This window comes from Lepisma saccharinum, chromosome 6 (genome assembly GCF_977018435.1).
Source record: "Lepisma saccharinum chromosome 6, izLepSacc3.1, whole genome shotgun sequence".
Lineage (NCBI taxonomy): Eukaryota > Metazoa > Arthropoda > Insecta > Zygentoma > Lepismatidae > Lepisma > Lepisma saccharinum.
In genome coordinates this window covers 70,854,781-70,915,728 of record NC_139234.1, presented here as the reverse complement: position 1 = coordinate 70,915,728, position 60,948 = coordinate 70,854,781, and the positions used below count along the sequence as shown (strand labels likewise).

At 37.1% G+C, this 60,948-nt stretch overlaps 1 protein-coding gene across 1 annotated transcript; it reads right to left on the bottom strand.

Annotated features, from left to right (window-relative positions):
- Positions 1-3,111: 3,111 nt before the first annotated feature.
- Positions 3,112-30,315, bottom strand: LOC145989449 (uncharacterized). Its single transcript, XM_083124793.1, has 4 exons — positions 30,270-30,315; positions 11,507-12,161; positions 8,509-8,598; positions 3,112-4,520 (listed from the first exon to the last, which is right to left on the bottom strand). Exons 2-4 carry the CDS (start codon positions 11,980-11,982, stop codon positions 3,461-3,463), a joined length of 1,626 nt encoding a protein of 541 aa, XP_082980919.1. The 5' UTR covers positions 11,983-12,161; positions 30,270-30,315; the 3' UTR covers positions 3,112-3,460.
- Positions 30,316-60,948: the final 30,633 nt, after the last annotated feature.

Genomic DNA, 60,948 nt, shown 5'->3' with positions numbered 1-60,948 from the left:
TTTGCTACTAATGCATTTTATGTTTGAATTTTTCTTTGCTGATATGGGGAATATTCCTCCATACAGAAAGAAATTTACAGTACAGCACTTAAACAGAAAAGCAGTGAAAACAGATCTTACATTTTTTGTTAATATACTGGAATATTTGTTACATATTTCATAGGGGTCATTCCATGCCAAATCATCACAGCTACCAACCCGACCATCTCAGATTTTCATGAAAATTCGTAGGATGGTAGAGGACATGAAGTAACTTACATGTGTAAAATTTAGCCTTCAGTGATACATGGTGTTCGTACAGCAGGGTTGCCAACTTCATAAAAATGTCAAATTTATGCTTACAAGGTCAACAAAAAATATTCATAACTTTTGTTCTAATTATGGTATAGCTTTCACCTTGGGCTTTTTTTAAAGCTAAAAAATAGTTGCATATCAAAATATAGAAATTTTCACTTGAAGGTCACATGATGTGACCTTTGACCTTGAATATCTAAAAAAAAAAACTATCTTCAATTTTTGTGGGAATAAGGTGTGTTGTAGAGTTAAATTTAATCTCTGTATAGTGTAAGTTTCATTTTGGGATCAGGAATAAAAAGAATCTGACACTAGTACACGCTACATTCATGAACACCTTACAGTCTAGTAAAGTAATGTTGTATTGGGAACTAATTGAAACAGAAATGAAACCAACTGCCTCTATAGTACAGAAATGTGAATAATCCGATTTTGAAGAGTTTACCACTCTCTGACCTGTAGGATCGCCGCCAAACGGTGAATTGCACACAAAAAGTGAAGATAACCAAAATGTTAGAACAGAAAATTTGCTAAATTGCAGTTTTTGTTTGATAGAGCTATCTTGAATTTTAATTGAATTAGAAACCTCCAATTATTTACTTAATTTTTAGAATTGGTGTAAAAGTTGGTTTTTGACACAATAACAGCAAATATGAAACAAACTATGTGATTTACGTCCTAAAGTCACTGAACCAAATTCATAACTCATGATTTCCTCTAGAAAATGGTTATTGTTTCATGTCGGTAGAGTCAGGGGATGCGGATATACGTAGTTTAAAGCAGCATCATGCGTTTCCATATATTTGGCATGTTCCATTTATTGCGATGTTGGGGAGAATGTAATGCATTTTTTCTGCAGCAAGTCGTTCACTTGAGTTGAACTGCTGCTTTCGTTGTTTCGAAATGTATGTACAATATTTAACTAACATAAAAAAAAGAAAAAGTAAAGTGTTCCCCTGTGCTTAGCACCACGCCATGAAGGCATATAGGGGGTGTGGGGGTAACGCCCCACACTTTCTTGATCCGGTCGTGAGTGGGGGTGATGTGATCAGCACCACGCCCCTGACCGCCTTTACCCCCCAGGGTTTCCCCCAGGTACCCATGCTATTCGATGCTGGGTGGGCGCCGGGGCCGCTTCCAACGTTAGAAAAGTTCCCGGATTTGAAATGCGGTTCTATAACAAGCTCAGTTGCCAGGCCAGTCAAAAACCGGCAACTTCACCTAACATGAAGTCCATTGCAGATTTTTGTGATTGCACGATGGGTTTCGTCAATTCCTATACACACAGACGTGCACTTAGAAAGAGAAGTAGGCCTCCCCGATGGCACAGTGGTATCGTCGTTGCCTTGTAATCAAGGGGTCCCGGGTTCGATACCCGGTGGAGGCACATAGTGGTTCGGATCCCACTTTAAACTGTAAGTCCAGTCCCGATTAGCCTTACTGTGCATAAAGTGGACTTAAAACACCAAATCAATTCAATCCAAGAAAGGGAAGTATATCCATAACTGATCACAGATGCAAACTCTACTTCCAAATACACTCTGCTCTAGAAGGATATCGAGAACCCTATGTTTTACAACCAAAGAGCAGCAGTATCCTGTTACCTTTTAGAGTTGAAGAAAATGTAGATAGATATTCTTCAGAATTTCATTAAAGGCCCTTACTCAATCGGCACAAAACAATAACTATTTTCTAGAGGGAATCATGAGCTATGAATTTGGTCCAGTGACTTTAGGACGTAAATCACATAGTTCATTTCATATTTGCTATTATGTGTGTCAGACACAATCTTTTATGCCAATTCTAAAAAGCTTTCTAATTCAATTAGGATTCAAGGTAGTTCTATCAAACAAAAACCACAATTTATCAAATTTTCTGTTCTAACATTTTGGTTATCTTCAGTTTATGTGTGCAATTCACAGTTTTCAAGAAATTATTTTCTGTAAATTTCAAGGTGAATTTTGATGCCATTTTTTCAAGATGGAGGCAATCCTACAGGTCAGAGTGTGGTAAACTCTTCAAAATTGGATTATTCACATTTTTGTACTAGAGAGTCAGTTGGTTTCATTTTTCTTGCAATTAGTTCCCAATACCACATTACTTTACTAGACTGTAAGGTGTTCACAAATGTAGCATATACTACTGTCAGATTCTTTTTATTCCTGATCCCAAAGCCATACCACAAAAATTGAAGATAAGTTTTTTTTTTAGATATTCAAGATCAAAGGTCACATCATGTGACCTTCAAGTGAAAATTTCTACATTTTCATATGAAACCATTGTTAATAAAAACTATGCTCCCTGAGCTTTAAAATAAGCCCATGATGAAAGTTGTACCATAATTAGAAGAAAAGTTATGAATATTTTTTGTTGACCTTGAAGGCATAAATTTGACATTTTTTATGAAGTTTGCAACCATGCTGTACGAACACCCTGTATCACTGAGGGCTAAAATTTTACACACGTAAGTTACTTCATGTCTTCTACCATCCTATCAAATTTCATGAAAAACTGAGATGGTCAGGTTGAAAACTTCAATTTTTTTGTGATGATTTGGCATGGAATGTTTATGCATATATATTTTGTCTTTTGGCTACATAAAAATCTGGACATTATTCATCACATAGCTGGATAAAGGTAAAGGGAACATATTTGCTGGAAAACTTTGTTCATTACAAAGATTCGCTGAGAAAAATACATGCAATTAGGTTTACCACTTAGTTCATACATAATTTTAAAACAAAATCTGTTTAGTTCTGTATTTAACTCTTAATCATTTGCATGAAAATATGGAAAAAATCAAATTAAACAAAAATCATACTTGTTTATAAAGGATGTAAATATATACAAACACAGTAGATTCAGTTGTCTTATTTCAGAAACAGATACAAATTTTTCTTGTATGTACGCATTGCTTGCATTGTAGAATTATTTCTCACAAGAGAAATAAGTAAAGTAAACAAAAAAAGTAAAGTGCTCCCCTGCACTTTGCAGCATGCTATGAAGGCATATAGTGGGTGTGGAGTCAGGCCCCATACTTTCTTGATCACAGCTGCATGTGGGGGTGATGTGATCAGCACCATACCCCTGGCTGCCTTTACCCTTCAGATTAATAACAGATATCAATGCAACAAAACTAACTTCCACGAATATGAATAGACAAACCTCAGATGTTCACAATGTCTTTGTGGCAAGATTTAGTGTGCTTACGAAGATTCCAATTTTGAGAAAATTTCTTTTTACAAAACTTACATTCTAATTTATAAATCCCTAAATGAAGTTTCTTATGTTTTTCCAAATATTGTTTACGAGCAAACGTTTTTCCACAAATGTCACAAACGATTGATTTTTCACCACTGTGCAACTTCATGTGAAGTGCTAATGTATCTTTGCGAGTTACTTGTATACCACAGATCTTACATTCTAATTTAGAAATTCCTAAATGAACTTTCTTATGTTTTTCCAAATATTGTCTACGAGCAAACGTTTTTCCACAAATGTCACAAGTGATTGTTTTTTCTCCACTGTGCACCATCATGTGAAGTGCCAATGTACGCCTGCGTGTTACTTGTATACCACAGATCTTGCAAACATGCCTCTCTTTGTGTTGCCTTTCATGCTGTTGAAAGGAATCAAAGCTGTCTAACGTAGCACCACATGTCTTGCAATGAAACACTTCTTGGTGGCGTACCATGTGACTCTTCAAACTCAGCCTATTTTTGAATCCCTTGCCACATACACCACAGGCATAAGATAGGTCCATGTGAGTTTCAATGTGACGTTGTAAGGTATATTTGCCCACAAATACCTTACCACAGTGATCACATTTGTAAAGTTCTTCACGGATATGGACATTCTTATGTCTCTTCATGTGTTTTCGTAACAGTGTTTTTCCACACTCCTCGCACTCCATGTACTTGTCTCGCTCAGAGGGGCTTGCGTAATTTGAATGTGTATGTGCTATGTGGTACCTGAGATTGTTTCTTGTGATAAACTTTGCACCACATATTGTGCATGCAAACTGCTCCTTCCCGATATGTATTCTCACATGGTCTTTTACATGGGCAACCTCATTGAAACCTTTGCGGCAGAAGTTACAAATACACCTCCTGATGTTATGGAATGCCAAATGAGGTACTAATTGCTTTATTGTCGGCCTGATGAAGCATTTCCCGCATATTTTACACTTGTCGGTTCCTGTTTCAAGTATGGAAGATCGAACATCACTGCAAGAAGAATATTTATTTTCAGTACTGCCTATTCAATACTTAAATATCAGGTATTTGTGCACTTCTGCAATAACTTTTAAAACTTACTTGTGGGCACCACAACAGATCTAAGTACTAAAGTAAAATAAAACCTATTCTTCAACAACCCTTGAGGGCCAAGGACTACAAAGTGACAACCATTCTAATCCAACAGGGTGTCTACCAAAATATCAAATCCAAAATTCTTGACTTTTTCATGACTTTCACTTGACCTTTTTTCCCCCTTAACCAGTATTTATTATTCGATCCCTACTTAGGTAAAGTTGGAAATTAGCAATTACGAAAATAAATATTTATTTAATGAAAAACCCCTACCAAAAGGCCAGTTAAGATGAAAACTGAAGCTGCATTTAACAAGAGAGTTAGACTCTCTTTATCTATTAATGTATCCTGGACTGTATTTGGCAAGGCTCTGGTGTCTGGACTCACAGCTAGTATAATCTTATGTGGGGCTCATGTTGTCGTCCCTATAAATTTACGATTGTCCTTTCATCCATCTTATCACCATTCATCCTCATCTTCATTAGCCAAAAGGGGCATAAAAATCAAGTAAAATAAATTTCAAAAGAATTAAATTAATTACAAAAATTAGCATCATTAATAAAAAATAATAACCTGCATAATAATCACACACATTATTTAACAATTCACTAAAACTTACAAAAAAACATATATTTTTTATTAATGCTTTTTTTTATAGAGGCAGCCCCCCTCCCCCCCCCCCAGGTAAGCTAGGGTTAATGATGGCAGATGTTCAATTAGTAGTTTTTCAAGTGAGTCACAGATTAAAATTAACCGTAGACAAGCAGCCTTATTACAAGGGTTGTTCAAGGTTGACCGGGACTTTTATATCTGCAGAGGAAATAGGTAGCAGAAGAAACACCAAACTATGTCAGTTTTTCAAAGTATTCTCCATTCGCGCCGAGGCACCGTTGCCATCGTTCTGGCAGCTCCCAAATTCCTTTGGCGTAGAAAGAACTTGGTTGTTGTCGTAGCCACTGGAGGACATCGCTCCGCAGTGCTTCGTCTGTCATGAATTTCTTCCCTCCCAGATGGTCTTTAAGGGGTGCAAACAAATGATAACCACTGGGGGCTAAATCCGGACTGTAGGGGGGATGGGGCAGAACATCCCAGCGCATGTCGGCCAGAGTTGTTGTTGTCACATTGGCCGTGTGAGGGCGGGCATTGTCATGGAGAAGAATGACATTTCCAGACAACATCCCAGGTCTTTTCTTGCAAATGGACTTTCGTACAGCACCACTCAACAATGTGGAGTAATACTGGGCATTAATCGTGCTCCCTTTGTCTAGAAAATCCACATGGATAACGCCCTTCATGTCCCAGAAGACACTTGCCATGATCTTTCCAGCGGACGGCTGCGTTTTGGTTTTCTTGGGGGGCGGGGAACCTTTATGCCGTCACTCCATGCTGCGTCTTTTCGTCTCTGGGGTTGAAATGTGCAACCATGTTTCATCACACGTGATGATGGATTGCAACAATTCATCAACTTCTGCTCGAAACCGATTCAGAAGCTGTTCACAGACCGTCCTGTGTGTCCAATTCTGATCGAATGTCAGCTGGCGGGGAACCCACCTTGCACAGATTTTGCGGAAGCGTACGTGGTCGTGAATGATTGTCTCAACACTCCCGACACTGATATTCACCTCGGCAGCAATATCCCACACTGTTACTCGCCGGTTCTCAAGAATAATTTGCTCAACACGTGCGATATTCACTGGTGTGACTGCAGTCGGGCGAATGTGTCCATGTGCTTCATTTGTCACCAGCTCCCGTCCTTCGCGAAACTGCTCACACCATTCGTACACTCTTAGTCCGCGACATCGTTTGTTCACCATACTGTGCTTGCAATCGTCTGAAAATCTCAGCTGGTTTCACTTTCTCCTTCACGAGAAATTTGATTACACACCGCTGCTCCACAGCCACAGACACACTGCTTGCCGCCATGTTCGCTGCAACTGCTGCGCATGCGCGAAATACGTCATGCTGAGCGCTAGATACTCGCGAAGGAATACATTACGTCACCCGTACGTTTCATCATGATCCGGCTATTCATCGATTTTTTACGTACGAAAATCCCGGTCAACCTTGAATGACCCTTGTATAATGCTGATTCTTGCACATTTTGAATAATAATCACGGCATTTTTCAAAAAATAATATTCTCAAGTACTTGATTATTTGTTACTTATCTCATAATTTTGTAAAAGACAAAAGCCCTAACAACTATGAGGGATGATCGGAAAAAAAGAATACAAAGCCTGTAATTGATTGATTGAGTTGGTGTTTTAAGTCTTAATCGGGACTGGATCTACAGCTTAAAGTGGGATCCGAACCAGTATGCCTCCACCGGATATTGAACCCGTGACACCTTGATTACAAGGCAATGACGCTGCCACCTACATCAGGGAGGCCCTACAAAGCCTGTAAATTCCAGTATGTATTTAATAGACAAACGGACGCTCGTGAAAGGATACTTCATCAACTATTTCTCAACATAGTCTCCTCCCCGGGTTTAGGCATTTATCACAGTGCTTCACAAGATTCTTGATGCCTGTCTCATAGAACTCAGGGTCCTGTTATCCGAGTCAAACCCTTACTTCGTGCTTGACAACATCATCATCCGAGTGAAACTGAAGTCCTGTGAGATGCTTCTTTAAAGGAGCAAAGAGATGGTAATCACTCTGAGCAAGTATGCTGGATGGTGAAGCACCCACAAGCCACCAGGCCAGAACGTAAGAGTTGGGCTCCAACAGGACCCAGAGTTCTATGAGACAGGCATCATGAACCTTGTAAAGTGCTGGGATAAATGTCTGAACTGGGGAGGAAATAGTGTATGAAACCATTTCATGTGAGTCCATTTGTATTCGTCTATTAAATACCTACTGGAATTTACAGGCTTTGTATTCTTTTTTTCCGATCATCGCTCGTACTTAGGTATCTGATGTTAATTAATATTTGAAATGCACTTATTACAAGAAAGAAGAAACAAAATGTCTTTCTATCTTCGAAATTTGAACCAGGCAAATGTTCTTTTGTTCATTTGTCACAGGGAAGAAGTACAGAGACAGCTTGATAATTGGAATGAGGAAATCAGAAGAGCAGGAATGAAATTCAGTGCAGAAAATGGTGAAGTGCTAATAACAACAAGAAACAGAGCCAGAAATGAACCAAGAATAAAGATTGACACAGAAGAGTTGAGGGTAGTGGAGATGAGGAGGTAATATGTCAAAGCGTTGGAAGATTAACATGGAACATGGACGTACCTATGAAATGCAAGAAGGTAATGTATAACACATACTATGTGACAATAATTATGTATGGAGCAGACTTGAACAATGACAGAGAGAGACAAAAGGAAGATGCAGACAGTGGAGATGAAATTTTTAAGGAGTATATTGGGGAAGACTAGAAGGGATAGAATAAGGAATGGGGAGATCCAACACAGTGGGGGTGGTGAAGCTTCAGGACAGGATAGATCAGGCACAGATGAGATGGTTCGGATACATGAAGAGGATGGATGCAGAAAGACTACCAGTAAGAGCTTACCATGCACAAGGAGTGGGAATAAGGCCAAGGGAGGAGAGGGCAAGATTGGAACACCATGGAAAGAGAGGAGTGGAAGACCAGGAACAAATGGAGAGGCTTGACTTCTATGCCGACCCAGCCAGAGGCAGGAAACGGCAAACAATGATGATTATGATGATGGTCACAAAAATGAAATGCATGTTTCTTGTTATTCAAGTTACTGAACATGTGCTTCAGTTATAATGTTTTCATGAGTAGCACATGCACTTTGTTTTTTAGCCACAGCCGTAACTAAAACAAAAACATACACAAAACTACAATGAGATATTTTTTTCAATTTAATTTCATGGACGTTACACTAATTTCTACAACTTGAAAAGAAAAAATGATGCAACACTTACATTTCTGTCCAAAGTTTATCAGGAAACTCTGAGGAGTCATGTGTTTGTTCAGTGTCATTTGAAGAAACAGGAGAAATTGATTCTTTTGGCCTGAAACAAAGCAAACAAAATATGTTTAACTAGCTTAATTGCAGAAAAAGACTGAGGCACACAAAGCCTTTGAATTTTTAATCATTTTTTTTAAGTCCACAATTAGGATATATATTACCGTATAATGAATTTTAAATTGTCCTCATCAGATAAATGAAGCTATTGTTCTTATGTAATGCTCCGATTCTTTTCTCTCATGAAATAATTTTAAAAAAGGGTAATCACTGTGTGCTAGCTGAAATATGGACAATAAAAATATTAAATTATACTGGTTTTATTTACATAGAGTGTCTAATGCTTGGTCAACACTAAGAAGCTTTCCTTTTTAACATAGGAACCCCTACTTCAAAGATATGCCTAAGTTTGATATCCCCCCCCCTCGTAGCTATCCAACATTAGTTGGATACAGGGAAACAATCACATTTTCCAATCCGATATTATCCAGCAGTGAATGTTTTGAAATGCAGGCTCAAACAAGAAATGCTTGTGTTTGAAGTATTCTATACCACTGCTTGCCCAACAGAATTACAGAACAAGACTTGTTTTGCCTGATTTTCACTTATCCCATTCAAGTCACCAGTATCACATGCAAAACAGTATAGTAAACGAAGCCAGCTCTAGTTCAGTTTGTAGAGAAATGATTAACTGATTGATTTGCTTTATTTTATTTTACTTTTTGTGCCACTTTTGGCTAATTTGCGAAGATGGGGATGAGTGATAACATGATGAAATTGACGAATGGACACTTACAAACATCCATGCCTAGACCAGGATTCAAATCCGGGACTCCTGGCATCAGAGCACAATGTGCTAACCACTCTGCCATGGGGGCCGGCTTGTACAGCAATGGTTCATGCCTACATTTCTACCCTACCGTAGGTCTTGTGTTGCTATCATAACAGAAGAACATTTAGTATTCTCTATAAATGTGTGTGGGTGTGTGGTTATGTGTATATCACTTTAAAAAGTTTGAAGTTATTCTCAGTAAAAATTATATTGTAAAAATACCATAACACTGTACTGAAGTTTTCAATATGATCACGCTGTTAAAATAGCAGACATGTTATCACAAATCCATTTTTCTTACACAATATTGCTGCACAACCAATTAAAACTGTGCATTTTCATAATCATAATTTTTGTACCTGTTAGAGTAATGCAACTCTGAAAAATATCCTGGTGTTGGTGACTAAATTTGACTGCCCTCCCTCCATTTTTCTTATACTATTAGTTGATATCAATATGTAGGCATATCAGCTGATTTCTAACCTTACTGTGAATGATCAAAAACAATTCCAAATGTTTCTTCTTAAGAACATTATATTATACCAGGTGTCTTATCAAATGGAAAGTTTCTTCAACTGATGGGAAATATGTCTATATTTTTTATTACTACTACTACTCTGAGGGAGTCTCTAAATTTTAAGACTATAAAAAAGGGGGATTATCACTATTTTCTTATCCAACAATGAGCAAATTATTATTATTTGTATGTATCGGTGGTAATATTTGTTGATTCTAGATCAGCTTTTTAAACTTTAAAGCAGCTGTGGTCATCATTAACACTTAAATTATCATTAGACCTAAGGAAAGAGAGCCATAACCGTCATTTACTCTTATGTTTATTACTAGTTTTGGGTCATAAGAGTAGTTACCCTTACTTAATTTTTTTTTAGTACTAGTTTAGTTGTGACTGTTTTTTTTTTTCAATGTACAATTAAGGTTCAAGTTAACACATAACTGGAAGTGTGATGACAATTATCTCAACAACTACTTCGTCTTGCAGTTACAAATATAACTGGAAGTTGCAAAGCAACATGGCTGCCTCTTGCAGCTTTCGAAGTTCCACAATCGACAACTTCACTGTCAGATTAAACAGGATATGATTAATAAAAAAGTTAAATTGGTATGGAAAACTTGTTTTGTTTGGCAGAGCTTATCAATGTCCATGCAAACATGGAAATATGCACCACGGTTGCTAGAATTTGCTTATCGAGGTCATGTTGGAGAATTTGTGACGAGGATATCTGGTCTACCAGGCGAACTAATCCCTGAGCAGTAATTTGGTGCAGTGGTTAGCAGCACCAGCTGGCGGAGCACGTTGCATTTTATATAAGAGTTCGAGTCCTGGTCACAGATATTTTTTTTCTTTTGTTAATTATTTATTACGTGTGTTGCCTTCAATTTGTGCTTTATTATTAAATGATCTTCTCAGAAAAATATTACAGTATTGTACCTTCATATTTTTAGGACATACAAAGTATGCTTACAAAATTGTTTTTTTTTTTCATTCAACAAACATGCATAGAGATGGTACAAAGATTGTAGTCAAAATGCATGCACACTATCTACACATTAATAGTGTTTATGTCAACAGACAGGAATTATTAATGTTTCGACTTTCGAGTTCTTCACGCTTCTTCTAAAAGAAAGTATCTACTCTTGTGCCCTATTGACCTACATGGGATTGACCTTTTATTAGAAGAAATCCAAATCTGTAGTGCTTGCTTCTGTTAAATGTATTTCGTACTCATACAGAATGGTTACACAGCCATTGTTCCAATAGTTTCCTATGCAAAAATGTGCTTTTGAGTGCAGCATGCTTGAAGTTCTATATTTAAGACCCCAGGCTGTGTGCCGATCGATGCAGTTTGAAACTATACTAAGAGATGGCATGCAGATTGATTCCCTATATTTCCGTGCTTCAGGATTGCCAACATACTAATTTGAAGTCCAAAGTGAGGATTATTTAACTACTGGTTAATTTCACACTGAAAAACCTGGTGCTGGTTAAGAGTGGTGATAGTTAACAGAAAGATTAACTGGACATTGAAAAACCGGCCCTTAATAAATTAGTTAATTTTAGTACCAATGTAAAATAAAATTTTCAATAAATAGGTTCAAATACCTGATGCCTACTGATGATTCTGCAGAAAAGATGTAACTTTGATCGTCATTCTCTGTTTCATAGTCCTCGTAATTTTCTTGCTTCACATATATGCTAGCTACACAAAGATCCATTGGGATAATTGCAGTATTATATTCTTCTGCATTCAACACTGTGTCCTCACTGGCTTCTTGCTTCACATGCATACTTGCTTCACACAGATACTCTGGGATAATTGCGGTATTATTTTCTTCAGCATTTAACAGCATGTCCTCATTATTTTCTTGCTTTACATGGTGAATTATTGGGATATTTCCAATATTATCTTCTGCTGCATTTAACAGTGTGTCAACTTTATTACTGGCCACGTCCATCGATTGTTCTTCTTTAATGCTAAGCAAAGAATCACCATCGCTTGCACTCACATTGTCACAGCCTTCCTTTTTATTACTTCTAAAACTTTTACTTTCTGAATCTCCAATCTTTGAACCTTCCATTTCTTTCTGTTCTAGCCTTTTTACCTTTCCACCATGGAAGCCAACTGAGCTATGATATTAGCTTTAATTGTGTCGGTAACTTTCCTTGAAAGGCATGTATTTTCCGCAATCCCTTATTTTCATCTGACAAGGCCAAAGCATTGAACAAGTCTTGTGTATCCATTGCTCATTCTTAAGAACTGTAAGTAAAAACAAACACTGCATGAATTACATGACAATACATACAATAAAATAATGCAATTGATAATAGTATGAAGAGAGAAATTTGTGTAAGTTCTTTACCTCACAATTGAAATTAATCAATCTATGGATGAGTATTTAAATTTGTTTACAAACATTCAGTTTCAAAACTCATGCCATGTACATGGTGATGTATAATCAGTTAACCTAATTTATGTGTAAATAGTGATTATGCATAGAGTTACCAGACTTCCTCTTTTACTGACATGTCCTCTTTCTTGCTTCAACTTCAAGATTCATAACAAAATTTTACATTTGTAAATAACTGCTAATATTGTTTCCGTGTTCAAAGCCCCATCTAGTTTGCTGCATTTTTTGACACTCGGTGTAGTGCAGGTGTATTCCAGTGGTGCAAGGAAATGACATTCAACCAAGCAGACGGAAAGCGGTGTTCAAGTTTAGAAGATTCAACAAATGCCTGTCTGCTGCTTTAAACGTTCATTTGATTAGTTAGCACACACAATACATACACCGACCCAGAACATAGTGCAAATGGTGCAGACACCAAATACACTACTTGACTCCAAATCAACGAACTAGATGGCTTGGTGTTGAACTGTGTAAGCAACTAGACGCTTCAGTGCAAAGAGTCAAAAAGTGCAGCAAACTGGGGCTAATATCAAAGTAAGGAAAGACAACACTCTCAGTTGGAAGCACAAAGACAAGAAACTTTTCGTCCAAAAAAAATTGAATGTTTGAGTCTCTTCTGTTGCTGCAGCCGTGCTGCGTGAGGTTTGGGTTTCAAAGCATTTGCAACATCTACCACGGCTCGCGGTGAGATGCAAGTTTCTCACTGTTCTACAAATTTTCACTTTTTTCTTTTACAGAAAGAATAGTAGCTGTTTCTTACTGAAATTGACCTCCTGAGCACAAATATGCACATCATTTTCTAAGATTGGCTCTTAACTCGAAATTACAGCATAATTCAGGTTACCCATAAGCAATACATTCTCTCTTATTTTCAAGACAAGCATAATTCATGTTACATGACAATTAATCATAAGCAATGTGGGCATAACTTGATAATTATATTAAGAGCGCCCACAAAAAGAGCCAGGGATGGGGGACATTTGCCTCCCCCCCAATATATCTGGGAAAAATGAGTACAATTGAAATTTTGAAATTATAGCGTGAAAACATAGAAGACAGTTTAATGATCTATGAAATTTACTTAGTGCTGGTGATTCTTTATGATAATTATATTAACTGGGGAAAAGCATAACTCTATTTTTCCACAAATCCCCCCTGCACACACAAATTAAATCCTGCAGGCTGTCTTGAAATAAATGGTTACTGAATCCTCGACAAGAATGAGAAAGTACCCTATCTTTACTGAAATAGATCCCTTGAACAGTAAAAACCACTAACAGCAAGGCACTAAGAAAAAAAGTAATTAAGTAATACTATGAATGTTGAATTCCCACCCAGTCTTCTCATAAGACGCCAGAAGATTTTCCACAGGTTCTTCCTAGTTCTTTGCTTTCCTGTTCCCCAGAAAACTATGACACACTTGTTGAAATGTATTCCATGGACTTCACTCAGCATCACCAAAGAATTTCTTTCATATTTTCATAAGTTTCCTTAATGTCAACTACATGGACAACAGGAATTGAAGTTAGAACATTACCTTTGTGCAGCAAAACTGCTTTAAAATGGAACTTGGAGGAATCAATAAAAAGTCTCCAGTACTTGGTCTTTTGTGATATATTCATCAATGCAAAAAGCCTTTGTCATGGCACAGAGTCAGGTTCCCCTTTGTTTCGAAAAATGGAAAAAAATTCTTTGTCTGTAGGGAGTAGTACTTTTACATCATCCACCAGGAAATTCAATTGTTGCAAAGGTAAGGTCAAAAATTCGGCATTATTTTTTGGGAAGTTCTAATTAGGTTATTTAATTCAGCCTGTGTTAACTTGTAGTTTACAAGATTCTTGTTGGGAAAGCTGATGGTAAGAGACCTGTAGGAAGGCCAAGATGAAGATGGAGGGGTAACGTTGAGATGGACCTAAAGGAAATTAGTAAGGATGGAAAATATTGGATTGATCTTGCCCAGGATAGGGAGGAAGGTTTGTGTTGCTGCAGCCATGAACCTTCGGGTTTAAGAAAGCTAGAGAGTTAGTTATCTTGTGGGGTTCGCTAGCAGCCAAAGGTGGTGAAATACTTTCCTGAATACATGACATGTTGGAATGGAGTGCTTTTGTTGGGATGCTATGTTGCCAAACCAGGGTTGGCATTTTGCCTGTTTTTTTTTTCTCTAAAAAAACCAACCTGGGCAGGTTTTTCGGGTCTTTACCAGATAAAACCTGTTTTTTTTTCAGGTTATGTTTAAAAATATATATATTTTAAAAATTAAATAAATTTTCCACTGGTAGTAATGTATCACTAACATTCAATTTGTATTGCTTTGTACCCTGTCCCATCTATATCTGGAGCAGGTAAACGAAAACAAGTCTTTGCACAAGTAGTGACGTGAAACGGCTCCACCAGTGAACATGTGAGAGGAAACTGGATTGCATGAAAAAGGGGGGGGGGGTAAGCAACTACAGTTACCAGCCTTCGTAGTAGTGTGTACTGCTTTGCTCTGCCCACTCAATCTCTTCTTCTCTAACATTATGCGCAGTCTTGCCCTAAAGATAGAATCAAAAACTATTTAACATGTTTGTTAACATATTCAGTTGAAAATATTTCTCCAACAGTTTGATTCTACTCATCCAGGAGGGTGTAATAGTTAATGCTGTTGCTTTGTGATCAGTTTTCAAGGTTGCATTCCTTGAGAAGACACATGCTTTGGTGTATCCAAACAATCAGACTATCGGGAGGGGAGTACAAACTATGTTATAACCAGTGCTATTTTTTCTGGCAGTCAACAATGCTACTCTATACTGGCACCTTATTATCGTTTGTGAACTTCAACACAATTTTGAGTTGTTGTTATGATGAACACATTAACATAACAAACAGTCACATAGCATAACACGAGTCCCTGGGCGAGATTAGAAAGCGAGGCCCCAATGCGTTCTTTCAATTTGAAATCTCAATGTGAATCGATACAAAATCTTGTACCTAATTATGCAGGTAACAATAACATGTGCAAAAACTGAAAGTATAATTACTTATCAACAGATTTGTGTAAAATTCATCTTGTATTGGCAATTTGTACATGTCCATGGTGTTTTCATGTAGATATGAACCAACATTGCTGAAAAAAATGAACTCTTCTTTCAAAACAGTGTTGTAAGTTGATTTTAGTGTACTTTACATTGTCTACATAGAGTATAAGCCAATGTAATCTTTATGCAGATTATACATAAACATTGCATGTAGAAGTAGACTTACTGTGTGATTAAAAATTACTGATACTCGAGCTTGGATTCCAATTAAAAATTAACCAGAAGATATACACTAAAAATAATGACATCAAAATTTAGCTTATTCTATTCTGCATTAATTTATGCTAACCAATTTCTATTTCGAGAGTGACTTCTATTTTATATCGTCGTGAGAACATAAAAAGTCCCGTTTTTTAGTTTTGCAAAGGACCACTTTCTTTGAAATTCTATAAATAAAAATTGGGGGGTCCAATCATGATGCAAGTTTAGTATGGTACAGGCAGAATGGTTTTTAACAATTCTTAATTTTCAGATTTTTAAAACTTGTCAAAAAACAGTTCTTATCAATTTTGTGAAACAACATTTTCTTAGTATTGGGTAGTCCTACAAATATGAAGTTGGTCTTGTTTTGAACCTCTCTACATCTGTTTTCAAAAAACCATTATCATTGTGAATTCACAGTCTGACACCGATTTTATACAACTTTATATTCAACGGAGTAAAGATGTACGTGGAATGTGGTAACACCGCACACATTGGCACTCGGTGACAACCTGCAGTTTCCATGGTTCAACAGACATCGCTGTGTGTGTGTGAGAGAGAGACAGAAAGAGAGAGCGAGTTAGTGTGTGTGTACACACGTACCTAGACCTCTGCTCTAAATTATCCAGAATAATATTCTTACTTAACCCTTCGTTGGTCACGCACAAAAAGTTACGACGATGGTTGCGCATGGTCTCAGAGACTGGGTTTTTGAAATATGCCAAATTAATGGTCTAAAACAGGGGTTTCCAACTGGCGGCCCGCGGGCCGCATGCGGCCCGCGATGTCTTTTTTTGCGGCCCGCGAAGCCAGTTTGAAAAATACATTAATTTTATGTATTTTTATTAAAATACGTTCTATTTTTACTGAAGAAACAGTTTCAGAGTATGGACTTCCTTAAACAACTGGCGTTTATAACAGATATCACAGGTCATCTGAACGAACTGAACTTGAAACTGCAGGAAAGAAACCAGCTGGTGTCAGATTTAATGGGAAACATAGATGGGTTTCGTAATAAACTGAAGATTTTCAACGTTGCTTTGGAGAGGAATAAACTGGTCCATTTTCCAAGCTGTCGGTGGCTAGCAGATGATGAAGAAACACTGGACATTTTTTAATTCATATATAATATAATTAAAGATTTTGAAGAACTTAAAGCAGCATCCAGCTATTTAGCAATTCTCTTGGCGTTAACATCGAAGAACAAGAAGCTTCTCTCCAACTTGAATTGTGTGATTTGCAAGGCGATGTGTTCCTTCAAACTAGCCAAGAAAAGGGGCCAGAGTTTTTACTTTCAAACGAATGCTTTCCAAACCTTCGTAGTTTTGGACAAAGAATGACATGGATGTTCGGCAGCACATACACTTGTGAAAGGGTTTTTTCTTCAATGAAGTTCATCAATAACAGCTACAGAAGTCGATTGGTAGATTCTTCACTGCTTCACCTTCTGAGACTTTCAAATACAGAAATTCAAGTGGACATTCCAACTTTAATAAAAGAAGCAGACCGGCCTCAATTTTCACATTGAACACTTACTATGAAGGATTCTTATTTGTATGGTGTGTTTTTCATTTCTTTCAATTCATCCATAAGTATTGGGTTTTTGTGAAATAAATTGTAATTATACAATTTTGATTTGTGATTCCATTGTTTTTAATGCCTCATTTTAGAACTTTAGGTCATGCGAAAGTAAGTACTACATTCTCAGTTCAGTACTTACAATTTTTGTAATTTTTAATCCCCTGCCCCCCACCCCCACCCCCCCCAAAAAAAATGCGGCCCGCCAATCAACTGCTGGATATAATTTTGGCCCTCGGACCTTTTGAAGTTGGAAACCACTGGTCTAAAACATCAAATCCTCAATTATTAAGATTAGATCTTTTCTTTCAACAATAAAGATTCTAAAACTATAAAAATTGAAATTCTATAAAATTATAAAAAGGTACTCCTCGTTAATCGGGCATGGAATGGCATATCGGATTTTCAGTGAAAACTAGTTACGCCTATAGCCGCGCATGAACTCAGACAGCAAGGGGCTTCAACGAACTCTCCCTAGTGGCTCGAATATCTTACTAACACTCAAAACAAAATTGTGATTAAAAGAGGAAGACCGTACGCGACCAACGCAGGGTTAACCCTAGAAAACTACCATACATAAAATTTACGTGTAGTGTGCCCTTAAGGCACCTTCATACATTTCACGAAAGTCGAATCTGAGGAAGAAGGAAAAAAAAGGAGGGTCATGTGGGTTGGTTTTTGTGTGGCTTACTCTGTAACGTATCTCTGACGTAACAGAGTACGTCACGAGATTGGCAGTCTTCACAGTTTCCTTGGGTCTCAGCTTCTACTGCCTCGTAGAGCTCCGACACAGTAAATAGTTCCTAACGAACCTACACAAGTTATGTTAAAGGAACAGCGAAATGATTTTAAAAAAGTATAAAAGATTACCTACACATGGAAACAGATCTTCATATGAGATCGTTGAAGGTAGGCATTCGCTGTTTACTGTTCACGGCTGACGGGAGAGCAGTTGGGGTGGGGTAGGGTGGGTACCTGAGGGGAAACTTACACAATCGCTTGCAAGGGTGGAAGGACAAAAATTTGTTTGTTGTGAAGCAGTTGACCATCTGGCGCGCAGGCGAGCGAAGAAAGCAAACATGAATTATCGTTCTTTTAACACGTAACAAATTTTTCATGGATAGTAAAACCGTAATTTGATGACAAAAGATTCTCGAACATTTATCAAATGTTTTAATCTTCCATAAAGAGCTAACTAACTAACTAACTAACTCCCTAGCCTTCTTAAACCCGAAGGTTCATGGCTGCAGCAACACAGGCCTTCCATCTGTCCCTATTTTGAGCAAGTTCTACATACTCTTTTCCATCCCTACCGATTTCCTTTAGGTCCATCTCAACCTTGTCCCTCCATCTTCATCTTGGTCTTCCTACAGGTCTCTTACCATCAGGTTTCCCAACAAGAATCCTGTAAACTCCTCTTTCCTCTCCCATTCGTGCCACATGGCCTGCCCACCTAAGTCTTCTTGATTTAATCATTCTAATAATATCTGGACATGAATACAAATTATGTAGTTCTAAATTATGTAACCTTCTCCATTCACCTGTCTCCTCATCCCTTTTAGGTCCAAAGATTTTCCTAAGGATCTTATTTTCAAATACTCTCAATTTATGTTCCTCTTTCAATGTAAGGGACCAAGTTTCACATCCATATAATACTACAGGCAAAATTACTGTTTTGTATATTTTAACTTTTAGTTTCTTAGATATTAAACGAGAAGACAAAAGTTTATAAAGAGAGAAGTAACATGCATTTGCTGAATTACGGCTACTTTTTATTTCCTCTTTAATATAATTTTCATTTGTTAATATTACTCCTAAGTATTTGAATTTGGAAACTGGTTCAAACGAATTGTTATCAATAATTAGATTTTGATTATTCCCTAAAACTTGGTTTCGGCCTGTAAGCATATATTTAGTTTTCTCTTTGTTAACTTCCAAACCTATCTCTTTAGCAGTTTTGAAATTTTTTTTAGCATTATTCTTAATTGTATTCACATCATCCCCCAGTAAGTCTACATCATCTGCATATGCTAACAACTGAGTCACACCATTTAATTTTAGTCCTTCTTTAGTTTCTTTTGCCTTCCTAACAGCATATTCTAAGGCAAAATTAAAGAGCAATGGAGATAATGCATCTCCTTGTTTTAACCCATCATGAATTGTAAATTTGTCAGACATATTAATACCCACACAAATTTTACTTCCTGTTTCACTGGTGCACATTTTTATCATACTAACAAGCTACTTAGGTATTCCAAACTCTACTAATATATTATATAATTTATCTCTTTTGACCGAATCATATGCTTTTTTGAAATCAATGAATAGCTGATGGACATTTTGATTATATTCCCACTTTTTTTCAAGTGTCTGTCTGATATGAAAAATTTGATCTGTAGTTGATCTGTTACGTTTAAATCCACATTGATAATCACCTATAATTTCATTAGCATATGGGGTTAGTCTTGTTAAAAGAATGTTAGATAATATTTTATATGTTTTTGAGAGTAAAGAAATTCCATGGTAATTATTGCAGTTCATTTTATCACCTTTTTTAAACACAGGAACAATTATGGATTCTTTCCACTGTTGAGGGATTTCTTCTTTATTCCATATTAAACAAATTAATTTATGAATTTCCACCATATCTAATTAACTCAGCTGGTATTAAATCAATGCCAGGTGCTTTGTTATTCTTTAGCCTTTTAATAGCATATTTAACTTCAGTCAAGTTAGGTTCTGGAACTAAAGGTTCTGCTGTGTGTACTTCATTTACTTCCAATATATCTCCTACATGGACATTTAAAAGGTCATTAAAGTAGTTCTTCCATCTATTTAGAATATCCCTTGGGTCAGCTAGAAAATCACCGTCTTTATCTTTTATCAAGTTTACTTTAGGTTGCCACCCCTTTCTAAACTCATTTACACCTTTATATAAATCTCTGATATTTTAATTTTTGCTGTTTGTTTCAATTTCGTTAATTTTGCTTTTCAAGTAATCTCTTTTTTTACTTCTAAACGTGCGGTTAACTTCTCGCTTTATTCTATTATAATTGTTTAGATTTGTATCATCAGAGTTATTTAACCACCTAAGTCTAGCCTGATCTCTTATTTCTATTAGATTATGACATTCATTATCAAACCATGGCTTACTTTTTCTCGGTTTATGGTATCCTATACTTTCTTTAGCCGCTGATTCTATTGCATTACGTATGTGCTCCCAATTCTTATTTACGTCTGTCTCATTTATATTTTCATCATCATTTAAATCCTGCAAAACATCAAATCTATTTGACAGTTTAATTTGGTAATCTTTCTTAATTCTTTCATCAGTAAACTTTCCTGTATGAAATTTTAGAATTTTTAGATTTTGTTGCTTATGATTTATCACTGAGAGTCTTTCTCTTAATTTAGCAATTACTAAATGATGGTCACTGGCACAGTTAGCACCTCTATGTGTACGAACGTCAATTATACTAGTATGCCTTCTCCTATCAATGAGAATATGATCTATCTGATTATGAGTTTTACCATCTGGAGAAGACCAGGTATATTTATGGATATCTTTATGTTTAAAAGTGGTACTTTTCACAATTAAATTCTTTGAGGTTGCAAAAGTAATCAATCTTATACCATTATCATTACTTAATTCATGAAGACTTTCTTTACCAATCGTGGGTTTAAATGTCTCTTCTTTGCCAATCTGTGCATTACAGTCACCTAACAGAATTTTCATACCATACTGAGAAAATTTATCAAAGACCTGTTCTAACTCTGTATAAAAATCATCTTTAGTATTATCATCTTTATCTTCCATTGGTGCATGTATGTTTATTAAAATAATTTTACACCACCTACCCTGTAAAACTGCATATGATATCCTATCATTAAAAAATTCTACTGTTTTAAGAGCCGAGATAATTCTATTATTTATGAAAAAGCTTGTTCCAAAATTATGATTTTCAGTACCACCATAGAAAAAAGTATAATTTTTAGTTTTACAATTCCCTTCTCCTGGCCACCTAACTTCCTGGACAGCAACTACATCTAATTTATACTTAACTATCTCATTAACTGTACACTGAAATGCCCCAGGCCGGTAAAGGCTCAGAACATTCCAGGTGCCTAATTTAATATCCTTATTCCTAATGTAGATCTTATCCTTAGTCCAGGGACCTCCCAAAGTAGTCCCCACCCGGAGATCCGAACGGGGGACTATTTTACCTCCAGAATATTTTATCTTGGGAACATCCATGGCCTTATATTGCTGTTTCTTGACATTTTTTTTTACAGTGCAGAGTTGTCAGCTCTATGCCTAACCCCCAATATGAATGGAGGAACTACTACATAAGACAAACACAAACATATTAGACAGCACATTTACTACACAAGACGAACACAAGCACATTAGACAGCACAACTACTACACAAGACACACACACAAACACATTACAACTATAACACAATATAAACACAAACACACCACAACTACTACACAATATAAACATAAACAAACAACACACCACAACTACTACACAAGACAAACACAAACAAATTAGACCACAACTACTACGCAAGACAAAACAAACATACTATATAGCACAACTACTACACAAACATACTAGACAGCACAACTACAACACAAGACACATACATACACACCACCGATACTACACAAGACAAACAGAAACACATTAGACAGCATAACTACTACATATAATGCAGTTAACCCTTACGGGACAGAGCTTCGGATGTATGGAAAACGTCTGTGGACAGAGCCTTTTCAAGCAGGCACTTTTCAACTTTGCAGCAAAGTACAAAAAAAATCGTAGCTCGAGAACTAATTGTGATAAAAAGATGAAATCAGTTTTGTTTTCTTTCCTAAAGACAGGACTTTTAGCGGAGGTAAAATTTATACATTGTGCCTCACAATAATGAGTGTTGAAGGAAGATGAAAATTAAAATTTTAAAAATTGGCACATGCACGCTCCTGGGCCCCACAATACATCAAAGTGAATGAAAAATGTAGTATGTAGCAGTGGTACATTCCTACAACCATGTAAAAGTTTCATTGAAAACAGACATACTTCTTGGCTAAAAAAATAACAATGTGTAGGAGAGACAATGTTGACAGTTTATAGAACAATTTGCAGATTTTTGCTTCTAGCATCAGCCCCATGGATGCTGGATGATCAAATTTGGAGGGAAGCATAACAAAAGACCATACTTTGAGGATATGCAATGCATGTGCCCCAAATTGGAAAAGAAAAAAAATATATGGCATTTGGAAATTTTGCATATTTTCTTAAAATTTCAATTTTGGGCCTTTGACCATGCATCCTCCCGGACCCTTAATTGTCGCACGTTGCTTTTTACTCTTTATTACTCTATGTGATGAAAAGTATCTTATTTCATAAAGAGCAATGAAAGGAAAACCGATAACTGTTCCTATTTTGTACCTACAGTTCCTAAATAGAAATTACGATTTTTGTAACTATAATTGGCTTACACAGAATTTTGTCGCGAGGTGTTCCAAGTTTGTTTAGATTTTAGTATTTATAGTAATAATAACAATACATTGTTTTTTGATTGATTTGCTTTATTTTACTTCGCCTTTTGTGCCACTTTTGGCTAATTTGCGAAGATGGTGATGAGTGATGATATGATGAATGAACACTCACATACAACCATGCCCAGGCCAGGATTCGAACCCGGGACCCCTGGCATCGTAGCGCGATGTGCTAACCACTGTGCCACAGGGGCCGGCAATACATTGTTTTTATTATAACATTTATTAACAATAGTAATCTAATAATATGAACTGTTTATATTTTAACTGGATGTGACACTAGTTAGTTTAAAACAGAGCATGAATTAAACATTTCTTCAGTTTGCCCAGTCAGTGATCACAACAGGTTCATTGAATGGACAGTGTTCCATAAGATATCATTCTGATCATGTACAATTAACTACACGTATGCTAAAATTGTAGTTTTACAACTTTGCTTTTACAACGAACAACGCTCACACTGGAAGAGCAAAGTTGTGCGTTACTGAATTAGTAGTCTTTCTGTATTATTTTCTGCAGATAAAGTTTATTTCGTGGTGAAGAGTAATGAATGGGATGATGAGAACAGACATTGCCATCTATACCTCAGGGAACAGAGTAGACTGTTTTTTCTCAAGGTACATTTAATTTACTTGCGTAAGTAACAGTTTCTTATGTAGATATACCGGGTGGGCCAGACTCAATTAGGCAGCTTTTGATTAGATGTTGGGGTGTAAGGGGTACCTTCCATGAAGGGGTCCAAAAGTCAACCTCACTTCTGCATAGTACACTCTGGACTGTAAACTAACGAGGCTCTGGCGACTGGCACTATGGCCAGTATAATTTTGTGTGTGTTGTCCTGTGTGCTGAGTGCCCGTTTAGAGCCTCAGCTTTTAACAGAAGTCAGAAGATTTTTAGTCATGCAACGTTAGAGTTGTCATTTGTAATAATAAGGGGCTGGCCCCTGTATAATGTGACGGGTGCAAAATAGCCTAAGTGCTGACGCACCCAAAATTTTAAATTCAAATTTAAAATTCAAATTAGATGTTAATTTTATTTTTTCTTTATTTTATTTTTATTGACAAATGTTAACAATTCCAATGGCTACAAAATTGTTACAAAAATGGAATCACACACACATAAGTCATTGATTTTTAAGATAGTGGTCGACCTGGGCACCATCTAAGTCAACAAAGGCTTGTAGATGCAAAGCAACATTTTCACACACCTTACTCCTGAACAATCACCTCATGCATATGTTGCTCACTGTCAATGGGATTAGCGTACAACTTGTGTTTGAGGTAACCCCAAAGGAAAAAGTATGGTGGGTTGATGTCGGGTGATCGGGCTGGCCACTCCACAGGCCCTCGACGGCCAATCCAGTGATCAACCTCGTTCACAGCATACCGTATGATGCAGCCATCATCGACAACAAAATGTACTTTCCAATTTTTCCTTGTGCTGTTGGATTTATTGGTTACTAATGTTCCAATTGAGTCTGGTCCACACTGTATACTATTCCAATTTTTGCTTATTTGAAGTACAAATAACAAGAAATGAAAAAAATTCTGACAAACAGGTAAAAAATTACTGGGCTACAAAAATTTATACACGGACACAAACAATGAGCTTCTTAAAAATTCATGAACAGCAGTGTACGTAGATACACTATGTAATACAATAAGAACAAATACATGACAACGAAACTCTCCCAATAAATGAAAAGCGCCCTGTGTTTCTGTACATTACGTTACATAAGATAATAATACTTTGCAAACAATTTATATGACAAAATCAGTCTCAAAGGTAAACATATTCTCTGCTGCTATACAAAACGCCTCCTGTGCACTGAAATACATAAATAAGATCAAATTCATGAAGAATGTAGCCTCTAAATACTTACAAAAGTGAAATCTGTAGCTGTACGTTATGTGTAGGCCTCCCAGAAATAACTACTTCCAACTATGCCACAAACAGTGCATACGTTACATACAAAGGTTACCTCGTTTAGAAAGATTCTCCTTCTTGATCAGTTTGCCGGTGATTTTTTTCTTCCCATCTGACGTCTTCGCCTTTCTTCTGTTTTGGGCTTGGATTATTCTTGTGGGATTTCGGATCTGCATTGAGCATGTGTGCCGTGGATAGACAAGTTCTGGTAGTAGACACTCAACATAGAATTGTTGTAGCTTCATTTCCATATTCTTCTTCCAGAATTGATCATCTCTCTGGATGTATTCTATTTTAACACCTTTCTGTGTCCACAGACACAAGATACAGTACCTTCTCCATGTAATAATTACTATTACCCTACACTTGGTAATAGTAATTATGTGTGGTGTTCACGATATTGGCGTTAAGCTCTTCATCAAATTTCCAGAAAGCTACTTTCTTCGTCTTGATGGCATGCGCAGGTGTTGACAGAAAAGGGACACTTAATTTCGATAATTGCACAACGAAATAAATGTTAGATACAGTGAAGTTTCTGATTAATATTGTATACATATTGTTATGAGTTGTAGTATGCATAAACCTTCTTTGTAATATCATTCAAATCCCAATATAATCCTTGCCTTCCAATAAGTTCACTAATGCTAAACGAGTATTGTTATTATTTTATTACTTGGTAATCTTTTCGTTTGGGGGAGGGGGTCCAGATGCCCTAAATAAATCCTTTGTCTTTCAAAGCCGTATGATGTCGATCCTCATCATTGCCTTCCAATATATTCAGAGTTAAAATAGTAGTACTTGATAAGTATTTCGGGTGCTATACTTCAAAGCCGTATTACATTTATAGCTATAATCCTTCCCTCCAATATGCGTTCAGAGGAAATTATCCATCGAATATGCAAAAATTGCTAAAGGAGTATATTTACGTTATTTAATTTTAGTACTTCATAACCCTTTTGGGGGGGTCCGGACCCCCAGCAAACTTGTTCTACTTATTATAGCGTAATATTTGCCAAGGAGACAGGTTTAATTGAATTACTCACAATAACGTTACTGGTTTACGTACGTACAATGTAAACATCTACTGGAAAGCGATAAACACTTCCTTATTTGATGATGTAGTAAACAGATAGGTTTTATTTATATTTCATTCTTAACCCTTCCACAATACGTGAACGTCTGTGTAGTTATTTTGCCAGCGATTTTGTAGCGCTTGAAACTTCATTGTTGTTTCTGCAGCAGACGATTTTGTCGGAGCCCACATCCTACGCCAAACACACTTGCTGCCATCACCCATATTTTGCAATTGAACACGTCCAGTTGACGCATGCACACTTCCCTGTCTCTTGCGATCGTGTTTTGTCTTCACAAGCTATTTTGTTGTATCCCTCCGCGTTCTACTGTGGGTGGGGTTTAGAACGCTTCTAACTATCTGCACAAGATGTCGCTACAGTGCAGGGACACTTTTACGTATTGCAAGGGTTTAGTTTTCCTCGAACAGTATCAAAATAGGAAAACTGACTTCTAGAGTGATGATGTTAATGTCAAGTACAATGAACATTGCATGACCCCAACAAAACAGTTTTCCATAAGCTTGTGTGGTTAACGAGATAATTGCATGTGAAAATTACGGTTTTTCCCATTTTTATGCCCAATTTACTTATTAAGCAGTGTCTTTTTTTAAATTTCTGCTTTGTAGGAATTACGCAGCCATATTTTCTGAAGGATAGAAAACAAACCCCGAGGTCCTATCTTTGCTCGTAACTGAAAAATCTGTTCAAAACTGAACGTCTGCACTGCGCATTTTCGTCAATGTATGAAGGAGCCTTAATTCCCTTCCCTACCTTTCACCTCTCACCTACACACACCTCCACCTAGCAGTGCCTCAAGCAGTCTGTCAGACATAAGGCAGCACTGTGGTAAGGAGGGTGTGATCGTCTTAATTTGGTTTGTTATGTTGTGCACTGTACGTAAATTTTACGTAGCTGTAGTAAAAGAAGATAAATCTTTTACATTTGTAAATTCGATTTGGATAGTTAGATTTTGAAAACAGAAGTTCATAACGATGCACTATTTTCTTGTAAGACTTTAAAATTACATTTGTTCTTTATTTACAGCATTATGAATATTATTATTGTTTGAATTTTTCGCCTTCATTCTTAATCTACGTACAGGCTTCTCAATCAAGACATTCTCTTAAAATATTCTGTTCAATAAAACCATGTTTATACATTTTAAAATGAAGAATAAAACTCCAATATAAGGAAAATAAACAAAATAATGTTTACAAAGAATCGTCATTTTGTTTTCATGATGTAGAGGTTGTTTTGAAAATAGATTCCTTCATGTACGTAAAACTTACGTAGCACTCGTTACACTGTAATATTGGAACACGGCAGTGTTCTAAGGTTAAAAAGCTTTTAAAAATTTCAGTATCCACCAAACGTCTGAAATTCCTATATTTTGCATTGCTAAGGATTTCGTTTTTTTCATGAGAATAATTTCAATTTTCCACATATCGAGTAATTATTGTTCATTCGTTTTTTGGTTCCGTTATACAGAATATGGCAGGCAAATCTTGACTAGCGTTGTCTATAACCAGTGGGTGTGCAGTGTTTCCAACTTTATTCACCCAAAAATACCTATTTTGTGTTACTGATTTTGTATTTTTTTCCGGGTTCGAAAACCCCACGAACCATGCACGTAGCCCCAAAAATCATGCACGGATAGCCCCACAAACCAGTCATAAATAACCCCACGAACCATGCATGGCAAGGTTAGGTTAGGTTCGGGTTAGGTTAGGCAAACATAGTTAAAATTGTCATGTTCAGTAAAACTTTCAAAGCCGGAAAACGTCTGTAACTAGTTTATTCTGTAATTGTTGAAATTCGTACTACCTATTCTGCATTGTGAAAGATCGTTTAACAAGGGATTTCACTTTTTTTAAACAAAATTAGTATCTATTGTCGACATATAGAGTAATTATTGTTCGTTCTTTTATCGCTTCCTGAACACTCAAAATTGCAGGCAAATCTTGTCTAGCGTTGTCGATATGCTGTGTTTCAACCTTCTTAACAGAAAAATTCCCACATAGCCCCAAAAACCATTAGGGATCATATGACCATCCACGAATAGCCCCAAAAACCATTCTGGATTGTATAACCATCCACAAATAGCCCCAAAAACCATACAAATAGCTCCAAAAACCATTCACAATATCCCCACGCACCATCATGGTTAAGGTTAGGTTAGGTTGCTTTAGGTTGGGCAATATGGTGAAAATCTGTGTGTTTGGAAACACTTACTGGGGATTACGTCATTAGATGCTCATAACATCCGGTTCAAGTACATGGATGGAAATGCAAGCAACAGCTTTCGTGCATCGGACGGACATTATTATAGAAAAATACATGAATTAGCGGCCAAATACATTGAAAAATGCGAGAAAACACTTCTACGAGCTTCCAAAACTCCACAGAAACTCAATTCCTTAAGTACTTTCTCCTGTAAATTTGAAGAAATAAGTTTCCCGGCTTTGACATTTTTACCAAATTGAAGAAAACGTTTTGCAGATATCAAAATTTTACCAAAAGCTCAATCAGGATCTACTGGTCATACCACAGTCTGCTGACCAACGGAAATTTCTTATGAGCTAGAAATGTATTTATCTGGCCAAAAAAAGGAACAAGAACAATGATCAGAGTTACTGACGAGACTGTTTTGGGTTTCATAAATATATTGGGTAAATATGCAATATAGCCTGAACGGATTTCTTCAAATTTACAGGAGAAACTACTTACTGAAATCAGTTTCTGCAGCATTGTCGAAGTTCTTCGAGGTATTTTCTTTCGCGGAAACTGAAAACTTCACCATAGATGCTGCAGAACAAGAAATAATGGTACTACTTTACTATACCAGAGACACCTGTCAATGATTTATTTTGCACTTTTTTACATTGCTAACGTACTATTCTGCATTGTGGAACATTTATTTAGGTGAAATAGTGAATTTCTAACGAAAATAATGTCTATTTCTTACATTAATGAGTACTTACTGTTCTTCCTTATTTCCACACAATATGGTGATAGATTACCCGTTCATCGCACGTTGTGCCAGTGGGCTCGGGTACCCTTTTCTACACCCTCGATTTTTCGCACATTTCAAATATTCTGGTTACGAAAATTAGTTCTTCATAAGAAACGATGTTTCTAAATAGCGCGAAAAGTAATTTTTTTAGATCTACGTGCTAGGAAACTTACGTTTTTCAATATTTAGATTCCTTATGTAACGTCGAAACGGTTTTGCAGGGATTTGATCATGGCACATCTTGGATTCATGTCACAGGCGCACGTCTGAACATTTTCTTTTTCTTCTTATGAATGACTTGTGCAATGGGATAATTTGCGATTTCAATATATTATTTATATAATTTATTGGCGGATTGGATATTTGAGACATTGCAATTGTTTTGTGCGACTTTAGACATTGGAATTGATTTGTGTGACATTGAATTAAGACAAAAGGACTAAATATGAGATTGACACACGTTCAACGGATGAAGGACATAGAGGAATTTGTTCGACGAGACATACGGGACATTGTACTTGACTTACAGGGAGATGGTCTGCTGCCCCACGAACCATTGGCGCGTGGATAGGTTAGTTCAGTTAGGTTGAGATCGATAGTTAAAATTTGGTGTCGTTTTAGTATCACGATCTAGAAATTGGAAATAATTGCGAACCATTTCAAACGACAAAATTTCAACTTTAAACAGCTGTACAGTCATAAATACTTCTTTCCGCGCTCCATTTTTTTTTTATTCACAAATAGGATCAAATAATGTTCATAATGAAAAAAAAAAATTTCAAAATTCGAGGGTGTAGAATAGGGTACCCGACCCTGGCAGTGTTTCAGTGTTTTGTCGATTTGGAGTGTGCATGCAGTGTTGCAACCTTGTTCACCGAAAAATACTTAAATTAAAAAAAAAAAAATTAAAACCACGAAATTTTTTCACGAAAAAAGTTCAATTTTTGACAAAGAGTAATTTTAAACCATTGACGTTAGCCCCAAAAACCATCCACGGGTAACCCCACGAACCATCACGGGGACGAGGTATGCCTACTAGGTTAGGTTAGGTTCCATTAGCACTCCTTTAATTCAATTTAGCATATATGGAGAACGACACGCCATCTAATAGCAAAAAGACTGCGTGGGTTGAAACACTGACTACGGCGTTTACGTCATCAAACACATGAAACATTTTGCTCTCATGCAGAAAGCAAATGGCGGCGGCAGCAGTATAGCGCGTCGGAAAGAGATTTTCGTAGAAAACCACATGCATTCGCATTAAAATGGATCAAAACTACATTACCGAACATGAACAACGCTACAGAAAATGATTTGCGTAAGTACTTTCTCCTGTAAATTTGAAGAAATCCGTCTCTGGTATAGTAAAGTGTTACCCTTTTCTTTCAAGTGAAAGCCATTACCACTAGTTAGAATTCGAAAAAGTATGCTGAAGCTTCCTGAAAGCAACTAGTACTATTAGTACTTGTCAGTACTTCAAAAAGTCTTATTTTTCGGCGAAAATAAGATGTGAAACGTACCTTACACAACCTTACAAATATATATCACTTTCCGACCACAGACTACTACTGTATTTACTGGGTCTAACTTACCGCTTCTTCTTCTTCTTCGTGACCCTTATCGCCGGGTATATGGCAGTTTTGGTCAAAGGTCTGCGATGTAGTACACTTGTGAGCGGAAGTATCAATCGAAGTCATAGTAAGTTGTGGTCGTAAAGATATTGTAATATTACACTTCGCTGTATTTTAGCACTGATCAGAAGCTTGAACATACACACAAATTTCAAAATTGAATACCATTCTGTCTGGCAAAACTATATAATATCCACATCGTACGCGGTGAAGGAAACAATACTAGGGATGGTATGGATATGGGAAATGGTATCTTGGCTCTGTATAAACTGTTAAAAAGAGCGTGTCTGTATTTGCTTCTTAACAGGCAATGGAAGAAGAGATGAACTGGCGTTTGTTTGTTTTCTCCGCAATCACAAGCAGAGGAGGGATTTTGATGCAGTCTTGCTAGGTGTTCGTTTGTGCAAACGTGTCCCGTTCGTAGGCGAAGTGTGAAAGTTATCACTTCACGAGGAAGTTTCAGTTTATGAAACCAGGGTCGACTGACTACTTTTTCTGCGTACCATTTATAAGAGGTCGTATTTGCAATTTGATTAAGTGCCCGAGCTTCCCATTGGGAATTAAGTTTCATTTTAACTCGGGGTAGAAGATCAGTATAGGATAAACGAAGGGGAGTAGGAAAAGGAGTGTTCTTCGCCTTTTTTGCATATTGGTCCACTAAATCCTGATATATATTAAGATTGCTATGAGCTTTTACGTACGTAAATTGCACTCGTTGATCATTTTGGCGGAGATTTAATGTAGTTTGTAAGAGCAGAGACGGGAGAATTGCTAGTGTCGTAGTCTTGAACATTTTACTTTATGCTCAGGAAATCACTATTCTACTTCACAGCAAATTATGAAATAAAAGTAATGTAAATAGTTCAAAATCACAACACCGTTCTGTGGTGAATATACTTGTTATTTGCACTAAAATGAATACATTAGTTAATGCTCGATTTGAAGTGATTCGAACTACTCACAAACTTTTTTTGTTATCTCCTATCACTTGTTTCTTACGGTAACAGTTTCATGCATCGGAGACACATTTCTTCAATTTTACACAAGAAACTACTTACGGAAATGAGTTTCTCCAAGGTTTATAACCTCCGTCGATATATATTCTTCCTAAAACTTCATCCTACAATGCAGCAGAACAATAAATAATCACTTTTCATGTAATAATATTGCGCATTTTGTGAAAATCGACAACATTATGCCGGTTTCCAAGATGTACCTGCAGATGGCTCTAGCGTCGGAAGTCACGCGATCTCGCTAGTGGAATCAGGGTTTCCAAACGCGCGATTTTTTTCGAGAAACGCGAGTTTTTTTTTTCTTCGAGAAACGCGCGGTTTTTTGTCGAGAAAGGAAAATGGTTTTTCGATGAATTTAGGGGTGAAATGGGTGCTAATGGAACCTAACCTAACAGGCCTAACCTAACCTCGTGTGAATGGTTCGTGGGGCTACCCGTGGATGGTTTTTGGGGCTAACGTCAATGGTTTGTGGGGCTACCCGTGGATGGTTTTTGGGGCTAACGTCAATGGTTTGTGGGGCTACCCGTGGATGGTTTTTGGGTTTTTTTTACAACTTTCATGCACAATAGAGTTGGAAACATTGATATTCGAAAACAAAAGAAGCGTTACAATTCGCAAAGCAAGCGATATCGCACCGTGACGTGCTTTCCGTAGCATTAAGGAAAATGGTTTATTTTAGCAGAAAAAGTGTTTGTTTTCGTGCAAAAAGCATATTGGCACCTTCCACTATGTTCCGCAATACATAATTGGTAAGTACAAACCACGAGAAAGATAAAATATCGGATTTAAATGTGTCTCCGATGCATGAAACTGTTAATGTTTCTTACAACTGGTTGCTGCGCAACAAAACAGTGTTCTATAACATTTCTTTCTTTTTATTTTACACAAGAAATGATTATACATTTTACAATTTGAAAACAGTCACAACATTCTCCCTCCTTCGGAGAAAAATTTTAGAACATTGGTTTTAAAATTTTTAGATAACATGAAAAATTACAAAGAAAACAAACTTTCTCATGACATACATATTGTCATTAATTAACACAGAAAATACTGAAAACATATAATTATTTAAAACATATTAACATTTCTCAATAAAAGGCTGTTGAAATATTTTGAAATTACTTAAGTTTACATAATTCGTCCTTTCTTTCCTGACTACAATTGAATTTCTTTAAATTGGATACATTATTTTTTTGTACAGTTCCCTTTCCGTCCAACGATAATAGTTCACAACAGTTACCATTGGCTTCTTTAACTAAATATGGACCAAGCCACAAGTCCATAAATTTGTGTATTCGTTTACACTTAGCACTGCTTTGTCCATGGTTTTTTACTAATACTATATCATTTGCCTCTATCCTTGTGTATCTATCACTAGTTTCCTTAGGCTTAATTTTATATTTTTCCTTCAAACGAGATTTGGCAATTAAACATTTATATTTCCAAGGAATTGCTTTCAATGTCTCAGGCCAATCAATTTGGTTTAAAACAGGATTTCTTATTTCGTAATGCAAAAATAATTCATTTGGAGTGTATCCCGTTACTTCAGATACGGAGTTATTTAATAGTCCTAAAACAAAACTTAAATATTTTGACCAATGTTCATGATTTTTGCTTATGTACAGTCTTAATGATCTAATTAACTCCTTGTTGTATCGTTCAATAGGATTGGCAAACAGAGAATAAACTGAAGTTGTAATATGCCTTATTTTAAATTCTTCCACAAAAGTTTTCCATTCTTGTGACTTGAATTGCGAACCATTATCAGACAGGAGACTATTACATACAGGATAATGATTAAAATATTGCAGTTTAAATTTATTAATTACTTCTCTAGATGTTGCTTTTCTTAAAGGATATGCCATAAGAAACTTAGACATTACATCTATTACAGTCAATATAAATGTGTAACCTTGAGATTTCGGAAGTGGTCCTATCAAATCAACTGAAATCAAATAATGTGGACTGTTAGAATAAACGTGTAAATCATCCTTTTCATTTTTCAAAACAGCTTGTTTAGTTCTTGCGGAAGTTAAACAATTATTCAAATACTGTTTAATACTGAAGTTCATCTTTGGCCAATAATATAATTTCTTACATTTACTGAAAACCTTTCTATATCCAAAATGTCCTTGCAAATGATGCAGTTTATGTACGATTTTCGGTATTAATGAAACTGGCACAACTAATCTCCAATTATCTTCAGAAACACATTTTAAAAATAAAATGCTATCTTCGAAAGCATACTGAGTCTTGCAAGACTTGGAAAGATTTCCGTTCTCAATCTTCTGAATTAAAGCACTACAATATGCATCACGATGTTGAGACTCCTTCCAGAACTCCAAAGTATCTTCTTCAATAATATCCAATTTTAAGTTATTAATAAACAACTCGGATAAAGAAATATTTCCTGTAGTAGTATCGGGATATCGACTTAATGTGTCAGCGGCTTGATTGTTTACTCCCGAAACATGGTGGCTATCATAATCAAAACCTTGCAGTTTTAAACACCATCTATTTAAACGTGGATTTAAAGTTCTTGCTGACTCTAGCCACGAAAGAGATTTGTGATCTGTGAACAAATTAATTTTAGTTCTGGCTACATAAATATAAAATTTCTCAAAAGCAAAAATAATTGCTAAACATTCGATTTCATGTGTACTGTAAGATAACTCATTACCACGAAGAACTCTACTTGCATATTGAATAATCCTGGGATTATCTTCTGGTATGTCTCCATTTTGCCATAAAACACCTCCAATACCTTTCTTTGAACCATCTACATTTATGTTAAAAGGTTTAGAAAAATTAGGCTGTGCTAAAGCTTCTGGAGATATAACCAAATCACGTAACCTTTCAAAAGCTTCTACATGCACTTCCTTCCACGTCCAGAGAATATTCGACTTTAGAAGTTCATAAAGTGGATGGGCAACTTCTGCAAATTTATTCACAAATTTTCTTCTCCAGTTGACTAAACCCAAGAATTTTCGAAGTGACCTTTTGTTATTTGGTGTTGGCAAATTTATTATAGCAGAATTCTTGCTACTATCTACCTTAATTTCATTTCCAGAAACAATATGTCCAAGAAAAGCAATTTGTTTAGAAGCAAATTTGCACTTTGAAAACTTGATAGACATATTAACATCTTTCAATTTTTGCAGAACAGCTTCCAGGTGTGTTAAATGCTCCTGCCAAGTTTTACTAAAGATCAAGAGATCGTCTAAATAGCAAACAACAAAGTTGTTGAATTCTCTCGTGAAAATTTTGTTCATCCTGTCTTGAAAAATGGACACAGCAGATCGTATGCCGAAGGGAAGATATCGAAATAAATATTGTCTACCACGATATGAGAAAGCAGTATAAAGATGTGATTCTGGAGTTAATGGGATCTGAAAATAGCCACACGATAAATCAATAGAAGATAAATATTTTGATCCCAAAAATCGTTGTAACATTTCATGAATTGAGGACTGATGACATGCTTATTCAAATTTCTAAAATCCACTACTGGTCTCCATAAGCCACCTTGTTTTGGCACAATGTGTAGAGGATTTAAATATGGGGAAGATTCTTGATTTATGATACCCCAACTTTCCCATTTGGCGAGTTCTTCTAAATTCTTTCTCCTAGAAATTGGTATAGGATAAGGTGCCGTGGCAACTGTGTCTTATATGGTTCTACCTTGGCATGTCTTGGTTTGTCAGATAATTGTTTGTGATAATTCTATAAGAGTGAAAATAAATCACGTTTCTGTGAATCCCCGATATCTTGAATTGCAAATACTTTCTCGTGAATATCCCTCTGAGAAGGCATATAATTTGCTTCAATATCTAACATATGTACATATTTTAACATCCTACATGACTGGATTTCATTCTCCGTTATGTCAGTATCATGCTTCACACCAGATACAAGCTTGTCAGATTCAACACTTATCGTACTAGAATCCTTATTATTTAATGTTGTACACACTTGCTTTCCTGATGAAGTTATTAAACTTATATTCTGATTCCTAAAATCCACAATTGCTTTGTACTTTCGTAAGAAAGGAACACCTAAAATAATGTCTGCATTAAGTTCTTTTAAAATGAAAAATTCCATTGGAAAGTATTCGCTGTCAATCTGAATATTTATCGTCTTGCAACCGACAATTTTGCACTTTTTATTTCCAGCAAATCCAGATAATCTAATGTCATCCACCTTGTCCAACGTAAGATTACCAATACATGATGATATCTTACACCAAACCTCATAACTTATAACCAGAGTTAGGATTTTTAGGGGAAAATTTCATTGGGAAAAAGGAAGGGAAAAGGTGCTAAAATAAGACCCAAAAAGGGGCAAAAAAGGTGCTGATAATTATACTACTTATTAAAACTTTCCCTCCTATTTTATTAGTCTAAGCTATTCACTCGAAGCTGTGTACACATCACACACATAGGTTGTGTTACAGTTATTCACCAGAGTCGGGGAAAAACACAAAGCTGTTTTACCTTACAACATTAAGCATTTCTAAATTTTTAAAAGTGAATTTTTTTTTTTTTTTTTGGAGATAAAATATCATTATATAAGCTGAAGCTTCTCTTTGCATCCACAGAAACAAGTGGGGCAAACTTAGTATTCACTCGGAATGGCAACTCTGTGGAAGTGGCAAATTCCACAACGTCCGGATTCTTGTCAAGACTAGCCTCAAGTTTGTCTCTGGCAAAACCATCTAACTGCCCCCTCACAGTAGTAAAGCTATCCCATTGTTTTTCCTTTTCGACGCCTTGTTCTTCTAATCTTTTGATGGCTGTCGACAGGTACTTGTAGCAATGTACACAAAATAGTCCTTTTTGCAAATCATCTATCTTGTCTGGGAGGAGAAGTTGCTGTGCCTTGGAAATTGCACCTGCATTGGTTGAATCCAGGGAAAGCACAAACTCCTTAATTTTTTCAAAATTTTCACACAGAAATGCAGCATACTCAATTCATGATCCCCAGCGGGTAATGATGGGGAAATCTGGCAGGGGCAGGCAGGTAGTTTCTCTGTAGGCAAGAATGCGACTCGGGGCCTTAAGGAGTATTTTCTTCAGATCAGATATGAACTCATTTACAATGTTGTATTTGTTCCTAATAGATTCAGAAACCGTGTGAAGGGCATGAACCAAACAGGTTACATGCTTTAACTTAGGGAAGAATGGCTTCAATTGGTTAAATGCCGAAAGCATGTAAGGAGCCTGGTCAGTAACTACAAAAACAACTTTTTCGAACTGAATTCAACCGGGCCACAGTTTTTGACAGAAATCCATAAATGACTGCATCACTGTACTGGCATTGGTTTTCTGCAACTCATACATGTTTAGTAACATGGGCTTAACTTTCTCACCTGTCAGAGGAAAAACCAAAATGTTCAAAACATATCGTTGCATTGAGTCTGTCGTCTCATCCAGAATGACACCTATATCGCAATCTGACACTTTCACCTTAATTTTACGAACAGTTTCTTCATACACAGGTTCAATATAGTTTTTCCTTAACGTATTCTCATCGGGCACTGACAACCGTGTGTAGAACCCTTTCAAGGCCGGATGGTTCACCTTGTTGAGTGGAATCCCAGCCTGTGTAAAAGATGCACACAAGTCAACATTAAATTCCTTTAAATTTTGGTTCTTGGAAGAACACTGCTCAAATGCATTTCGTAAGAGAGGCTGCCGAGATTTACTTCCTTGCAGATTCTTGTTCTTTTGATGCTTAGAGCTGGAAATATGTTGCTGGATGCGATCTATCTGGTGTTTTTCATCTAATGTGATTCCCGTATCACAAACCGTGCATCGAATAACAGTTCCATCACTTTCTATAAACTCGTGCTTAAATTCTTGAGCCAGACTGAGAAATTGGGATCTGGGCACTTTCGGCATGGTAAAGTACATGCACTAACAGGATCTAACAGAATGAAAAAGCAGGTAAGGAACTTACATCCACAAACAATATCTGTCCACTGCGCACACATGAAACGTGAAACCCACCACTTCAGAAACACATTGTTGCTTCACTGCTTCCAAGACAAACTGAGTTTCCGTCTTCCTTCTATCTTAAAAAAAAAAATAACTGTTATCTGGTGCATATCAGTAGCGGTCTTTCCATTGTTGATTTCAAATAGGCAACAATCAAGCACAGTTAAATACATTCAATTTTAGTTAACAATGTGAAAACATCTTAAATAGAAAACTGTCGCGAAAAAATAAAATAAAAATTCAATGATTTGCTGAGGAAATATATTTAACAACACCAGTAAAAGGACACAAAAAAGGGAGGAAAAGCGATTAAGAACACAAAAAAGGGGGAAAATAGATAAATGTCCCAGAAAAGGGAGGGAAGGGGAAAGGTTATCAAAAAAGGGGAAAAAAGGTGCAGGAAAATTAGCTCCATTCTCACGTTGAGGCAACATTTCACACACTGAGTCCTTCCAGAGAGGTCTCACTTTCACTACGAAAAAAAGGTAGGCACCTCAAAATCCTAACTCTGCTTATAACATTTGCTTGGCTACCACAATCTATTATACAAATGATAGGCAATTGACATATAATTCCATGAACAATTGGAACTTCTGTTAAAGGTACAGGAATATCTTCATCGTTAATAACCCAGTCAGGTTCTTCCTCAAACCATTCTAACAAAAAATTAATTTGCAAGTTATTTAATGCATTTTCATTCGAAAATTGCATAGCATCACAAACATTAAATAAATCATTTGACTCTTCCATGTGCCTCTTGTAGGTAGTGCAGAGGGAAAGAGGCTCTTCCGACTTCCACTTTAATTTAAAGTAGACTGCCTTTCCAACTGCTGTTGCCTAGCATCATTAAATTGTAAAGACTGAACACCAGAAGTTGGATTTTGAGTCAAATTAGGACTTACACCAGTATTAGATGTACTCGTCATTATATTACTTTGCATATTGCTGGGCTGATTCCTCATTGTATCACTCACCACTGGCGCATCTCGATTTTGTGGTGAACAGTTTTCGTAAACAGAGGGAAACAAAGATCTGTTACAATTAAAGTAATCATTCCTAGAAAATCTGTAGTTAGGCTGCTCCTCCATAACTGTGGAAGTCCTCTGGCCTACCTAACATATTTGATGTTGTTTCAGGAAATGCGTTATTCGAGGAAACATCAATGTTATTCTCAGTTTGTACTCTGTGTTCGTTTAATATGCAACTAGTTCTATTCATACAAGAGCAATTAGAATTTATTTGCGTCTTTCTAGCATTATGTAAACTAGATTGTTTGCGATTTTGCTTCCAACTTACATGTTTAAGATGCGGTTCCCTTACATAGAACGTCTTTACTTTAGTAGCATCCGTAGAGTTAATAGAACTTACATCTGAATCACTTAAACCAGAATCATGCTTATGACCAGTTCCAGAATCACACCTTACATTTAACCTTCTCGATTGGCGATTTGCAACATTATCAATACCATGAACTTGAGTGTTTGTATTAGAATATTTGTTATGAGAAGTACCTGTAACATTACAATCAGCATCACCATAATTTACATTAACTGGTTTCTGCATATTATTCTCAATGATATCAACACGCAATGCAAGCTGTTTCAAATTATTATCGTATTGATTAACAGTTTCGAAACACTGTGAAACCTTAGAATCGAATGTTTCAACTTGCGAACAACAATCATCAAATCCACATTTGAGTTTACCTATATCGTCTTTTGCACGTTGCAAAGAACCTTCAATTTCATTTATTTGTTTCTCACGAAGATCTTGTGTACTAAGAATGTCTGATATTTTACAGTCATAATTCTGCATGCTTTCTTGCAACTTCTGGTTTAATTCTTCATTTGAACTTACACACTTTTCTGCTAAGGATTAGATTCTTATTGCTACATCAGAAGCCAACATGTCTATACAGAAGCCAACATATTCAATTTTAGACTGTAATTCGACATTGGAAGCTTCAGTTTTGGATTTCAACTCTTCGTTGGAAGCTTCAAGCTGAGATTTTAATTTCTCGCTGGAAAGTTTCGATTCTCTATTGGAAGCTTCAAGCTGAGATTTTAATTCCTCGCTGGAAGATTTCAATTCTCTATTGGAAGCCTCAAGCTGAGATTTTAATTCCTCGCTGGAAAGTTTCAATTCTCTATTGGAAGCCTCAAGCTGAGATTTTAATTCTTTGTTGGAATCTTCAAGCTGAGATTTTAATTCTTTGTTGAAAGCCTCAAGCTGAGATTTTAATTCTTTACTAGAATTAACTACAGCGAACTGAATGCTCTTGATTGTTTCTAGCAGATCGTTAAAATTAGGACTAATACTCTCTTTGTAAGCTGACAATTCATATGGATTATAACTAGGTTCACAAGGTTTACAAAAGTAATTCTCTACCGTAGTAGAATAAATAGACCAATGAACAACTAACAACTTAAGACAAGAAAAGTGAAATCATGAAAGACATTTATAGCACTGAACAAATCTGATGTCAGCTTTCGTATCACCACAACATTCCACCTTGCGAGTACTGGTATCAGTCTTATCATCAGAATTAACTTCTTGACCTTGAACGTTTGTAAACGTTGCTAGATATGTGCCCTCGAATTGCATAGCAGTCTTCTTTCTGCTACGAGATTTAGATGAATCTCTGGAAGACATTTTTCATTAACGAAAAAAACTTACACACACACTTAAATACTTGAATATCAATCAAATGCAGTTAGAATCCACTTCAATCCCAGACCTACTGAGATTATATTTCACATAATTTATCCGAAGAACTACTTAACTTCAGAGTCCTGTCACACGGTCGCCACTTTTTGCTAGTGTCGTATAGGCTTGAACATTTTACTTTATGCTCAGGAAATCACTATTCTACTTCACAGCAAATTATGAAATAAAAGTAATGTAAATAGTTCAAAATCACAACACCGTTCTCTGGTGAATATACTTGTATTTGCACTAAAATGAATACATTAGTTAATGCTCGATTTGAAGTGATTCGAACTACTCACAAACTTTTTTGTTATCTCCTTTCACTTGTTTCTTACAACTGGTTGCTACGCAACAAAACAGTGTTCTATAACATTTCTTTCTTTTTCTTTTACACAAGAAATGATTATACATTTTACAATTTGAGAACAGTCACAGAATGGGCATGCGGTATGCATCTTTTCCACAACGATCGAGTGTAGATAAAACACTCATTGCGTCAGTTAGAATTAGAGTTTTTTTAAATCCCGCTCCACGGGCATAGAGCAATGCCTGGTGTATGGCATAACATTCTGCCGAAAATATGGACATGTCTTGCGGTAAGGAGAATTGTCTGACTATGTTTTGGCAGGGTGCGTAGAATGCGCAGCCGACATGTTCGTCATCTTTTGATCCGTCAGTGTATATGAAGTCATAGTTTGGCTGAATTTCTTTATAATATTCATGTCGACCGAAATCAACATAATTGACATTGACAGGTGACTCGGTAGGAATCCTCAAAGTGTAAATCAAGGGATTTTGTATAGTGTAACTTAAGTGATATGCTTCTCTATCTATGTTGTAACAATACAAAAAGTAATATCTAGAACATGATCTATCCAAGGGAAAAGTTTCACCCAGTTGTCGTTGTATTGCAAATGCTTTATTGAAAGGATGGGTGTGTCTTTCCCATATTTTCAATAGAAATTTCGTAGTAGAATACTGGCGTCTAAATGAAAGGGTCTGTTCAGCGCTCTCGCTGTAGACACTAATATTTGGACTAGATTTCATTAATCCTAGACAAACACGGAGTGCCTGTCTCTGTAAAATGTCTATTTTATCGGCCCAAGTATCAATCGTCCCACCATAAACGGGTGCCAAATATTCGAAGAAAGAGCGAAAGCAATTTTTGTAGAACAAAGTCATAATGGAGGGGTGTCCACCCCATTTCGTGTTCGCCAAGCCTTTTAGAAGATTGATTATTTGTTTTCCTTTTGCTAGCAGTTTGTTAATATGGACTTTCCAATCTAATTTTCTATCAAAGGAAACCCCCAGGTAAGTACAGGAAGATACTACCGGAATCTGTAGTATATGTGTCAGATTGTTAGGGTGTCGGTTTGATGTATAAGGGTTAAAGATTATAATTTTTGATTTTTCGGCAGAAAAAGATAAACCGCACGAAACTCAAACGCGCCGAAATTCGTCATTTGACGTCAGGGGAGACAAACTTCATGTTACGTCCGAGCACGGCGGACAAAGATGCATCATTTGTCTGCAGTCAGAGTCCTACATTGTTGGTTAGGTTACAGCGCCTAGAATAACGTAGTGTGGAAAACGGCATGCTTCTGCACACTCTGGCTGTTTCCACTCGAAAATGATCCGCTAGAGGCGCTGGTGTTGACCCCGGTGCTTGGTGTTCCTCTGCTTATAATGGAAGTAAATGGAGTTTTCGCTGCAACGATTGATTCTTTTACATGAAGCATTTCTATGAATGTGATAATTGCTATGATATTTGATACAGTGGTCGCGAAGATATTAACGAACATTTTAAACAGTCGACCACGTCCTGTTATCGTCATACTTTCGTTAATAATACGGGAGAAAAAATACGCGTGGAATGCTCTTGGCAACTAAATTTTTGTGTATGAATTAGGTTCATTATTATTATCATCATCATCATTTCTTTTAAAGATATACACACTGAAGCATTCGTATTTTTGATATTTACTGTCTCTTTTCTTCCGCTTTAAACTAATCGCAGCGATGATGATAATGATGATTGCATGAAACGACAAGGGGAACCCCACAAAACTTTCTTAGTGCCATCGACATGAGTGTAAGGCAACTTTCAAACCAATGGGACAAGCGACATGGGATGTTCACACTGTCACACTAGTGACACACACTTCCAGACTGTAAAATAGCATTCATTGCACATGAGGGTCCAAACAGCAAACGACACGTTCATATGGCGTATTCGCGTGCTACTTGTTACTTCAGTCGGAAAGCTCCTTAAAGGAAGGGTGCCGAGACCGAAGCGACACGCTACAGAAGGAGTTCCCAACTAAGTGACAAGCGACATGGTGCCTTCAGTCTATTAGCAATTTTGCTTGCGAACAACAGATAGGCGACACGATAAACCACACATTACAACAACAGATCAAGGCGACACAAGAAGCCACACGTGTCGCTTCTGCGTCGCTCAAACTGGGCCATTTCCTCAATAGCTTGCAACATGTTGCCGTGGTTTGTTGTTCGCGCATACGCGATGCAATGAGTGTCTTGCTTTAGTGAGATTGCGCACCAAAGCGACAAGCGGCACGCGACACTTATCGCTTGAGGATTTCACCAACCGAACGCTGGCCTGTGCTTCCCGTCATGCCGCTACGATGTGAAATGTTGCTCTTCATTGGCTCCTTTCCAAGCAACATGTGTCACTTCGGTATGAAAGTTGCCTTGGACCTAATGACCCGTGTCGCTTTGGTGTGAAATCCTCGTATCGTTTGTCGCGTGTCGCTTTGGTGTAAAATCTCCTTGAGGAAACTGTGCAGTCAGAGCTTTTGTCCCTACGGTTTGAAAGGCTGCATTGATTTCCGACTGCTCGCTTTCAAGCGACATTTGTGGTTTGTCGCCTCGGTATGAAATATCTCTCAGGATACTATTTATATTCTAATAACATAGAAAAATAAACTCTAATACACAGTCCAAGACCTGACGTCCGGAATCACATTGCGATGTTTCTTCTTGTTACGAATGCTATTTATTTATTAATTTTATTTTACTTTTCATTCCAAATTAATGCCATTTCGTGACTGCAAATCACTCCACAAAGATAACTGTTTCCATCAATTCACTTACCGCCTTTCTAGAGAAACAAATCTACACAATATATTCCAAAAACTAACTAAGCCGCATTACTTTCATAACAAAATTAGCACCTGGGTCGATCGCACTGCCATCTACTTGTCATCGTCTCGGAGAACCAGTTTCTTGGGTCGTTTTCCACACTACGTTATTCAAGGTGCTGTAGTTAGGTCTATATTCCTTGAGGTTTAGCATAGTGGAGTGCCTAGCATTTTTGAAAGGGAGAGGTTACGTACTTTTTTTTTGACGTTACGAAATGGAACACAAAGGCCGAATGGAGTTTTTTTTTTTAAAATCCCGACAATTCGCAATTTCCCGACTTGGTCGGGAAATGTTCAAGATTTTCCGAACCTCTGGAAATATCGAATTCTACACGTCAGTTTCACTTTAAGTGATTGTTCTTGCATTTCTGGGACAAAAACTAACAATTTTCGATAAGTTCTAGACATTTACAATGCAAAAAAACGTAGAGAATTAACTACTTCTTAAAATGACCATTCGGTATTTTCAGACGCAGTGGTAGCGTCATTGCCTTGTAATCGAGTAGGGTGACCAGACATACTCTTTTTAAGAGTATTATACTCTTTTAGAGGTTCATATACTCTATACTCTTTTCAATTTGCAAAAATCCCCAAATATACTCTTTTCCTTGCTATTTAATCTCATTCATTATTTTAAGCGTAAAAATGCCTTAAAATCCACAGAACGGAAAACGTCAAGATGTCAACAAACTGAAGTATTTACTCCTTGGCTCAAGAAATTCCTACGAACAATTTCAAGAGTCATTTTCATATTCCATCAAGAAGCAAGACATATTTCAAATTCATTCGAATTTAATGATAATGATTAGGGCTGAGCCGATACCACTTTGAACCGATACCAATACCGATACCAATGCCGATACTCTTACCGATTCCTACCGATACCGATACTTGAAAATTACAATAATTAAAATTTGTTCAAAACATTGATCAATATTGGTGTGTAAATATTTTCCTCCAATTATATGCATGAATATACCAAGAAATTTGCTTTAGAATATTCAAGAATTGCATCACAATATTTAAAAACATATTATGTAGTCACAAAATATAGTTTTTCGTGCAAAATTAGTGTAAAATAAAAAGGAAGTTTTAATTTTGAATAATTTCCAGGATAATTAGACTGTCAAGAAGTTGCACGGGATTTTTGTGCACCCCGTGAAAGACCAAAATGCCGGAAAGTCTCGGCTGGTATCGGTAGCTGAATTCCAACCGATACTTTCCGATACCGATACCACTGGTAATAATGATATTTTTGAACCTTACTCTGCAATTTCAAAAGCCGTTGAGAAACATATTGAAGATTGGGGGGAAAGAAAAGAATCAATGATGTGGAGGTGAAGGTCAGTGTGCAAAGATTTAGTACAGGCTGGGTCAAATTTAAAAGTGATTGTGCCTCTTATAAAATTCTTGTTTACTCTGCCTGGTACAAATGTTGGTTGTGAAAGACTCTTCAATGTTATTAAAACTTATTGGCGAGAGAAAAAAAGTAATGAATGTGAAATTCAATGTGGACATGACCTGTGAAGAGTTTGGACTGGCAATAAAGTACGATTTAAACATACTCAAGAAAGCAAAATCATACCAGAAGTATGAACGATGATGCCATTGGTGAGAAAGTATTTGTAATTAGCTAATTACATTAGACCCATAAGTAATTTGAATCTGTAGAATGTAGTCCTATTTTATAGGGACTATAATAGAAGCAATAACAAATAGCCACCCTTATTTTCGTTTTCTTTTTATGTTTTGTGCATGCACACCTTCAACCTATAGACTATACTCTTGTTGGTCAACAAATATCTGGTCACCCTATAATCGAGGGGTCCCGGGTTCGATACCCGGTGGAGGCACAAGTGGTTTGGATCCCACTTTAAACTGTAGGTCCAGTCCCGATTAGCCTTACTGTGCATAAAGTGGACTTAAAGCAGCAACTCAAACCAAACCAGACTGCTCGGGATCCCGAAAAGTCGGGAATTCATTTCCCGAAGTTGGGATCGGGAAGGGAAATTTATTTACCGATCTCGGTCCCGACTTTTCGGGATCCCGCTCACCTCTACTTTACAAGCTCGCGTCGGCTACTGCCTCTCCACATGAGGCTCGAATGGTTGTCGTGCTTGAACCCTCGCAACCTTGATCTAACCATAAAATAGATAGGTTATAGAAGGGGAAGCTATATTTAAACCTCGCTGCGCTTGGAAATTGCAGTTCCGTCGGTGGTCAATAGATGGCGCGGCCGTCGTCTCTTGCTGCTCACAGTAAATAGGGAGGGAGATTCATTGACCCACTGGAGTTTCCTTCACCACAGAAAGGACTGGGGTGGGTTGTGAAACGGGTTTTCTGAAAAGGAGGGGGGAATATATTTCGTTTTCTGATTTCATGCAGTTCGTGAATTTACGGAGTGAGGATTTTGCCACGCAGTACATACCCTACCAGGGTGCGAAATCATTGAAGATTGATGGTTTTTTTGGGGGGGGCAAGAAGATTGTGGTCTGCACAGACACACATAAACGATACATATATATTTTGTATATGCACGAAAATTAGAGGATACTAGAGTTAAACAGGTTATATTTTTTCAAATTTTCTACCAAGCAACTGAGAAGAAAGAGCCTATATGATTAATATTTATGTTATTAAATATAAAAGTAAATTACTAAATATGTAAAAATACATTAGTATTAAATACATATAAGGGAATTTATTTGATATTTTTTTATGTATCAGATATTTATAATTGCTTTCTCGATTGCGCAGTGAATATGTTTTCGCCTTGTAATCAAGGAGTCCCGGGTTCGATACCTGGTGGAGGTACACAGTGGTTCGGATCCCACTTTAAACTATCGCTTGATTGACTTGTTATCGATTTTTCATTTTTGGTTATTATGTATAGTTTTTATAGCTGTGGGTGATCGCGGCGATAGGGTTGAAATAAATATTATCTCTTATGCATATAGAATGGGTTTGGATGGAAGGGGGGAGGGTGCGTGGTATTCACATTAATACAAGGTTAGTCGAGCAACTGTGTAGAATAAGGTTGACTAACAATGGCAGTGAGCCTAAAGTATCCAAAGTAAACATATATTGCATAAATATGTCTGCATTATACAGTGACTCAACTACAGGGGGGACAGGGGATCATTGCGAGCAATTACCCCTTCGATTTCAAATTTTATGCAAATAAAAATTCATTTTGTAAAATTTTCTTGCTTGTTCCGCTCGCATTATCTGCTATTCTTGTTTTCATCAAGTTCAGAGGGGCGGCGGGAGTCAGCCATTGGGGCCGAATGATCTAAAAAAAGTTGTAAAAGAGAGAATGTCATGGTGTCCTTGGAAATTAATTGCGCACTATTAAATCAATATTGTTTTCAATTGCACAAATTGGATCTAAAAATTTTTGAGGTATCTATCTGCATTTTTCCGGACCTTCTCATCGGACTAAAATGTATGATATAAAGTAATCCCCTCACATTAGCCTTCTAATACTAACTAATGTATTCAACAAAGTGTTCATTTCTGTTTTGGGGGTTGAACTGGACCTCTAGATTTCCAGTGTTAACCCAGCATCACAAGATCAATTGGAATCTAGTAGAAGGAAATATGGCGGACTCCAGCTTTGAAAGATGGGTAATAGGGCGGTGATGGGATTTCATTCACTGAAAATTGGTCACTCAATGAAAGTCGATCGGAAAGACTGAATTCCGAAAAGGATTTCAATTTGAATAATAGTGGACATTATTAATAATAATTTCAACAATAGCATTTCTTTTCGATATATTTCATGAAACAAGGCCTTTTTATATTAATAGATCATCAGTGCTGGAGTTGTGGGTGTGGAGAAGGAGTGCAGAGGGGTGCTTTTCCCCCTGTTATGTAAATTTCCATTAACCATCCCCTCCTGCTAGGATAATTTGAATAAGCATCCCCCCACTTCTTCATTGTCTCCATGCTGATCTACACAAAGACCCTCCTCGGCCAAGCATACCAGCTATAGGAGTTTCCACTTCGAGCACTGTAGATCATAAAATAAAAACACACTGGAAAGAAGGAAATGTCCACAGAATTTCAATATGGAAGAAAAATGAACTTCACAAAATGCCCCAAATAATGGTAACATTTAACCCATACACTGTGAACCCTTAGGGCAAAGGGATAATTCGACTCCACATCCTATTGAGTTTTGGGACCACTTTGAAGTAACATCGAACAGGTGTAAACTATTTGAGAATTTTTTTCAGCTCTTATTTGAATATAAAAAAAAGCAATCTTGAAAATATTTGATGGGAAGTTACATTCAAATACCACACGTAAAATTAAAATTAGTGATAAAAGTTCATGATTTATCTAATTTAATTCTTTATATTGTGCAGCAACAAGGCAACGACTGGTTGAGTAACTGAATCTTTCTATACTGGATTCATAACTGTAGACATTTTATGCATACGCTCACCACAAACGGAGTAGCTACAAAGTTATGAGTAGACGTCGGATTTTAGGTTTTTAACCTATTTTTTCCTTCACAAGTATGCACGAAATTATAAGGTATGTCAGTGTTTCGTTAAAAAACCCTCAACTGATGAAGTTTTATAGTGCCTAAAAAAAACAATTTTGTTTGTTAGAACCTATTTTAGATTTATGTGCCTAAATCAAACCTTTTTTTAGGTTTTTACGTATTTTTAAAGGTTTTACAGACTTTTTATGTCACACAGAGGCATTTGCTTTGTTTGGTCACGAGAAAATTCAATGATGAACGTGTTTGAAACGTACTCTCTGTCGATTTCCCTTCATCCAAGTCCAAGGTGATTTTTCAAAGCTAATATAAACAAAGCAAAATTTCCAATTCCACTGTTACCTGTGCAATACAAAGTGGTCTGATCTGTGTAGTCTTACTCACTTTCGCGTCACTGCGGTGCTTTGTGGCATTCACGCCTTGCAAACTAACATTTCAGCATTGAAGTTTGCACCACTGACTATATTTTTGTTGAAAGACTTTCAGAATATAAGATGATCCTCACAGTCAAAATTGCGGAGTTTGACTGTGGATAACATGAAAACAGATCATTGCCTAACTATAAGACGATGAGTGGATTTTAATAGCAAATTTCCAATGGTAAGTCCTGCCATCGCCGTAGGGTTAGGCAACACACATAACGTTATGCAAGGTAGTGCATATTTCAGGATACATGTGTCCCATTTTCATTGCCGGTGACTATACCTAATCAGCAGTATTCAGAAATTTTGAACTATTTTAAGTTTTTTTAACCTACTTCAGGATTTTTCGAGCCTAACTTAAGATCTTTAGGACCTATTTCACAATTTTTAGAACCTATTTTAGGGTTTTTCGAACCTATTTTAGGAACCTAAAAGCACAATTTTTAGAACCTAAAAATCCGAGGTCTAGTTATGAGATAAGGGATTTTTTCCTATAGATGTCCATCTGCGAGCAAGGAAGTTAATTTTGCATTTCGGAGGGGACACATTTGTCAAGTTAGCCGGGCCCCTCTGGCCGAACCAGAACGCCCCTGCTTATTATCGAAGATGTATCAAATGTTACTGGAAACCAGATTTCTGTCTCGTAAATTAAATTATTTCATAAGCGACACTGCCTGTTGAATTTCTAAGATATATAAAATTTCATAAGGAGAGAGAGAGAGAGAGAGAGAGAGAGAGAGAGAGAATTGCCGGGCTGGTTCTACACCTCACCACACCCTGCATTGTCGGGCAGCCGTAACGCCACTGTCTCTAATTATCATGATCAATTGAGCTTTTGTGGTTCACTTCAGTAGCTGTTATGTCAATCTTTGCAATATGGAAAAATAGCGATGCATTGGCTTCGAGGAGGAGGGCGGGGGTGGTAACCTTGAGTTAGAACTCACTGTCATAATGTTCCCAAGTTTACGACCACAACCATTACCCCGATGCCCCAACTGCTCTCGGATCTGATTCAAGTTTCACTCGCTTTTGAAGGTCCTAGAGGCCTTTTTTTTTTTTTTTTTTCAGCTCTCGTGTTTACAACCCCGCCAAAGTCTCTGTGACGCAGGCCCGTAGCCAGGAATTCTTAGTAGGGGGGGTGAAGTCAATCCTAGAGGGGGCAAATTTTTAATATATTGTGTTACATTGGACGATATAGCAGGGTACAGAGGGGCGCTCGCCCCCCTCCTCCAAAAATGATAAGTAACGGGGAAGGGATGATATCTTGAAACTCCAACGAACAAAAAAAGTTCGAGCAACATCAAATAAACAATATTTCGATAATGACGTTCTCGTACTACCAAAGAATACAAAGTATCTACGTTATATTTACAGATCAATAATGTTAATAGACGATTAATATGTACCAACAGCTTTGGGCTTCTCTGCAGAACTGATTAAGGAAGACGTTTATAAATCGTGCTTCATAATGTTTTCCTCTAGTTTCCAGTATGCAAGATTTTTACGCACAAAGGAATCCAACGAGAATCCAAGAACACCACTGTGTTGTGTTATGCAAGAAAAGTAGAAATAATTAAATAATAATGGTTACATATTATCTACACTTTGATGAATTGTGTAAACATTTATAATATTTTTTTTAGGCCTACTTGCTAAAACATTAAAACATGGGTCCCTTACTCCACCACGGATTCTATTTGCTTCAAATGGAAGACTCTTGCATCACTTCAGACAATCTTTGCTTGATTGATCAGCAACTTCTTGGATTACAGTGTCATCATTAATATTTCATATCAAGTTTTATAGAGGGAAATGTTGTATCCTCTTTACATTATGAAAAATACACCCTTAATGACTATGGTACGAAACCGAACGACATAAGGGGCCTCCTTCATCTCTGGGCTGCTTATCGTCACCACATTTTGAGCAGAAGCGTACAAACCCCAAATATCAGGTTCTTTTTATGCTGATACTAATTTCTGCCAGTCACACAATGGCTTAAATGAATAAAATTAGGAGAATCCACTCCATAAGCATAATTATTTGTCAAAAAATTAGGTTGTGCTTGAGGTACTTTAACAGACAATGTCTGCTAGAGACACAATGTAATATTATAAATATAAGAAAATAAATAGAACATAATTTGAGAGATTTTTAATCGTATTTATTTCACTGCAGCCTTTTCCACTTGTCACTTTCTTGAACCTATATTCATAAGGCGCCGCCTGATAACACCGACAACTTTCACAGTGTGTACAGGACATCAAGGAAAGCAACTTCTCTCAGTCACTATTTGCTCATCTAATTCTTTTTTCGATGTTTCAAGCAATCAAAATATGGCATCTTCTGTCAGTGCCGTTCAAAGTTCTGAGAGCAATATATAACATGCTATGGAAACGATATCATGCAAACAGTCAGGGTTAAAATCTAACTTTTCCTTTATAAAATGCATATCATAACACACACATATGTTCCTTATCATATTTGATGCGTTTGCATAGAGAAATGATTCATAAGATTTAAAATTGATATTTACACTCCATAAGATGCTTAGTGTAACCCGTATCAAACTACAAATTTTATGGCTTTCTAACCAAAATAATAAATGTGTTACACTCCATAAGATGCTTAGTGTAACCCGTATCAATCTACAAATTGTATCACTTTCTAACCGAAATAATAAATGTGAAACACTATCACATTCTCATCGTGTTTGATAATAATTTGAGCCAGTAAGCTGTCCAACATCTTTCACTAGCCGACCTACATGGTGGGATGGTTACATAACACAGTACGAAGCCAGGGATTCCAGGTTTGAGCCTGGGCATGAGTGTTCTTTGTGAGCAGAGGCGAAACCACAAATTTTTATCTGGAGAGGGGGGGTCAAGTACCAGGACAAAAGTGGAAATAATAATAATAGTAGTAATACAGTGGTGGTAGTGGTAGTAATAATAGTAGCATTACAAGATGTTGTTATCTTCGTAAATCATTCAAAAGGGGGTAGAAGTCGGTGCTAAAGCATTTGTGTTTGAACAAATTATTTGAAACATTTTTCCAATACGTTCAATTTCATATTAGCTAATAATGGAAAACAAGCACACAAACTGTATTTTTCAAGGGCAGAATAATGACGAACATTATTCTTTTGTACATATGACACGTATAACTTTCATGTATACTACAACATATATTTTAAACATATGTAACATGAAGCAACATAAAATAAGAAAATACATATGCAACATGTTAATGCTAAATTGTGTATGTGTTCAAAGTTTCTTTAATATATATATATTATTTAAATACATTACATGATCAATTCATCTGCCAAATTGTCTCTCAAATGTGAACGCTCCATTTCCTCAAAAGAACTGTTCATGCATTTAAGCAGCAACAGTCTGAAGTATATATCTGGGCTTACCTCTCTTTCGGGTAATTTAGAATGCATTGCAGAAAATAATCATATTGGGATCAAAGCGAGCAGGAAAATCTTTAGAATCAAATATTTGCAAACTGAAAACAATATTTATTTAATAGGGTGCAACAAATTTCATAGGGAACATGGCATTCTCTTTAACATTTTTTTTTATTTAGATCGTTATGGCACCCAGGGCTGACTCCCGCCCGCCACCCCCTAGCTATAGCTCTGAACTTGGGACTATAAGAATAGCAGATATTGGCCATTTAAATTCTTTACCACATAATTTTCCATTATATATTCAAAGCTCAAGAGGGGGTATTGCGTACGCCACTGATGTTCCTATTTCTATGTGCTTCCACGTGAACACAATATCACAGGAAGGCAAGTTCTTCGAGCTTCGACGATGACGTCACAGAATTTTCAGACCACGAGGGTTGACAAAATCCCATTCATTCTCTTTGCAAAAGGCGACCTTCTCAGGCAGTGGGCAGAGAACATAACGGAACTTGCCTGTGGGACAGAAGGGATGTCTTCTTACGAGGCATATAGGACCAGTCGTCCTTGAGTGAGGGAAGGTTGGGAGAGAGACGAATCTATTGACATAGTTTGATGTCGTGTGTCAACGATTTCTTTAAAATCAACCAGAGGCGCAAACACGAAATTTTGTCGGGGGGGGGGGGGGGGTCAAGTACCAGGATAATCGTACCAATAATAATAATAATAATAATAATGTTAATAAAAATAATGTTACTAATAATGTTATTGTAACATTATTATTATTGTTATTATTGATTTGCTTTATTTTACTTCGCTTCTTGTGCCAATCACCGCTACTAGTTAGCAGTCTTAAAAATAATTCTGAATCAAACGATAGTATTATACTATATATTGTAATATTGGGTAATGTTTGTTAGAAGTTTTAATTAAAATTTTAGATTAACTGAATACTTAAAATACTATTTTTATATTTATAAAGTTACTGGACAAATTAATTTTTGACGTGGTAGCTAAGAATTTCCACATTAATGTTACACTGTTTCTTGATCTTGCGTGATACGCAAAGCAAGAACTGTATGTCTCGTTCACATGTCTTTCCACATTTTGTAAAAGGTTTAATATCAAGTAGTTACTCTCAAAACCATTGCATTTTTATTAGAATAGCAGTCATGGCGAAACGTGAAATTAATTCCATCCTAGGTATACACTAGTTGGTACTGCACTGTAAAGAAAAGTTCTGCCTGTGATGAGAAGTGAACCCAAGACCATTGTTACACCATTAAGCCTTGTTTCCATGATTATGAAAAACTAAATATGCTGACCAAGGCAGTAATTTATTTTAACATAAACTAAACGTAACGTTTCAACCTTCTAGCAAGGTCTTCTTCAGACTCTGTATCAAGTACAAAAGTAACAAGATACAAAAACAGGGCATTATATATACACAAACATTACTCCCTCTAGACTATTTAGAAAGTTGTTTTTAGCAGGTGACTTTCACTTGCCAACTTTACTTTCACCTAAAAGGCTAAACACAATTACTTCAATATAGAATGTGGTTGTACTTTTAATCTCACGCTCTTTTCCCTTCATTTTTCCTTCCTTCTCCTCTCCTCTTTCTCTCTTGTCCTTTCCACTCTTTCTAACATCTTCTTCCATTCTTTGTTTAACTTAAGTCCCCCATTCCAGTTCATTGTGTCTTCTTCACATTTCTTCTCTATTTCCTTGGCTTCCTTCCATTTTCTCACTAGCATTCTCTTCTCCCTTCCTATCTGCTTACCCTCATCCCACTCTATGTCATGTCCTGTTTCTCTCGTGTGTTTAAATATTGCATTTCTCTCTCTCTCTCTCTTAAGTCGTACATCATCCCTATGTTGTTTCAACCTGTCTTTCAGCCTTTTTTTTTCGTTTCTCCTATGTACACACTCTGACATTCTTTACATTTCACTTCATAGATAATCCCTTCCTCTTCCTCTTCCTCTTCTCTGTTTTCCTTTTTCTTGTTTGCATTCTTCGCTATTCCTAAGATGCTTCTCCCTCCCTTCCTGTAAGTTTTAATTCCCCCTTTCCTAAGCACTTTGCATATCTTTTCTGTGGTCTTCCCCATACTCCTTATTCCAAACCTTCTCTCTTTTTCTTCCAATTCTTCCCTGCCCGTTTTCTTCCTTCTTCTGTTTATGTCCAGTCTATCCTGCTTCTCGCAGCCATTCTTTTCCAGCTGTTTCCATAGGCTATTTATTTTGCCTTCTTTTTCACATTCTTTCATGCATATTTTCTTGATTCTGTCCTCCATATTCTTTATAAAAATCAGAAGAAGTGTGCAGCAGGGGTATTCGGCCACAAAAGAAGTGATGTAAGTGAGTTGACAAAAAGAAATTTTATAAAGAATATGGAGGACAGAATCAAGAAAATATGCATGAAAGAATGTGAAAAAGAAGGCAAAATAAATAGCCTATGGAAACAGCTGGAAAAGAATGTCTATGAGAAGCAGGATAGACTGGACATAAACAGAAGAAGGAAGAAAATGGGCAGGGAAGAATTGGAAGAGAAAGAAAAAGAGGAAGAGAAAGAAAAAGAGGAAGGGAAAGAAAATGAGAGAAGGTTTGGAATAAGGAGTATGGGGAAGACCACAGAAAAGATATGCAAAGTGCTTAGGAAAGGGGGAATTAAAACTTACAGGAAGGGAGGGAGAAGCATCTTAGGAATAGCGAAGAATGCAAACAAGAAAAAGGAAAACAGAGAAGAGGAAGAGGAAGAGGAAGGGATTATCTATGAAGTGAACTGTAAAGAATGTCAGTGTGTGTACATAGGAGAAACGAAAAAAAAAGGCTGAAAGACAGGTTGAAACAACATAGGGATGATGTACGACTTAAGAGAGAGAGAGAGAGAAATGCAATATTTAAACACACGAGAGAAACAGGACATGACATAGAGTGGGATGAGGGTAAGCAGATAGGAAGGGAGAAGAGAATGCTAGTGAGAAAATGGAAGGAAGCCAAGGAAATAGAGAAGAAATGTGAAGAAGACACAATGAACTGGAATGGGGGACTTAAGTTAAACAAAGAATTGAAGAAGATGTTAGAAAGAGTGGAAAGGACAAGAGAGAAAGAGGAGAGGAGAAGGAAGGAAAAATGAAGGGAAAAGAGCGTGAGATTAAAAGTCCAACCACATTCTATATGGAAGTAATTGTGTTTAGCCTTTTAGGTGAAAGTAAAGTTGGCAAGTGAAAGACACCTGCTAAAAACAACTTTCTAAATAGTCTAGAGGGAGTAATGTTTGTGTATATATAATGCCCTGTTTTTGTATCTTGTTACTTTTGTACTTGATACAGAGTCTGAAGAAGACCTTGCTAGAAGGTTGAAACGTTACTTTTAGTTTATGTTTTTAATAAAATAAATTACTGCCTTGGTCAGCATATTAGTTTTTCAAGACCATTGGTATGTAGGCAAGTTTTCTGCCTCAACATGTAGCTTCCACGATATGACGTCACCCCCTTAGTTCAATCATGTGTTTCTACAAACGAAACAACCTTGTGGTGGTGAGCCGAGTCATTTTGTAAGCAAGTGATATGGTTGTATAAAGAGGGGTGGAAAGGGGGAGGTTGTAAGGTTCTTCCAGTTTTTTAGGGTCTGGTGAGTGCAGTGATACAAAGTCGATATCTTCTTCACTCACTCTATGTATACTACACCTAAAACTACACAATTTTTCAGGGTATAAAGCAACACAAATCATTCATTATTTTAATAGAAACTGAAGGAATATAAATGGCAAACTGCAAGAAACATCACTTTATGATATTACAGCTTGACACAGGGTTACTAACAATTCCAACATTAATGTTTGTGTCTGTGTATGGATTTAGAGGCAAGATTTAATAGCATCGCTACATTGGTAAACCAATGATGCAATAAGCAAATAATATAGTTCCATCATTTCCATGGAAACACTAGTTTTAAATAAGGCACTGTTTATTTTTTTTATTATTACATTATATTATTTTATGGTTTCAATTTTATTAAAGTAGTTTTGTATTGAGCAGTTTGGAAATTATTTGCAATTTGTATTAAAAAGTAAAAACATTTGTCATCAAATACAGAATAAATACACTGGGCGACAATTGCTAAGGAACAAACACATTTTGACCAATAACTTTTGACTATGTGATCAGTGTGCAACAAGTGAACAATATATAAGTACAGATATCAGTTAAGGTTTATTGAGAAAAGATGACGGGGATTCCCCATCAACCAAAGAAACAGGACGTCATAAAGCAAAACCAGCATAAGCAAAACAAAGTGAGGAAAGCACATGAATCACAATTTGGCATGTGTAGAGTGAGTCCAGAGGAAATCAGTATGGTGTGTGGCCACCGTGGACTGCACAGCAAGCTGCACACCTGTTTGGCATGCTGTCGATGCAAGTGTTCGTGAGCATGAGGGGTATATTGTCCCATTCTTCCTGAAGTGCAGTTTTCAGCTCCTGGATGTTCCAGGGTGGAGGATTCCTTTGTGCAACCCACCTTCCGAGAGCATCCCACGCATGTTCTATGGGATTGAGTTCCGGTGAATATGCAGGCCAGTCCTTGCAGGTGATGTTTTCTCTTTCCAGTGTCTTTGTCACTTGGACAGTTCTGTGTTGATGGTCATTATCATCCATGTAGAGAACGTCAGGGCCCACTGCACCCCGAAAAAAATGAATATAACCTTCCAGGATCTCGGTAGAATACCATGCACCAGTAACGGATCCTGCGGCGAAGATGTGCAGTGGTGTTTTCCCATTTTTCATTATGCCCCCCACACCATGACTCCGGGTCCCCCATACTTGTCACGTTCACAGATGTGCTGTGCATGATATTATGTTCCACGTTCTCTCCACACCATTTGATGTCCAGAATCACTTGTCACACAGTACCGCGATTCATCGGAGAACATCACATTTGCCCATCTGTCTTGGTCCCAGTTATGATGCAGCACACACCAGTGTAATTGGCACGATGGTGAGCTGGCTTTAATGGCACACACTTAACTGGCTTCCGGGCATACAACCCACCACTATTCAGTCGTCGTGTAATGATTTTTGGGGACACACAAGACACCTGAAGCACCGACAAGGTCTTGAGCAATTTGGGTTGGAGTGGCAGATCGATTTCTTTTTGCCACCTGGATGATGTACTGATCCTGGCAAGCAGTTGTACACCTTCCATGACCTCCACCATGCATAAGCAAAGCTGTTCCTCTGGTACGAGTAGCTTTCTGAAGTTGGGAAATGACACTTGTCGATAACCCCATAACACGTGCCACTTCAGTGACACTTCGCCCTCACCAACCACACTGCCCGTTTGTAATAACTTAAATGTACTCTTGTCGCCATCTTCCTACATGCTTCTTCTGTTGCACATCAGTATTGCACTGCCAACGGCCTCTACCGTGTTTGACTGTCTCCCATGGGTACAACTTCCTGTCACAGCACTGCAGTCTTTTCCTGATAACGATGCTCCAAGCGCACACGTTCCTTTCTGAATGGGTGCAAAGATTCCTTGCTGCCCTCTACTGGTCTCTTTCTGGCAACAAACTGACACGGAGTTGTGTATGAAAAAGATATGGGTCAATATGTGTTTGTTCCTTAGCAATTTTCGACCAGTGTATTTCACAGACTTACATTAATTGGGATTCTATCCTTTAAAAAAAAAGTGTTGTAGGGGAGAATGGAACTGGGGGCCATTCATGTGGCGAGCAGGTATCATCGTAGGTACCGTCCTTCTTGACCTATTCCTTGTATGCTCCTATCCATGTGTTGAAACCATATTCCATTATGTTATCTGCTATTCACAGGGTGTGTTTTGGCCTTGCGGGCTGCTGTTACAACAAACCCTTGTGAAATACCGTGCGTCCATTTCGATCTTCAGCCGAGAGATCGGGAGAAGCGTGGCGGGCAGCGCTGAAGGAGATGCCGACATTTGCGGCCTGTAATGCCCGCTTATTTTATGGACATATGCAGACATTTATATAAATATTGCAAAACGAGCACTAACCTGTGTTATAAGAGTACGGTTTTAATTTTAGTAGCTTAGTGGCTTTACGTGCTGATGATTTTGACACGCCCACCTCTTTTGAAACACGGCGTAGAGGTTTGTTTGGAGAACGTTTTAACGCTGCACCAATATCATCGAGTTTTGCTTCGGTTAGAATCTGTCGTTTTTGCTTACGTGTTTTAAAATATAACAATCCAGTTTCTCGTAATTTAAGGACAAGATGTCTAACCGTATCTCTATGTGGAGTTGAAACGCCTGGGAATTTCTGTACAAATTGCCTACACACGTCTCGACACGAGTCTGTTTTCACGTAAAGTGTCATACATAAAAATTCTTTGTTCTAACGTGAACCTTGCGGTTGGCATTCCAATCGTCTAACTGACACAACACACATACACACTTCAATAACACAAACAAGTAACTGCAAGTAACCAAGAATAACACACTTGCGCACAGTACGAAATTAACACGCTCTTGGTTTACATTGCTCGCCACTATATTCACAGCTCTGTCTTCATCTAGTCGCGAAGGAACAAAAAAACTCGAGCTCGGAGATTTCGGATTGCAAGGAAGCTCACGAAAACCATTCACTTTTAACAGTTTCGTCTGCAGCGTAATCTTGATACAGTGTTGCACATTCGAAACCTCCAAACGATTCCCATCGCCACAAAACTCTTTGAAGGATATAAACTTAAGCAGGACGTTACTGGTCAAAACTATGATTAAAGTGTTTTATTATTTGTGGCTCTTAACATCATTTCTAAAGCGTATTTTTTGCGCATATAAGGGCAGAACTTGGATGAATTACAGATGATAAATTATAACACAGGTTAGTGCTCGTTTTGCAATATTTATATAAATGTCTGCATATGTCCATAAAAATAAGCGGGCATTACAGGCCGCAAATGTCGGCATCTCCGTCAGCGCCGCCCGCCACGCTTCTCCCGATCTCTCGGCTGAAGATCGAAATGGACGCACTGTATATATTACATTTGACACTTTACACTTCCTGAAAATCACTGTTGCAGTAGAAAAATAAACATAAAACATTCATACTTATAACATAAACAATTAATGTACTGAAGGTACAGAGTTAAATCTAAATCCACAATTAGAATACAACTATTACAGAGAAAACTAAAACCAATACCTAATTCTCATTCATTAGAGAAAAGACAAATCCAGACACTATTGTTTGGACAGTAGATGCTTCTTTAGATTTATTTTGTGTGTTGCAGGGTGGAGCTCCCCTGAGGTCAGTGGTGGGGGGGAGTTCATCCATTCTTTTATTGCAGTGACTATGAAGGAATTTCCATAGAGTGTTGTTCTGTGTGTGGGGATCGTGAATTGTGTTTTTTGACAAAGGTTAATTTGTTTCCCCTTCTTCTTGTACGGGGCAATTTGATCATATAAATACAAAGGCTGTTGTAGAGAAGGTGAGACTAATTCTTGTATAGGAAAACAGCAATGTCCATTGGCTAGCAAATGTACTAGGGTGAAAATTTGGTTCATTAGCTGCCGATTGAGACCAAAATGAGCGCAATAAGTAAAAAAGTCGTGACTGCGTAGCAGTTAAAAAGACAAGCATGTACATGGACCCCTGCAAGAATCATTAAAATGAAACAAAAAAATTACAAACCACAAAATTTTTATTCAGAATCAGCCATATCGAGTAGACGTACATCTTTTTCAAAATAGGCACCATTGACAGCTAAGCAAGCGTCCACACGCTCCTGCCACTTTGTGAATGTCTTTGAAAATTCGTCGTCTGGTAGCGAACTGAAGAAAACTTGTGCTGCGGTGGTCACTTCTTTGTACGTCATGAAATGACGACCATGTAAAGCGGCCTTTAAGAGTGGAAATAGCCAAAAGTCGCAGGGTGCAAGATCCGGGCTGGATGCAGGAAAATTTCTATTTTTCTCTTCGCCGCGTAATCCTGAAAAGCCCACGGGGTGTGTGGGTGTGCGTTATCATGGTGCAATATGAAGGAGTTCTTCAAATAGGTCCTCTTTTTTGCTACGTGCTGGTGCAGAGTCTCAATGACTCCTTGGTAACACTGTGGCTCTAATCAGTCTGTCTTGATCGGCACATGCCTGTTGAAACATTGCATATGTTTCCGCAGTAGTTTTCCCTAAACGCCAACAAAATTTTATGGCATGTCGCTGTTCATCTTGAATACTTATACACAAAAACCTGGAGGGGTAAACGAAACATGTTCCACTTAAATCAACACAGCTGCTCACTAACGTGGTTTCGCAACATGTGACAACTTGCTACGGAAACAGAATGAGTCATCCTACATGACGCGACTAGTGCCGAAACCATACGCAGTGTTGCCAAGCCAGGAAAAAATCTGTCTCACCTTCTCTGCGACAGCCTTTGTATTTAGGTACCTTATTGTTCAGGATCCTGTACAATAACGACAATGCCAAAAATGTTCTCCTATTTTTAACGTTTAACCAATTAAGTTCCTGTAAGTATGGGGAAATATGTTCTCTTCTTTTGACATTCAGTATAAATCATATGCAGCTATTTTGAAATTTCTGTAACTTGTAATTTAAAGTACTGTTGATGTTTATAAATACGGAGGAAGCATAATCAATTTTTGGCATTACAAGTGTGTTGACTAGGTGAGTTTTCGTTTCTTTGCTTAGCATATGTTTGAATGGAAAAAGTGATTTCAAACAGAATATTACAATTAAATTGGTGTTTTTCGAAGCTACAAAACGTTATGTTTTCTTGTTAACTCTAAATATTGAAAACAAAGGTATTTATAATTCGGTCCCAGACAGAATAGCCCCTGTCGTGTATGATTCAACAAGTCTTACCTACAGAAGACTACGAGCTGGGCATGCGCAGTTCTACGATTGACAAGCATTGTGCTCTCTGCCTGAGAACACAATCCACAGCAGGGGTGCCCACAGGGGGGGACTATGGTGCAGATTGCACCATCAAGATTTTTGGGGGGCATTTCTTTCCTTTCAAATAACATAAAATTCAACATTTATATATTTTTATAAAATATATCTAAAAATTTTACACATTAAATGCGCCATATTTAATCCATTAGATGTAAAAAAGAAAGTACTTACGGGCAGGGGTGCTCACAGGTGGTTTTGTGGATGCCTGTTGCATCCACCCAATTTGGGGGAGGGGGTTATGATGGAAATTTGATGTGAACAATATAGCATTGGACACAAGTTACCATTGCTGCTATATAAATAGCAATTTGTAGACTTCCAAGGTAATTGTAAAGGGTAATACGTATTATTGGGAGGGGTGGAAGGAAATATCCAACTCTTACA

Excerpts from the sequence above, each read along its gene's own strand:
- LOC145989449 (XM_083124793.1), bottom strand. The coding sequence starts at position 11,982 with ATGGAAGGTTCAAAGATTGGAGATTCAGAAAGTAAAAGTTTTAGAAGT. Across the intron at positions 8,599-11,506 it reads GAATCATCAGTAGGCATCAG|GCCAAAAGAATCAATTTCTC; the intron begins GTATTTGAACCT and ends GCTTTGTTTCAG. Across the intron at positions 4,521-8,508 it reads GATAAACTTTGGACAGAAAT|TGATGTTCGATCTTCCATAC; the intron begins GTAAGTGTTGCA and ends TTCTTCTTGCAG.